This window comes from Cyrtonyx montezumae, unplaced genomic scaffold, assembly GCF_038088225.1.
Source record: "Cyrtonyx montezumae isolate F1298 unplaced genomic scaffold, pur_monq_1.0 scaffold_7, whole genome shotgun sequence".
NCBI lineage: Eukaryota > Metazoa > Chordata > Aves > Galliformes > Odontophoridae > Cyrtonyx > Cyrtonyx montezumae.
In genome coordinates, this window is record NW_027072078.1 from 11,890,036 (window position 1) to 11,958,255 (window position 68,220).

The 68,220-nt window shown below is 37.4% G+C and overlaps 2 protein-coding genes across 4 annotated transcripts; one reads left to right on the forward strand and one right to left on the reverse strand.

Moving 5' to 3' along the window:
* Nucleotides 1-1,635: 1,635 nt before the first annotated feature.
* Nucleotides 1,636-13,847, forward strand: PDK1 (pyruvate dehydrogenase kinase 1). Of its 2 annotated transcripts, XM_065751171.1 has the most exons (12): nucleotides 1,636-1,812; nucleotides 3,985-4,126; nucleotides 5,539-5,610; nucleotides 6,227-6,411; nucleotides 6,645-6,734; nucleotides 6,984-7,061; nucleotides 7,723-7,799; nucleotides 8,486-8,584; nucleotides 9,297-9,407; nucleotides 10,451-10,564; nucleotides 10,677-10,843; nucleotides 13,694-13,847. In XM_065751171.1, the coding sequence occupies exons 1-11, from the start codon at nucleotides 1,695-1,697 to the stop codon at nucleotides 10,815-10,817; spliced, it is 1,227 nt and encodes a 408-aa protein (XP_065607243.1). In that variant the 5' UTR covers nucleotides 1,636-1,694; the 3' UTR covers nucleotides 10,818-10,843; nucleotides 13,694-13,847. The 2 variants fall into 2 exon arrangements, with proteins under 2 accessions (XP_065607243.1, XP_065607242.1); XM_065751170.1 differs by lacking the exon at nucleotides 13,694-13,847 and having other exon boundaries at nucleotides 10,677-13,317.
* LOC136058007 (neurabin-1-like) lies at nucleotides 13,826-53,856 on the reverse strand. Of its 2 annotated transcripts, XM_065751159.1 has the most exons (18): nucleotides 52,025-53,856; nucleotides 40,017-40,149; nucleotides 39,374-39,494; nucleotides 38,755-38,859; nucleotides 38,523-38,643; nucleotides 37,408-37,551; nucleotides 35,786-35,839; nucleotides 34,101-34,330; nucleotides 33,306-33,402; nucleotides 33,051-33,225; nucleotides 32,174-32,325; nucleotides 30,286-30,619; nucleotides 26,773-26,857; nucleotides 26,071-26,142; nucleotides 25,312-25,507; nucleotides 20,213-20,329; nucleotides 16,750-16,938; nucleotides 13,826-15,369 (listed from the first exon to the last, which is right to left on the reverse strand). In XM_065751159.1, the coding sequence occupies exons 1-18, from the start codon at nucleotides 53,609-53,611 to the stop codon at nucleotides 15,202-15,204; spliced, it is 4,080 nt and encodes a 1,359-aa protein (XP_065607231.1). In that variant the 5' UTR covers nucleotides 53,612-53,856; the 3' UTR covers nucleotides 13,826-15,201. The 2 variants fall into 2 exon arrangements, with proteins under 2 accessions (XP_065607231.1, XP_065607232.1); XM_065751160.1 differs by lacking the exon at nucleotides 20,213-20,329.
* Nucleotides 53,857-68,220: the final 14,364 nt, after the last annotated feature.

Genomic DNA, 68,220 nt, shown 5'->3' on the forward strand with positions numbered 1-68,220 from the left:
ATCGCTCAGCAAGGCCTCTCTGCCTTTGAGGGAGGTGACAAGTGCATGTCGTAATAAGGAACGCATGCAGAGAGTTTTGAGATAGGACAGTTATTTAAGGACATGGACTCTAAAGCTCATACTTATTTTTTTCCTCCCTTAACACAATCTTTTCATTCAACTTGACTACAAACAGCAGATGTGTTTCAGCTATAAAGCAAGAATCTCAATGATGGATTTCAAACATAGTCCAGAGACCACAGCACACGAACACAAAGCAGTATGTTCTCCCAGGAGCTCTCTTTTCTCAGGCTTACAGTCTTAAAATATGGGACTGTTCAGTCCAGCGGGGTAGGGTTGTGGCAGCGGGCATGGGAAGAGATTGCGAAGACAAGATGGATAACGCCTGCAATTGTACACAAGCTCAAAATTGACAGATATTCTGAGTGGAAGGGATCCTTAAGGATCACTGAGCCCAAATCTAAATCTCAAATCCTAGTTCTGACAAGCAGTGTTCAAACACTCCTTGAAGTCCAGCACGTCGGGGCTGGGCCTTCAGCCCTGGGCAGCCCATTCCATACTCACAGCCACCTGGCACCAAACCTTTTCCTAATACCTGCCTGCCCTTCCCCTGACACAGCTCCATGCTGATCCCTCGGGCCCTGTCACTGTCACCAGAGAGCAGAGATCAGTGCAGCCCCTCTGCTCCCCTGTGAGGAGCTGCAGCCTCCCCTCAGCTCGGGGATGAACAAACCTCGGGAATTCTCTGATATTTAACAGAACATATTTCGGATTGGTTCACAATCAGTGCTTCAATGCTGACACCTGGGCACCAGGGCAACAGCACACAGGTGGAAAAGATGAAGCCAGCCCACAACCACTTTCAGCAGCTGCAACAAATTACAAACACACAACTTAGTGCTGCGGGTACTGCTTTGAATGCTGCTGGCTCACGGCTGAGACCATTACAAACCAGTTTTAAGATCAGTACCCTGGAAGCCAAGAAAAACCCCAAACCGCTCCAGGTCTGAGAAGGATATGAGCTTCTGTAAGCAGCCCACAAGCAGCACAGTGTCGTTAATGTGTGTTTGCATGAGCACCCACATTTCAGCACGTGAGACACAGGTCTGCCTACAAACAAACCAGCCTGATCCCGAGCCACAGCTCAGACCCTCCTGATAACGTTACTGCTCAGAAAATTGCCTTTAGAGGTGGAGCGAATCAACACACGTTCTGTACTTCACTTCAACATCCAAAACGAAAACAACACCCCGTCATTAATGATGCCTTTCCTCACCCCTGTTGTAGGAGGCTCCCAGCAAACCAACGACACGCTGAGCGTGGCAGAAACAGCAGAGCAACGCCTGGGCTGGTTCCCAGCACGAACAAGGGGGTGCTCGGCCCCCATCCCCCTCAGCCCGGCCGCCATTTCCCGCTCCTCCAGCTCTACCCCGCGGGCCGCCACCGTACCTCGTCGAGAGCGTGCATCCTTCGGAGAGAGCGTGTCCTCCAGCCGGGACGAAGGGCAGCAACCGCTTCACTAGCGCCAGGCGGGGCCTCCTCTCCTCCGCCCCGCCGCCGCTGCGTGGGGCCGGGCCGGGAGAGCTCGGCACCGCCTCCGGCACCTCCCCCGGCCGCGCGGTGCGGGCAGGGGCCGGGGGAGCGGGAGCGGCGGGAAATGGCGGCCGGGCCGGGCTGAGCGAAGCGGGGCCGCCATGAGGCTGCTGCGCGCCGTGCTGCGCTGCGCCTCCCCGGGCAGCATCCCGCAGCAAGTGGACTTCTACTCGCGCTTCTCCCCCTCGCCGCTCTCCATGAAGCAGTTCCTGGACTTCGGTGAGTGCCGCCGAGGGGCTGAGGCTCCTTGCTAAAACCGCACGTGTCGCTCCCGGGGATCGAGGAGTACTTGGGATGGAAAGGGAGCGATCGTAGGCACCGCGCTGCTTCCGAGGCCGTGCGGAGGAAGGTCTGTAAGCTGTACTGGGAGGCCTTCATCAGCCCCGAGCGATGAGCCATACTGCAATAGGTTGTTTCTGTAAGCAGAGCAGCGCCATAAGCTGTATGTTAACGTGTAACTAGCAAACAGTGGTACCGAGCTTTATCTTTCTGTAAGCAAAACATAAGTAACTCTGGAACCCCAGACTGACCATATTTTTTCATTTATAAAGATTTAAACAGATTCTTCTAAGTATCCTGTCACTTCATCTGTCCATTCAGTGCTTCGTACATTTCAATAAAACATATCCCAGAATTATGTTTACAATTCCAGAACGTTATAGGAACCTTGCTGTAGTCTTTGCTACTATTCCATTAAGCAAAGAACCTTGCAATTTAAAATGAGTTTTGACCTCTGTTGTACTATTAGAATACCAATGTGATCATTTTTGCCTTAAAATCAATATTTATTTTCAAGGAGTGGTATTTACTATGTCAGAAGGGTTTCTTGCTATTACTATCGTGATATAAGGTAATCTTGAAAACTTTTGGTTTTATCTTTGACTTAAGGATGTGGCTTAAGCATGGAACAGGTTGCCCAGAGGTTGTGGAGTCTCCTCTGGAGACATTCAGGACCAGCCTGGACGCCTACCTGTGCAACTGGTCTAGGGAGCTGCTTTGGCAGGGGAGCTGGACTTGATGATCTCTAGAGGTCCCTTCCAACCCCTACAATTCTGTGATTCTATGAAAAAAAACTAAGTAAACTAATAGCAAAGGCAAAAAAGAATACAGTGGAACACCAAAACAATACTCTGTGAGACCTTCTGTAGCTATTACAATACAGTGATGTTTTCAAGGGGAAATTTTTTGGTTCCTTTTGTAGAAGCAAGTGCAATCAAAGAGAAAGTCATAAAACTTACGAAGAAGAAATCTGCTTTTCTCTTTGTAGTTCCTCCAGTTCTCAGTTTAGTAAATAAAGTATCCTGTAAGAAAATTTATGTCTTAATCGTAGACATCGGTTGTATCTCATTTTCTGCAGGAGCCTCATCAGTTCTTTGCATAGCTAGATCATAACTGCGTGAGGAAACAAAGCCATTTCCCCATTCACTGGAATGTTGTTTACCCTCCCTAAGCTGCCTTCTAATTTTGACCCAGGCGTGTGATGTTGCTTCCAGAGACAAAGCTACTCTGTGGAATGTCATTTGCCATGTGTATGGGTGCAACTTAAGATCATCGTTACATTCTTATACCTTCAGTTTGACCAGTTCATGGAATTTTAACCTGAGAACAGGGAAGGGCCAGTGACAGTCATGCCAGAAATGAAATCTGAATAGGGAGAAGAACAAGAGTTTTCTGGGCAGAGGTCATAAGTAGACAGAGTATAGTGCCATCTTCTTCCCCAACTCTTTCCCTTATCAAATTGAAGGACTGAAGTGAGCAAAAACACCAAAGAGCTAATTCTTAGGATTTACCTGTTGTGAAACACCAAAACTGAGGTGCGTACTTCACAGCAGTACATACCTACTTAAGTTCACGTGCCATTGATGTAGCACTGCCGAAGTCTCAGCATTTCTTACCCACTTTGTCTCCCCCCTCCTCCCTTCTGGCCCAGTAAAGCAATTGTTGTGGGGGTGAATTTATGCCTTGATTAATAACTGCATATAATTGATGTGTACGCAGACTCCAACAAATAGCTTTCCATGCCTGTTTCGTTTGCTTTTCTTGAATGATGTATTGTTTCATCAGTCAGTGTTTGCTACATATGAAACAAGCCATTTAATTAGAACTTGTATTTAAAGTTGAATGACGTGAGCCACAAGTTCTTGCAGTAGTTACTCTTAAATATTTGAGATTGTCCTTATCTCTACAGAGCTGGTAGGTTTCGTTATGAGTTAACAGTTTAAAATGGAAGTGTACTGCAGCCTTGAAAGAAATACTGGCATGCCAGACTGTCTGAATCAACCTTAAAACTTAACCAGAGGCCTTTTAGGCAAGAGCATAAGGGTTTGTGTAGTACTCTGCCATAAATGCTGACTTTATTCTAATGTTGTTAAATATTTTTTTTTGTCCTAGGATCTGAAAATGCTTGTGAAAAGACTTCATTTATGTTTCTGCGACAAGAGCTGCCTGTAAGATTAGCAAACATAATGAAGGAAATAAGCCTGCTTCCAGACAATCTTCTCAGAACACCTTCAGTTCAACTGGTGCAGAGCTGGTAAGAAGTTATTTATTTCCTTTAAGGGTGACTTTCTTCATATACACAGCTGGAGGAACAACTCACTAAATTCTACAGAAAGAAGTACTTAATGTGCTGATAACATGAACATTATTTAGAATGAGTATATCTCAGTGGGACAGAAACTAAATTTGAAGACTTGGGAAAACAAACAAAAAATGCTTGCAGGAGCAATTAGAAAACTGACAAGGGAACTAAAAATTATTAACTATTCCAGTCAGTCATGTAGGAGAATTCAGTAGTAACGAAAATCCACTAGAGCTGTGTTTATTAGTGTTTAACAACTTAAATGAGGAAGCTAGCTGAAGAAACCAACAGAAGTGTCTAAATGCACAAAATGCTTGCAAACTAGAATAGACACTGTCTAAATGACAGGTTATTACAGACTGAGAGTAAGAGTTAAGAAAGTAGTAGAAAGCTCCCAAAGCCAGAGATCAGCAGGATCAGTACAAGGCTATTAAAATTAAAAAGCCGTCCCTTGAAAAGTAAAATCTGCTTTTAAGTGAGGAATCTAAGCATCATTTTTTGCAAGACGGAAGCAAAACAAAGGGATTGCTTGGCAACTGCCAAAGGCACATGGCGTTCTGAAAAGGCTTTTGATGTTAGGAGAACGGTCTGCCATTGAACGAGGAGGATGACTGGATATAAAAAGAGATATCCGTGTAGATGAAGGCTCTCAATGAAACATGAAAGCTTAAATTCTTGTGATACTAAATTATATTGACAAAATGGGAAGTTAATTCTACTTGGACAAAGGAAAAGTAAAGCAGAGAGCAGCCTCCTCTGCTTCAGGGCTTACTCACAATAAAAAAAATTGGTGCAACTGTGGATATTTTTCTGAATGTCAGCAAGAAGACAAATAGTGTCAGGAGCTAAGTAAGCGATGGGGCAGAGGAGAATATAATCGCACCACTGTGTTAGTCCTCTGAATCACATGCAGTTTTAGTCACTCCATCCTGAACAGAAAAGACCAGGAGGGATAATCAAAGGGTTGGAACAGTTTCTACTGAGGGGAAATCAAATAGAATTTTTTGACTTGGAGAAGAGGAAAGAGATGGAAGAAATTTTTGTGTCAAGTTGGGTAAATTTTCTAATAATAGGAACTAACTAGGGCCACAAATAAGTGATCAGCCATTGGGTTTAAAATGGAAGGAAGATTGTTTATGCGTTTTAATTAAATTGTGGAATTCATTGATCTGGAAATTTTGGAATTTTTGGAAGAAAACATCATGAATACATTCAGAAACATCTAACAGAATTCACAGGTGATAGATCTGTGGGATACATCAATTAAAATTATTTAGATGTAACCAGTCTTGGAATATTGCTAACCAGAGGAAACTGGGGAAGTATATTACCACTGGTCTGTGTCATGTTTCTTTCATTTAAAGGTATGTCCAAAGTCTTCAGGAGATCCTTGACTTTAAAGACAAAAGTTCTGAAGATTCAGGGGCTATTCACAGGTAAGGATCTGTCACGTACATCAATACTAACCTTATGTATAAAGACTGGCAGGAAAAGAAATGCCTTAAAAAAAATTCAGCTATTTTCAGCAATGTTATTCCTTACCCTTGGAAGAAAGGAACACTGAAATATGAAACAAAGCACTTCTATGCCATATCATTCTGCTGTTGTGGCTTTTTTTTTTTTATTATACTGAGGAAGCTATGAATATATTAAACGTAACCAAATTTTTACCAGTTCTTTGCAACATTGTCAGCATTGTGTGGAACTGTTCACCTGTGGATTAGGTTTGGTCATTATTGGTTACCATTTGACAGGCATGGGATGATTTGCACGAACGTGGTTGGCACAGTTTTCTTTTCTTTTGGCATTAATGAAGAAGATAATGGTAAGTAAACAATAAGCGTGCAAATCATCATCACTGGTGGCACCACTATTGGCTGTTGGAGTGCAAGTTGCATGAAATGATTTATATGCTATAAAGGGTTGGCCTGTCTTCTCAGTGCAGGAGGCCGACCCGTGGGACTGTGTACACAGCCCTTCATGGGCAGACACTCCGTTTGCCAGAGGATTAAATTCACTTGAAAGTGAACACCTAACAATGTATAACTTTAGTTTTACAGATACTGTGATAAAAATACGCAATCGGCACAATGATGTAATCCCTACTATGGCTCAAGGAGTAATAGAATACAAGGAAAGCTTTGGCATCAATCCGGTGACCTCACAGAACGTGCAGTATTTTCTAGACCGTTTCTACATGAGTCGCATTTCAATTAGAATGCTCCTTAATCAGCACTGTAAGTTCTGTCGTTGGAGGGAGGGGGACAGAGTACCTCTATGTGTCAGTATTTTTCCCTTCGTTTTTAAGTGCTTAATGCTTCTTAAAAGCATTTATTAATAGAAGTCTTTTAAATATAGTAAAGATGGGAATTAGAGATCGTCTTAAATTTACGTTTAGCAAAAATGAAGATATAAACTAGAATTACAGAAATAATATTGGATATTAAAAATACTGTCTTTTTTTTGTCAGCTTTACTGTTTGGTGGGAAAAGTAATCCAGCTCATCCGAAACACATTGGAAGCATTGATCCTAGCTGCAATGTTGTTGGAGTTATTAGAGGTAAATCTAGAGAAGAGTAAGAATTATGAAAACTTGCACGAACGCAGGGTCTGAGAGACAACACACATCTTGGAACAAATTTTAAATTAAAGCATAACACAGGTTGCTTTCTTTCAAACATTTTGTGAAGATACAAAATCTCACTGGAAGTGCACAGTGTTCCCAATTTTGGTTTTCTCTTTGGCAAATTGTAAAGGGGAAAAGAAAAATCCAGAGGGGGAAATGTAACTTCCTGTGTGTTTCTTTCAGATGGGTATGAAAGCGCCAAGAGCCTTTGTGATTTATATTACATGAGCTCTCCAGAACTCGTCCTTGAAGAGTTGAATAGTAAGTGAATATGGGTGAGGCACTTTCCTGAATGCAGTGATAGCTTCTTCTGAAGTAGCTGGTGAAATGTTCTCCTTTCACTTTATTTATATAGTTAATATATAAAGAGCTAATATAGATTTAGATATTCTATCTGCTATGGCATATATATTTTTTTAATCCTGGCAGAAGGGTTCCCTTGTTCCTATCACACACTTGTACTTGCAGTCAGATATAACAGTCAAGTCATTTTAAAAAAAATTATTTGACCCCGTTATCCGTGACTTGAAAACATTTGCAACTGTTCCCATTTGACCTCAGAGGTCAGCTACTGTTCCCATAGTCCTGCTGAATGCTAAAGAGCCTTTCTAACACTGCTTACTGGAGTGCTTCTCAAGTTAGCACAAAAGTTCAGGCAGACCTACAAAAAGAAGCAGTCAAAACTGCTTTTGCAATGTCTGCAAAAGCCAAAATACTGTGGGCAGCCTGATCTAGTCGAAGGTGTCCCTGCACGTGGCAGTGGGGCTGGAACTAGATGGCCTTCAAGGTCTCTTCCAACCCAAGCCATTCTCTTTCTCTTACAAATTTTCTTAATGATACAAATATACATGCTGAATTACTACAGGAATGAATACAAGTTACCTAGTTTGCCATTTAATTATTTAGACTTTCTTGTCTGCAGTTAAATCACCAGGACAGCCCATGCAAGTGGTGTATGTACCATCCCACCTCTATCACATGGTTTTCGAACTTTTCAAGGTCTGTTGAATTACCGTTACACAATTCTTTTACAGAATTTGTTTGTTTAATAAGATTGTATTTGTTTGACCTTCTGAACCAATTCTAGATAGCAGAGTGTTTTTGCAAATGCAAGCTTTGAGCCTTTTAATGGTGGGAAAATACCTAAAAGTTGTACCATTTAGACAAATAATAACTGCACAGAAAGTGAACATCTTTCTTCTTTGCCTAACCACTGAAAACCTCTGACTTCTCAGCAAACAGGAAAAAAAAGCCTTAAAGTGTATAAGGTTAAGAAAGCAAGTGAGAATAATAGTCCTAATTTTGGAGATACTTTTCACCTATATAACAGGCCTTATATAACTTTCTTCTAGGACTTACTTCTATCCTAGACTCTCCTTGTATCTTTATGTCCTATTGCATATAGAATGCATTATAAAGAAAGATTTCTACAAATTGAGGATTAAAATATTTGAATGTTAATTCTAAACAGTTTAAATGATTCCAACCCATGTAATTCTAATAAATTATACAAATCTTGATACTGAATAAACCAGAAGTATTCAAAAAAACAATTTTAAAACTGTATATTTTGTCCCAATTCTGAAATGCGTGATAAAATTAACTTACTTTCCTAAACTGGTGCTTTAGAATAATAAACAAAGAGGTGAGAATAGGCTTTAAGTTCTCATCCTTGAAAATTGCAGAATGCAATGAGAGCCACCATGGAACATAATGCTGATCGCTGTATCTATCCTCCAATTCACGTGCATGTCACCTTGGGAAATGAGGATTTAACTGTTAAGGTACTTCTTGTTTATATTATTTTGAATGTTATTCTGATTACTGTTCTGCTCATGCTTAGCTTATATGACCATGACTGGCAACAAAGCAGCATCTTTCTGCAGTTGTAAGCCAAAATGTGCTCTGCTGGAGGTATGCAACAAGTCAGAAAAGGAAATGAGCGCTATATATTCCATGCAGATCAAATCTGCCTGAAGTACAGTTTGTAGACTAGTATATTTTAAAGATCAGCAGCAAGTACTGGCTTTTTCATAGGTCTAACTAACATCTAGTAAAACAACACTTCGGACTTGCTCCTTCAGTAATGAGCTTTAATATATTGTCTTTCACTGGAAGTAGTTCTAAATAATAAAGATGAAAATACACAGAACCTGTCACTTGTTGAAATCAGTAGATATAAATACTGACTTTAGACAAAATTGAGTTATGAGCAAGATAAAAGCAATGCATAATTTAAGTAGAAGTTTCCTTCAAGAGATTCCGAATACTTTTGATGGTGATGTTTTGTTTAGTTGGTTTTTAAAAGGGACGATAGGGAAGAATTCATCTGTTTGATGCTATAGCTGAGATGAGAATTTAAGAAGCCCATCGTTTTCTAGGGTCAACTTTGTATTATATTTTACCTGAATTTCTCTGAATCATTGTTTGAGAGATGCTGTCTCTTATAAAGCTGTATTGCAGAACATAACACTATGTTTTTTCTTCTCGTTCCAGATGAGTGATCGTGGTGGAGGTGTTCCTATGAGGAAAATTGACAGACTATTCAACTATATGTATTCAACAGCACCACGTCCACGTGTTGAGACATCCCGAGCTACACCTTTGGTATGTAAATCTTTTACACCATGTCATCCTGAGTGTGAATAGTAATCACAAAGGAAACTATTCAGCTAAGGCAGTGATGCACTGTTTTTATACAGTGAGTATGACACAGCTGAATTCAAAGATTTTCTTGAAAATTCTGGAAATTGAATGAAATCCTAAATTACTGATAACAATTTAAATGTAAAGATTCTGTTTTTCTCTATCAGGTATAGGGATGAACTACTTCAAGCAGAACAATTAGCTATACTGCATACTAGCACAGGACTCTGAATTCTAGTGACCACTGAAAGAAAGAGGAAAAAAATACTATAGCATCAGTTTTGGATTGAACCCACGGTTTCAGCTGTGCTGTGTCGTCAGTCAGCCCACTCCCCATAAGAGCAATGGTACACAGATATGACAGGGTACATGAGCTATCTACTTCAGTCTCATGTGAACGTAACGGATGCCTGAGAAGTACAGTAAGCAGCTCTGAACAGCTCTCCTGAATTTGTTCTCTCAAGTAGTGGCATTGAAAATATAACTTTTTTTTTGTTTTTAAAATATAGCGGGGTTTTTTTGTTGTTTTACATAAAAGCAGGGAGAGAATTCTTTGAGAAATTCTTTCTCAAATACAGGAGATCAAATACATACATGCTTAAAAATTCAGGCTCTATCCTAGTGCTGCAGACAGGGCTTGATAGAATTGCAGCATAAGCTATAAATTCCCATTAGTTTCTTCTTGAACCTTTTTGTGTGTTCTGACGATGAAACACATGACTTAAGAATATTAATCACTTAAGATCAGCTGTACTGATCTTAAATACAGTTTATTCTTGAAAAAAGCTACCAAAATACAAGAACTGTTACCTAGCAGCCCAGTCTGACAAAGGAATAAAAGTTTTCTTCTCATACTCACGGATTATCACTGTTTTTTGACTCTTTGTGGGTTGGGTTGTCAAACATTACGCTTAGATCCTCTGCTTACCTTTTAAATTAAAATCCACCAAAACCAACCACTGACAGATGCTGTTAATAAAAACATACTTTTTCTCCTGAACCAGGCTGGATTTGGTTATGGCTTGCCCATATCACGTCTGTATGCACAGTACTTCCAAGGAGACCTGAAACTGTATTCCTTAGAAGGTTATGGCACAGATGCAGTTATTTACATAAAGGTATATCATTTCACTTTACCATTTTAACTTTATAATCAACTCTATTAGTGAATCTCTTTGTTCTGTTATTTTTTTATTACAAAAAGTCAGTAATGGTCCTATCTATTTACAGGCCTTATCAACAGAATCAATTGAAAGACTCCCTGTATATAATAAAGCAGCCTGGAAACATTATAAAGCAAACCATGAAGCAGATGACTGGTGTGTGCCAAGCAGTGAGCCAAAGGACATGACTACTTTTCGCAGTACATAACTTTGTTGCTCAACAGTTCCTAAGATGTATGTATGTATGTCATGTAAAGGGAATTCAAAAGACCCGGGCTTATATCAAGATGCTGAGCCAATTTTCATCTTTGAAAATTATTTTAAGGGGAATAACAAAGTTTAAATCTATTACTTTATTTCCTGGAATTTAAGAAAAAAGTAATAAGCTGTTTGTACTTTTTAAGAAGGTCATATTTAATTTGTTGCACCTTCTATTAATTACTACTTTCTGTAGTTAAATCAAGGGAGCAGTACTTTTTATAGAGACCAATATTACCTATTTCGTATCTACTGAGAAATGTATTAGGTCATATAATTACTTTTTTTTTTTAATGGAACTATTGAAAAAGCTTGCCAGATTATTTTTGCACTATACAGTGTTAGAAGGTTAATGAAACACTCAATATTAAGAAGCTTATTGCTGTACCTTTGCACCTGTTTGGTGCTTTCTGTTTCGTGATCTTAAGCATGCTGAAGCCTAATCTTGCAAAGTTGGAAGTTTGGCTATACACTAGACATATTTTTTCCACAGCTTTAGAAAGCACATGTAGGTCTTTAGGAATAATAATTAAAAAAAAAGAAAAAAAAAATCAGTTCTAGCTGCTACCACTGGTGTAATGTATCTCAGGTAGGTGGTACCAGTCATATGTCTTTGGTGGTAATGTGAATATTTAATGTGTGATAAACTTACCTTTCCATGATCATCGTGAATTAGTAAGTAGTGTTGGCTTGTATACAGTAAAGGTATGCTGTCTTACATTGCTTCTACTTCTGTAGGTAATATCAAACCATAGCATCAGTGTTCTAGCTCTAGTGAGATCTCAGACTCTGGGGTATGTCAGGTTACAGCTGTAAATTAAAAATATTTTGTAATAAAAAGATTTTTAAAATTTACTGTTAGTAGGGAATCTCTATTACTTGGACAATAGTAACTACTTTCTCAGGAGTATTTTAAAAAATGTGGAATTAGCAGGTCTTGAAAATGCCTTTGTTGTTGTGGTGGGCTTCTGACTTCGTTTATCTAGTAACTTGAGGTAATATAATGTGAATAAGCTAAGCAGAATATGTTCATCAAGCAAACTGTCAGAATACACTGGAGATGACAGGGAAACAAGCATTACATATCAGGTACATAGTCCTTCAGTAAAAGATTCAGTTTCTCTTGATGTCTCCTGTTGCAGCTTTGAAAGACTCATCTGCATTGTACTTTTATATAAATTCCCAAGCATTTTAGGAGTTAAACAGTTAAAAACTTTTGAATTAAGCCTTTTCCCTCAGGTAACTCATTGCTTTTACTACTCCTGAAATTTAGTCATGCAGCAGACATGCATAATTGCTCTCAGAAAGAGTGAGGCTAATTTTGCTAGGTTACTCATACTGTGCAGAGCACAAGGTGAGATACCACAAGTGAAGGGCATAGCTTGTACATGAGAACTTGCAGTCACACTGTTCTTCTCGTAGCTAAGCCAGACTAAAGATGATACCTGCTGCTCCCTAGTCTCAATCTGCAAAGCAATGAAATGGTTTTATACTCTTTTCAGACTAACGTGAGTCACTTTAATTGGAGGAGGTTACAGAATGCCTACATATGTAGTTGAACTGACATTCTGAGGGAGGATTAAGTAATCATAGCTAGAACAGCACTGTTAACTGCTCCACTCAAGCTTGGGGGCACTTAATTCCCTGTTTTATTTTCTTACACAAGGATGTGAATTCATGAACATTTGAAATATTTTTCAGTCTGCATGGCTGAAGTGAGGGGGAGCTACAGCTTCTGTCTTCAGCCCTGTAAGAGGTTGAATGAGAGAAATTCTACGTATTGCAAAACAGGCTTTGTACAAAAGTTAGAGGGAATGTTTACAGCTATTACATTTGCTGAACTAATGCTTAAAGTTACAGTAACAGCTTTTAAAATCTCAGCTCTAAAGCTGAACATTCTAGCTCTCATCCTGTTTTAAATATTTAAATATCTAAATTGAGCAATTTTAGTAAGATCTGAGAACCAGAAGAAATCTTTCTGAAGAAAAACAAAATCGCTTTTTTCTTACAAAGTTGTTTAAACATTTCGTATGGTATGGAAATAAAAGCCCTTTCATGCTCTCAGCTAGCTACCAATTGTATTAGCAAATCTTGCCCTGTAATTGTACTCGTCTGTCCTTACCCACCACCCCAAGTGATTGTGGTAAAAACACAAATGTAGCAATGTATTGTTTTACAGTGTTTAACCCTACTAATAAGTTTGTTCTATTAGTTTTGATTTAAATAGAAGTTAAGAAGATGATTTTTTGTTTAACATTTTCACTTCTGTACTGCAGTTGTCATTAGCACAGATTATAGTGAAGTAGTATACTAGCTCAGCTATACAAGTGCTGAGATTAATAGCTTTGTATGAAAATGAGCTCAGTCTTGCACTGTAAAATTAATCTTGGTTTGTGTTAAATTTTGAAAGAATCACTACATTTATTCATTAAAAATTTTTAAAAATCACACTTTCAGTTGGGTGATTTTCTTGCTTGATAATTAAACAAGTCTGTGGAAACAGACTTCCTATTCAGCATCTGGCAGATGTTAAAGTCTGTGGTAATCAGTGTTCTAATTCTCAGAGCATCTCTGCTATAGCCCCCAGTTATAACCCAAGCTGTTATTTCCATTAGCCTCCTTCCTGAGAAACAAGCTCTTTACTGGATGCAACACTGAGCTCAGAAAACTTAAAGAATTAAGAGGTAACACACAGCTGTATTCCCTGCTCTGGCTGAAAGCACTTAACTGATAAACAAACATCCTTGACTGGATTGCAGAAAGTGCAGTTTTAGTTGTGTAATTCTAAGAATTTGATCGTTCCGTACTTCTAGTTCCCTTTATCAGTAGGGCAGCAGTCCTCCCTGGCTCAAGGTCTGTGAATTCGGAGTACAAACTCAAAGCTACAAGAGACAGAGTAAATAAATTAAATGTTGAGAACACAATTATTTCTTAATGCACACAACTGAAAATAGAGCCTTTTCTTAGAAGTTGTTATTACCAAGATTCTTAAACTTTATTTTGGAAACGTGTGCAGCAGTATTTCCACACCATCCTTTTGCTGAAGTTCCCAAGACAATTATACAAAAACAAAAACCTTGTGAAACACCAACAGTGTAGTTCATTCATTCATTTAATTAATATGAAAAACAGTCCATAGATTTAAAGGAGAACTTGGTCCACATACACAAATCGTGTAAGTTTTGTTCTAGTCCATTCTATGGTGGAATTGATACTTTGTTTCTGGAATAATCTAATTAAAGAAGTGCTGTTACAGTATCTATAAAACAGTATGTAAATATACGAAACACCAATTCATGTTCTAAACTATATGGCATATCAAATCCTCCTTTAAAGAGAAATAATCTGTAGTCTACAAATGAAAATATTTAAATACAATGCAGAAACCCAGTGCTTCAGTGATAGCTTTTCTACAGTTCTTCCCTTGATGCTTTTAAGTTTGAAAAACAGCAAAGTTTAAAATTAGCAAATATATAAATTTGGTCCACAAAAATCTTGTAGCAAGTAGAAAAGAGAAATACATGTATTGCAAATTGATCTTATTTGTAGCATAGAACTATAAAACTATGTATTATTTAGGAAAAAATAGGTTAAAAAAGATCTTATTTATAGGTTTAAACCTTGTCCCAGCATCATAAAGGTAGTGTACAGAGAAATTAATATTATGAATAGTGTATGTAGTTTGTGAAAACTACTTAATATTTCTTGTTATTTTCTTAGTAAATTGCAACACATGGAATTCAAAAACAATGTGCTACTTCGGTGAGCTTAGTGTGAAAATGAATAATCCCAGAAATACATCAATTTAAAGAAAATAAATTTGAAATACATGCTTTCTTAAATTAATTTGACATTACTGTTTTTTTAAACACTTTTCTCTATACATCTTTAGTGGCAACAGATAAACAGACTGTCACAAACTGAATTTGTTGGCAGGATTTTTCTATTGTCCCTCTATCAGATTCAGCTATTAAATGCTAGTTGACTAATATTGGAATGATTTTAAATATAGTATTCTACTTTCCACAAGCATGTAGAAATTTCAATTAAGTGGGCATATGAGGTCTTAGAAGCACAGATATTACTTAAGGCAGGAAGTTAAATTACTGTTAGTACAGCCAGAGTCAACTAGGAATGAAAATACTGAAAGTATTTCATTTTATTGGGTTGTAATGGGGAGGGACTATAATTAAAAAACAAAAACAAAAAAAACAAACCTACCATATTAAACTGTTGCACTTTCCCTTCTCCCCTCAATTGTACAATTATATACAAATCTGCTGAACTTCCTTAGGATGAAGCATGTATGTACTACGATTAAAGGCGGGGTCACTTTAGCAGCTAGATTCAAGAGTGGTTACCACTCTGGCAGCCTTGCGAACTTCTCTCTCTTTCTTCTGAACTTTTTCCTTCTGTTTTTCCAGTTTTTCTTGTGTTTTCCTAATATCCTTAATTTTTTTCTTTATCGTTGATCGGTCATTTTGACTGGAAACTCCCAAAGCCTTTGGGGATTAAAAAAACCACAAAAACAAAACCACTCCGTTATTAGTTTTTCAACAGCACTAACAACTGTACTTCAGCAAGAGCAGTTTAAGGAGGCTTTTGGTTTGTTTGTTCGTTTTTTTAAATACTGGAAGAAATTATATTCAGTAACTACTCTTAAACTCTCATTAAACATTTTAAAACTAGGAATGCTGATGAACTCAGCGGTGTTTTTTTAACTGCTTGAGAAAAATCTAATCAATGGGAGCTGATTCCAGGAAGCTCATGTTTATTTTAAAATTGCATTGTGTAGGTTAATTGAAATAAGTATATAAAGAGCTGAGTAACTAAAGGCATCTCCACTAATGATGTTGAAGACTTTAACAGTCTGTCTACATTTTAGGGCAGCCAAACTTGTTCACTTAACAGTATTAAGGATTTTAAGGTGTATTATAAAAAGCATAGTCAAGTACACAGTCAGTAATAGTGCACTTTGATTTTTGTTCAGCAGATGGCAGCATCTGATTCCAAGTCACAGGTAGCAGTATCATACCTTTTAGGAACAGTGAACTAAGTTACAAACATTACCGTCCCAAATTCCTCAGACAGACATTCATTCAGACCAGTAGTAGTATTTCTTCTCTGACCAAGGAAATATTCGATTACAAGACATAGGACATTTAGTGTTGTAAGTCTATTGCAAAAATACAGGTGCATCTCAGAGACCAAAGTTAGATCCAATTTTTCCTCCCTAAAACACTCAAAGCCTACTACTTCTACTGATCATTTACCTTATGCCAGGATAGGCAAATGAACCTCATTTTAGTTGCATGTGTTTTCTGTCCAGGAGACGTCAAGAAATAAAAGCTTAAAGTATTCTCTAGCATGGCAAGGAACTCATACCATGCAGCTTCCAGAGGCAAAATTACTAGAAAAGGTTTGAAGGAACAATTTAATTTTCAATTTTTACTTTTTTTTCTCCTAGCAGAAGTAAAAAAGCATTTGAAAGGTCATCAGATGTAGTTTTTGTCCCCCTATTTGAAGAAGAGATATGGAAGAAATTTAGATTTCTAAATTGGCACCCTTCAATTCTGTGCATTTTACTTGTCTGGATCTTGTTTTGATATGACTTTATACTGAGATTGATTGTATATGTATCAAGCTCTCCCTTGGGGAAATTTGCTGATTTTTATTTCCTTAAGATTAAACAAGAAAAGTATTATCAATTATTAAATTCTCATCTAACTATAGTCTCAAAGTACTAAAAAAGCCCAAACTCTGTCCCTTAGGGAAAAAAAAAAAAATCAGGAAATAGTAAAACAGACTTTATAGTTTAAAAAACAGCTGAATAAGCAATGGAAGTTATACAATTACAAATCTATCCTGAGATATTCACATACCTTTAACTTGTCACTGTCAAGTTGCATTAACTGCTGCCCATCTATGTTCATAGCTGTAAACTCTGTAATGTACTGCTCCATGTTCATTCCCATTAGCCAGTGGCAAACTTGCTGCGTGGTCCATTCAGAGATAGGTCTACTGTGCCATTGATTCTGCTTTCCTGTTGTTGTGAATTCATCATCTAATGCCTAGACAATTGAGAAAAGCCACTGTTAGCAATATTTTACTTACGCTGGATTCTGGTTGTCAACTGAATCTGGGTGAGCAAATATATTTTTAGACATACTGTAGCTTCAAAAGGACAAACTCTTGAGATCACAGCTTACCACAGCTTACTTAGCCAGTTTGCCTAGGAGTTTGAAATAAACAAAAGGACAATTAAAAAACACTTAACACAAACTAAGTCAGAAATAGAGAACACTAATAGTTTTCCTCTAATAAATCACATTTTCATGAAAACCATTCTCAACAAACAGCAAAGCATTTGCTTTAACTCAGTGTATCCAAACAACCAGCATGCTATCTCAGTCATACAAAGTAGAAAAGTCCCAATACTAGATACTGCCCTATACAGCACCAAGAAGAATCAATCAAGTAGCATTTCAGCTGTACTATTGCTTTTAAAGAAATCCAGAATATAAGCAATTCTAACAGTCAAGAAACCTGACAGCAAATCTAAGTACAGATTTACTAAATTTGAAGCGCTTCCAAGGAGCAAGAACACTTTATTTTTTCATCTGATCCCATCATGTCACCAATGTAAGGGGTCTGCCTAGTAGAAGGCCATCTGAGAAGAGCCTACAGCACTCCAGCTCACAGAACTCACAGAACAGCTCAGCCTCAATTTCAGTTGTCTTCTGAGGGGGAAAAAGGTACTGCTGTTAGTCTTGAAGCACTCTTTTACTTCACCACAAAAGATACATAAAACAGAGCTTAACATCACCACAGAAGGAACTCTAGCATGACACTTGAATGGGAGCAACATCAGAGTTATCTAATGCAGATGCATAGGAGCAGACTTGTAGAGCAGAACAGTTTAGGCAGATGTCCAAATTTAATACTACAAGCATTTCAAAGGAATTGCTCTAGTCTGGTCACACAGACTCAATAGCCACTAGCACTTGGAGTGCACTGGAAACACTCAAAGCACCTCTGTGCTGATTTCCAAGATGAATCAAAGTAAGGCAAAGTGGGACAACCTGGAGATTTGCTTCAAAATGGAACTGCTAATAAAAATGCTAATGCAGACATAACAAATATGGATAGTTTGGCCATCCTGATGGGCAGAACAGTTATTTTCACAAAACATCAAGAGAACTGGAGCACAGCAAGTTTTCTGACTGGGCTACCAAGACTGTGGTGCTTAGCACAGAGAATGAAGGTAGAAATTACAACAGGCATTTGAAAATGCCTTTTTATTTTAAATCATTTTAGATAACAGTACTCCTCAACCTGCTGCTGAAATACAAAATACATACTGATAATTCCTTGTGTCTCATACTAGCAACTATTTGTGAATAAGATACAAAAAATACAACATTTTTTACACTTCATGTTTGACCTTCATTCCAGAGCATGGTGTGATCTATCAGCAGCAAGAGAAAACTAAAAAATGTATTACCAAAGCCTTTTATACAAAGGCTAAAAATAATATATATTTTATATTTACTATTTTACTCCAGTTGGAACTCATAAATTCTACTTGATCTGTGCTAGCCATTCAGCTTCACTTTTGTACTTTCAGAGTACTGTAAGAAAGTCTGCTGCTGCCAGAGAGGCCCAGATTCATTCTTTTCTCCAGGTGAATGCAGTCCCCTACAGAATGCCAGGCAGCAACCAGCCCCAGCTCCTCTATGCAGCATGGATTGGATCAGGTAGCAGTGTGCACCATAGGAATCCTCCAGATGGTGCTTCTAATTTCACCCATGCTTTCAGCATATCTGATATTATCAAACCCCTTATATTCATATTAGTAAGGACAGCAGCTAACATCATCAAAAAACTGTACCAAAGAGTCAATCTGCATTAAAACACATAAACATCACCACCTCAGAAAAGTGAGGGGGAAAAGGAAAACATGGCATGTGAATTAAACGTTCTCTTAGTGCACAAAACCACAGTTGTAACTTTTTAAGGCATATGAACAGGAATAAAAGAAGTGTGGCAGAATGAGATTAAGAATATCGATTTTTGAGTAATGCTTATTGGTCGTTAACTAACACTCTCCCTCCTATAACTGTTTATCTTCCAGAGGCAGTACTGTCCCAAGCTATTGATACATCAGTAATAGTTCCCAAAACAGTCACTGCTGCAGCTGCCACCACACACAAACAATTTCAAAGTCAGAAAGCAGAACTAGAACTACTTATGAAGAATGGAAGCATGAGAGAACAACGTGCTCTCCTGCATAAAAATATTAGTGATTCAGAAGGCAAGTATGGATGGACACACCGAAGGCGGTACAAAAAAAAAAAACAAGACAAAAAAAAACCCAAAAAACCACAGCCCAAGAAAAATGCAAATGCCATCACACAATTTAAGAAGTTAAAAATCTTTGAAAGGGTAAGAGAGGTTACAACTAGCTCGCTGAACAACCAACTTGAGGCACCATTTCTCTACCAAGCTGGCTGTTAACCAGCTGTCACCACTAGATCACTTCCCCAAACTGTATGAAAGCATCTACCCAGAAGAGGCTGATTCTTCCGTGCTGCTCTCTTCTCTGTTTCAGAGGGGTTTCCATCTCTAGTCCTTTAACAATTCTAGGATTTGTAGGGCAGCATGCAGTGCTGCATATTGATAGCACTGTTTTAAGACTGTTTTGACTTCTATACATTGCCAGATTATTTTCAACAAAGCCTACTTTAATATTGCGAGCAACGAGCTCATTTATTAATCGCCATTTAATTTTTCCCTTCAAACATTGTCACTATCAGTTTGCCTAGCCCTCTAACTCATTTCTGGAAGATTACTATATTCAGATTTAATGACTCCTAGTCCATAAAGCATTTAATTGATAAATAAACCTATCAGTCAAACACCAAATGCTGCAACAGATTAAAATGTTACCAGAGTGTAGATTTCAGATTTCATCTGTACAAAAGAGGTCTCCACAAACCTGCACTCAGGTGAGGGTTCAGTAAACAACATTACAGTTTTCATTCATCCAGAAAGTGACTTTAAATTAGTGGAATAGAAATATGTTATATTTAAAATTAAAAACTGCAATTTGATCATATGGAGTTAATTCCAGTTTCTGTGATACAACGAAGATCAAAACACAAAGGCCAATATGGGGTCTTCCAGTACACATTCAATAGTGGCTTAGGATTTTTTACAGTATTCTTCAACATTAAAATATGGAAAGAGCCATCCAGTTTCACATAAAAAAAATTGGTTCTATTAAACATGCTGTAGTGTGAACAACAACATCAACAAGACACATATACACACTTTGAAACTCACCTCATTTGAAGAGAAGGTTAAAGTGTGTGAACGACCTGACAGATTTGGTTCTGTCACTAACCCTGAAAGTTCACAACTTGGCTTGCTATGGTATGTATCATCTATGACAATTCTACTCTGCAAACAAGTGGAAATAATGTTTTATTAACTCACTCCTTGAAACAGTGGATCATAAGATGATATTCTAGTAATCTAGATTTTTAGAAAAAAAGTACTGTGACTATTATCTTCAGATCACAAGTGAAATGTATTCACTGCAACACGTTTCAGATTGTTTTCTGTTTAACTTCTGAATTCAAAACCACCACAACAAATTTAAAACAATATCCCCTATAAGAGCACCTTGCATGGAGAATCAGTCATAACCTGAAGTTATGTAAAGGTACGTAAGGAAATACACAGTTACTCTGTCAGCAGGCACACCACTCTTGGGGAGAGCAATTTAAGATTCAGGGAGTGGAACTGCTCGTGGTGGGTTTGTATTCAAGTGAAATTTACCAAGCACTACAAATTCTCTTCAGAAGGTGCTGCTCTCTCAGTGAGATAAAAATTGAAGTTCTAATCATTTATTGTCATTAAGACTTACATTTTCTATTTGCCCACATCAAACTGCTGTCATAGGCAGTAGAACAAATGGGCTGCCTTTTCCCAATGTACAATGCATTTCGGGCAGTTTACAGATCAAGGTTTAAATTAGTTCATGGTTACAGAATGCAAAGCTTGCCTAAGAACAGAATCTATAGGCCTCTCCTGTTCAGTATTGCTGTTTATTATAACAGCTTCAGTTTTGGTGTGGCTGCATTTGAGACACAGAATCATGTAATCTGAAAATCACCTTGATATGCAAACCTACTATATAGAAATGAAATATCTTAAGAAGCATTTTTTAAAGGAATAGTCTGTATCAAGCTATGTTAAATCTTCTTAGTTAAAATACTAAAACTGGTAAAAACATTGTTAAGCTCCAATCACTAAGATATCTTTACAAAAAAAAAAAAAAAAAAGGTTCAAAGCTGTAACCATAATTGTGCAGTTTGGCAATCTGAATAAATTACTTTCAAAAGAGCAAGTTGTTCTGAAATAAAAGATTCTGACAAATATCACCATTTTGTAAGGGAATAAAATTCCAGTTTAAAAAATTCCACACTGTATGTAATAAAGTTTGAAACATGACTAATTTAAGAAGCATTACATTGAAAGACTGTAAAATCTTCATAGTATTTACTGTTTACATTCAGTGATTACTCTTGGTCTTTGTGTCATGGCAATAGCAGAGGGATATGGGTTCAAACTTAGTCATCAGCCACTGGCTGTTAAATGGCCCCAGGTCACCTGGCCAGCCTGGGACACCAGCTGAAGGCTATGAAAAAAGCCAGATGCTTCACCTGAAGAATGCATATCACCTTGATAACAAAATTCTTCTAAAGAAAACTAACACATATTTTGCAGGATATTTTCTCTTTTGACCACCTCAATTTCTAACATAGATCCCAGCTTCTTATTTTTCCTTTAATGAGTGAAAAATAAATCTGTTGGAAGCATGCCTCATATGTTTATCTTTTTAAAATCTTCACTCGTCTTTGCTGCCTACAAACAGTAAGCAATTATTTACACTTATTTCTGAAGTCTCAAGTCAACTAACGAGCTAAACTCTGTAAAGATGCCATACCATATATGTGTAAATAATCTGAGATCCCAGATGAAGTTAATTTTAAATATATTCAAATGAAATCTATGCTTGTAGAAAGTAACAAATTTTTTGAATTTTTTTCATTGAGTACCTTCATATTTGCATTCTCATTTCAGTTTAACCTGATCTCTGAATTTTCTAGATTATTTTATCTTATTTCTTGAGGAGGTAGCTTGATATTTTCACTATTTTACCCTAAATTGCTGATATACACTTTCACTCTTCAAACAAATAACCACAACAACAAAAAGCAACAACAAAAACACAAACAAGAAAACCCCCACAATTTGACTCTTCCTGCTATTCTGTCATGGAGTGTGACATTCTACATGATTAATAACATTTTAAATCTGACAGGTAGATAATTTCATTAATTATGTTAGCTAGTTAAGGCGATTTAAACCTAATAACATAAATAAAATCTAATTGCACCTGATGTTAGGAGCTTCTTCAGTCTTTTAAGTGTAAAAAGTGTTATCAGAAACATGAGAATCTTTTGTCCATCAAGCTAATCTCAGCTATTTTCAACACAGACAAATGTGTGGAGGAGCTCTTCTTTTAGCCTCCCTTTTTCTCTCCTTACAGAAGAATTGTGAATAATTCAGAAAAAGCTGTACTATGGAAAAAAGCATAAAAAATGAAGAAGACAGAATAACATTCAAACCTAAATATTTAATGAGATGAGAAAAATAAAAAGAAAACAACAGTCAAAATAGAAGCATTTCAGTATCTCAGCACCAGTTGTAATATACTCTCTCTTCCTCCTGCCTCAGTTTGGGCTTAGATTTCCTCTTAAAGATTTAGGACCAGTTGCAGGTTTTCCTTCCTAAGAGAATGAAGGGAAGAGAACCTAAATAGAAGAGGTTTTGTAGGTACACTTCTCAACATTTAAGGTAGAGATATAAATAATTTACTACACAGCATTCTTAATTGCAACAGCAGTATAACATTGCATACATGTTCACAGAAGATAATTTAGAAGAGTGAAGAAAGCAAACACTACATGCATGTTTGTACTGTATTAGAGAAAAGGATGAAATCAATGGGCAGATTATGGTAATGGATTTATTCAAGAGCTGTAATTTAGAAATTTTTTGAAGCAAACAGATCACAGGATTTTAGTTTCCTGTGTTCCTACTTTTCATAATTAACAAGAATTTGACTCATTACTTGGTGAAGTTTCAAAGGTTAAGCTCAGTGTTATTCTGAGAAAACGAGATCTTCCAAAATGCAGTAATTATAAGAAGTAGATTTCACAAAAGCAGGAAACAGATGAAGTATAACAGCCCTTACACCACCAATATTAGAACTCAAATACACAAATGATACACAATGCCAAGGACTCAATGGGTGTAGAATCATATAGGACAAGAGTTTCTACTTTTACCTCCTCTTTAAGAAGTGCTTTCACCTGCTTATATGATACTACAGGCATAAAAGCAGAAAATATTAACACCACAAAAAGGAATATTCTTTCCTTAAATTCTACTAAGATAATTTTGTCCCTACCGGTACATTGTTTTAGTAACAAAAATCAATACAGATTGGTCAGGAACGTTTTATTCTCCATTTTCAAGTCTTTTTGCCAGGGAGCTTACCAGCTAAAGCCTTGTTATTTGTAGCACAAACTTAACAGGCAGGTTAGGAACTACAAAGATAAATCTTTCCAAGCAATGTTTACTGTTAAATTACAAGTTTCAGAAAAAAAAGAAACAAAACACCCCAATGTTGCAAAGTGAAAACAGCCTGGCTTTGGAGAGGCTGTATCTGACTTGAGGATCAATTACTGCATGATAATCTGTTCCTTGATAGGGTCACTTTCTGTTTTACGAAGCAGACACGGCTAAAACTGACTGCAGCTGCTGGTTTGCAACTGGGACTAAGGAAACAAGCAGAGCAGCTATTACATACTGGAGCATGAGAAGAAGGCTAAAATAAAACAAGGCAAGAAGCAAGCTGGAAGTTTAAGGTGATAAAAGCCTGGATAAAGCAAACAGATGAAGAAGAAAAGGGTATTAATTCAGAGGAATGTGAAAAGAAAGAGGGAGGATCTAATTTCCTAACTTCTATGCATTTTTGATTGTTAGCTGAAGTACATATAGAAACACATAAAGGGGTGCTTAAGCACATTATGAATGGTTATAGCAGAAGTGCACCAGTGGGATATTTACTATGCTCTGTATAGTTATTTACATCAAGCAGAAAGGATAAATCAAGAGGTGAAGAATGGGTTCTTCTGAGCCAGTGACTCCTTGAAAGCTAAGCCACTGAATGTTTATCTACACAGAAAGTATCTAGATAGCTTTGTTACAGCCTATTAAGAAATTCTCTTCAATAGCTCTTGCAATCCCAGTATCTTTGGCTTATTTATGAAAATGTCTTAGCTTCAATAGAAGCAGATAATGCAGAAAAGTATAAAAACACAAGTCACATGCACACACACACACAGAGCAGTATTCTGTAAAAGATAGCTCTACTTAAGGGATTGAAGGGTTTCTACTCTTCTTAAGTTTTTATAGTATTTCTTGGTCCTAAAAACACTTTTTTGTATTTTTTGCAAACTTGTGACTAAGCTGTGTGCATACACAGTACAAGACAGCCACTGTAAATTCACACTAAGAAGTCAGACATTAGTTTAAAAGTAGTACTAAGATAGGATTTTAGTGCACTCAGCATCTGCAGACATGGAAAGCCAACTTATTATCTGACAGCTATGCAAAACATCAACAAACTCCACGTACTACAACCCAATATGTTTATCTCTCTAATTACATTTAGAGAGAGAAGAAAGTGAAATTTTTTAGACAATCAGAGTGAAGCAGTGAAGCTTAAGAACAAACTTAGTTTGAGAGGTTACTTAAATCACCACAATTTTGAATCTGACAAAATCCGAAAGAAACAAGAATAAAGGTAACTTGTTAAGACTATCAGTAATAGTCTTACACTGAAATTTGTTTTTAGACAGCACACACATTGTTTGTGGGCATTTCCTTCATGCAATTTTAATCTGACTTCTGCCAATGGGTAAAAAACCCCTGCAAAATAGGGACATTATTAAAGGTTTTCCTAATTTTTTTTTTTACTTTTCACATCCATTTTTTCCAAATAATATAACACTTAAGTTAGGATTTTTATGGTTATAGGCTGAACCGTGTAGTCTCCCTGTTAAAAGTCTGGTTAAAGTGCTTTAACTTATTAGAATATTACCAGTTTCTCAGAAACAATATTCTGGAAGAGAGAGTTGCATTGAAGTTTCTTTCAGTTTTAAACACTTCTATGAAATGGGAATACTCGCACAGGAGATGCCATCTAGGTCTGTCATCAAGATTCCACATACTAAGCACTACACGTTTTTACTTTGTCAAGATGCAACACTTCAATATTCAAAACACAAATTAGTCATCTTTACCTTGCTTCTGTTCTTGTCTTGACCATGTTCACAGCTGTCCTGTCCACTCTGAGTAAAGTGCAGACTACTACTAGAAACCTGAGGCTCTTTGTGACTGTCTCCAAACCATGAGAAAGGCATGCAAGTAGGAACAGGGGAATCCGAATCCGATGCAGACAGATTGTTGCCAGAGTCATCCAACAGCTCTCGAGAACCTCTAAAATAAGTGAAATTGTTTTTAAACAAAACAAAAATGAAAACCTACAACAGAAAAGCGAACAAAAATGCACACCACTCCTCTGCACCCATTTCACAGCACAGTTGATATTAAGAATGAAAACAGACTTACCTTTGAATAGCCATGCAAAATCATTTGGATTATTGGTTTAATTAAGACCTTTTGCGTGTTTCACAAAATAACTAAACAGTTCCAAGTACTTGATAATTCACTCAACATTCTTTTCCTTCCTAATTATAGTTTTAATACTTAAACAGTTATAACATACTAGTCTTATGAGCCACTTCACAACATAACCTTGCTTTACTGTTTCTTCTATGCTATGTTTTTTACTTTAAGTACTTTAGAACTTTTAGTTATATATTTTTTTTCCTTATGTCATGAGATTAGAAGCTCATTTCCATATTCTTACAATAATCTTCACAGAATTTTGCCACTTGAATGTACTTTAAGGTCAAACTTTAACGATGATTTCAAAGAAATTCTTTAGTTATAAGTGCTAAGAATGCAGTATGTATTTATGAAACAAAAAGAACAAATACCTGCTATCCAGCGAACCTCTTACACTTTCTTTCTCTTGTTTCTTGCCCTTGCCTCCAGATTTCCGTAATCCACTGAAGTGAGAAACACAATTTTCTCAGTAGTGTTTATATTTACACTGGACAAAACATTTTTGTCAGTTTCAACAGTTACAAAAAGCTACACTTTTATTGTTATGCAGGGCATGATTTTGTCATTATGCATGCAATGAAGTACTGTCATTCATGTTTAAGAACCATGACCAATTCTGAAAATTCCTTTCAAAAATCACATATAACCATGATAAAAACAGGAAACTTAACATTCTGTGAATCAAACAAGAAAAATAACGTAATTTTTTTTCCTATAGAAATGTGCATATGCAGAATGACTCGAGCTAACTTACTACACTGAGTCTGTATGGATGTAAAGTATATTTTTATGCTATTTATTATGATTTATTACTTAGAGAAATCCTGCAGTTAGATAAGAATTGAAGAACCCCAGTAAACTGTTGAGGGGAAAATGTATAGATAATTACAATCAAAATGTGTAAGAAACATGAATGCAACATCACTGTTTCATGATGAAAAATTTTTAATCAGTGATGTTGTCATCAAGCAGCATTACAAGATTTTCTCAACAGTTTGCATGTGGAGGATGTGATACTATCCAAAAGCAACACTGAAGCCACTTATTCCCGAACTAACACAAATAAATCTCACCCAAAATCTGGAAATCGCCTTTTGGACTTCCCTGATGACGTTCCTTCATTTGTTTCTATTGTTTTGTCTTCATTTTTCTTCTCTTCTGTTTTTCAAAAAGAGGTGAAAAATAAAAATATTGTCCTAAAAATACTTGAAAGCTTCAAGTATTCATGATGAAAATGCTTCTAAATAAATAAGATCTTAAAATCTGAGTTACACAGTGTTCACAGCATTTAGTTGTCCTTTTGCATTTCTCTCCCTTATCCTGGCTAGCTATTTGGAACTTGGGCATACGTATGCCTGCTACTAGCTACAGGAAATATGTCTGACTAGCACACTAGCCAAATCCTGGACAGTAGACTAAAATCTAAAAGATTTAGATCCAAACAAGCTGAGTTTCTTAGAAATATTATACAAGCTGTGAGTATTGTGAAGAAATAATCATAACTTTGAAGCTCCCCCAATATTGTTGTATTTACAGAACTGGAATATAAACGACTAGGATCCAATTTTTCACCAGAGGGAGCACGTTCAATTCTAACTCCTCAATTATTAAGCAAAATGAAGTGACAATTTAAGCATAAAATCCATGTTCACAGGTAGCATTAACAGATTAGGTTAGTAGACAGATGAAAGTTCTTTTAAACTCTCAGATTACTAGATTTTTACTTGTTTCATTAAGTTTGATACTTATGATGCCTATGAAAGTGATAGTGTAGTTTTATTATTTTTTTTAATTTTAAATTCTGTCTTCAGTTAAGAAAAAAAGGTGACCTCTCACATGAACAAATAGTGTAAATATATGCTTTCAAAGACTATAAAAAAAATCAGGTCTACTACACAGTCAGTAGCAACTCCCCTCCCACCAGCTAATAACTCTTTCTGAAACATATAAAGGTTATCTTAAAGTTTGCATGATGGATAGTCAAAATTTTTTTCCTCACCTTTCCTCTCTCTTTTATGGGGGGCTTATTTTCTAATCAACAACAGAACTTGCTCTGCTTAGTTAACCACTCCCTCTAAGCACACAGCATCTAGTTAATTAGAAATGCTGGAAAAATCAGTTATTCTTTACTGTCACCTTCACCACAAAACCAAGAATGAATTTATAAGAAAAACATCCAACAACCACCCTCTACTTTCTCCAGAAATAGTATTTTAAGAAAAGAGAAAATTACTAATGAAATGCTACAGGTTAAAATGCAGACTGATACATGAATTAATGGGAAGATACTGCAAAGTATTATTTCAGTGAAATATTAGGTAGACATTTAAATACAGTTGGAAAGCAACAGTCTGTCAGGAAGTAGCATTTTGTGTAATCTTGTTTACAAAGAAAGAGCTTTCAGTACTAACCTTCATCTCTGATGTATTGCATTAAGTACTTTTTCCACGAACTATACCCATTTTGAGAATATGTTTATGATGCTTTGACCAAACAATTAAATCTTTACCTTGTGATTACACATAATTACAGTTAAATAGCAAACCCATGTATATATTAGATACTTGTTTTGAAAAGACTTTTTTTTTTTTAATTATTAAGATTTTAAGCATAAGGTAGGACAGGGACCATTTCTAATTAAGAATTTATCCTAGAAATCTAGAATAAGGAGAGTAGGACCATTATCTTGTTGTTCAGGGTATTGAAAGGCTTTCTCTGAGCTGTATAGGAAAAACTGCAATTATAATTCAGCATTAACTGATTAGAAGATACATTAAGAAGTTCAATTTTTTCTTGTTATTTATGAAAAAAACAGCCAAATATTTATATCAAACAATGATTAGTAGTGAGTACAGTGATCATAATCCCTTTAATCTCTTCCTAGTGAGAAACAAGAAGACAAAATGAAATGAACAGTGCAGCAATTCCTGTAATGTTCAAAATCTGTATGTTGTTTAAACATCTGGATCACATCTGGTAAAAAGGCTGATGTTAACTTTTGCTGAGAACTGGAAATCAGTCAAATGTACATTGCTGTTTATTGTGCTAGTGTTTTGCAGAAATATTTTAGGACTTTTGGTGATTATACAATCTGTGACTTAGCTCATCTATCTTATGTCAAGGTGACTACTTAGAATTCAGATCTGTAGTTTGAGCTATTATCAACTGTTTAATTGAAAAAGCACTTATTCTGTAAGTACTTTTTGGATGAGACTTTAAAAATCTGAAGTTCTCCGTCTTCTTGAAATATTAAATATGCTTACAAAGAACTTTTACTTACAATCTTTGTTAAATACCCTGCTTTCCTTTGATCATTTAATACCAAATGCATGTGCTATGCAATCACAACTGCTCACCCTAGATGAAAATTACACCTTTACCGTGTAACAGTATATACAAAATAACATATATTTGCAGATTGTTTAAATTTGGAATTTAGTTTGAGTAATTCCAATATTTGAAAATTCAGTGTAGTGATAAACTAAAAACCATACAAATATTAGTCAAGAGTCTTGCATCTTTTAAGAATGGAAGCTTAAAGAAAGTTTAAGACCCAGATAAATAATATTAGTAGCAAAATCAATGAAGGGCTTCCACAAAAAAGAGTAATTTATTTAAACTGGAAGAGTTCATTAATATGTGTTTAATATTTTCAGGAATTTTAAATATTCAAAAACTTCTTACATTCTGATTATACAAAAAATGCTGCATTGATTTTACTGTTTGAGACTACACTGCTTGATAAATATGTATATGGAAATAGACTTAAATAAATTCTAATCCTTAGCAGAATGGTGGGAAAGTTCTGGTTGTCATCCATTCAAATCTCAAAACATCTTACCAAGTGTGATTGAAATGAGATTTAAACCCAGTTTTCAGACATTTGTGGGACCCAAATCCCAGCATACTTAACAGATATATAATTGATTACGCAGGCTAATTGACTACTCTCAAAAGCATCTCTTTTAACACATTACATTACTTCAGTAGTGCCTTGGAAAGGGCTAAGAATGTAGCTCCACTTCCAAAGCTGCTGTTTGTCAGCAACTGTTACTCTTCTCTGGCTAGACATTAAATGCAAGCCACAGTAAACAAATCCATATCTCAGGCAGAGCTGACAAGAGAACGTTACCAACTTGATGTCCACACTGGAGGGTTTAAAACATGACCTTACATGGAAGTATGTCCAGTTTTAACCTACTTCAAAAGTGTTCAAAAACTTGCAAATTGTGTCTCAAGGCCATGCTGCGTCGTTTGTTTTGGACTTACTGATAATCAGGTTTTGAGTACTAAAAATGACAGACTCCCCAGTATAACGACTGTCATTAGCACCATTTCCTCTTTCAATCCATTTAAAGAACTCTCGTTTCATTACATCTAATGGATACTCAAATAAAACAACATAAAATGATCTTGCATAAATTCTTGCTAACTTGTGACTTTCCTGAAGAGTTAATAAATGGGTTTAGAGCAAGTAATTAGTAGTCAGCTCCTTTTCTTACTAAGTAGTTTATTACTTAATAAGCATTTATATCTAAAACTGTAATGACTCCAAAGGATTAAAATAACAAAATCTTAGGTCTTACCCTTGGCCTCTTTTCCCTTTCCTTTTCCTTCTTTTTGCTTAACATTCTTGGTATAGCCTTGAGGAGAATTTGGAGCCATCTCTTCAGGAGGAGGTGAATGAGTGTTGGTTGTGCTGTTTTCGCTGCTTGGTTTGTGCACTGGAGAAGAGTGTGTGGAAGCAGAAGGACTTGACTCTAAAGGACTTTCTGTGCTCTGTGTTTGTTCAGGCTTTTCATTCTTTTGCTCTATGTCATCCAAATGAGGCAGAGTTAATTTTTCACTTATTTCTAAGGTCTTAGTTATACATGCAGTGGTAACTTCTCTGTTGAGAACAGTGTCTTCTGAATCCCCATCCTTCAAGAAATTTAAAAATCATTTTATAAGTACGACAAATAGAAAAATAAAATGATTATAATTTAATCTTGTCCAATGATGTAAGGATATTCTATGTTATGCAGAAACTCGCTCAGTTCAGAAAACTCTAAATAGTTACAATTTTAGCTTGATGGCTTGTAGTTATCATCTAAATTACATGAAGCTGATTTTATAGATTCTTATAAGCTTTTGCATATTCCAAATCACCTTCATCCAGACAATTTAGAAAGATCATAGTACAACTTGCCTATTCCAATTCAGTGGAATCACTTTTAAAACCCTTTCAAACCAAGTTGTTCTCCCTGTGTGACAGGTTCTCTCACATACCGGTTACCCACTTTTGTTCCTTCAACTGTTTTCCCCCTTTCACATTCTGCACCAAAATTCCCATTTCTTATTCTTACATAAAATCTCTGGAAGACTCTATAAGCTTATGAAACAGGTTGGGTTTTTTGTATGTTTGTTTTTTGTTTTTCTTTACCCCCTGTTTTCTTTTACTTGCTCCATTAGTTGATGCCCAGAATCTAATTCAATTAGAATTTTATTGGCTATGACATCTGATATGTGGATAAGTACTTAATCATTATACTAGGCAAGATGATAGGCTTGTCATGGGAAAAGGGCCATCTTCAGGGAGGACAGAGATACAGATCATACAATTATCTTACAACAGAGAAAATTAGAATAGAATCATACCATCAGCCAGCTTTATTGGTTTTCTCTATGGCTACCAGATGAATGAGTAGAAATTAACACACAGCTAGAGACCTTAAGAGCTGTCAGGATTACGCTGCTATAACACTGACTTACATCCCTGAACGAAGTTTATAATTTCTAACTAAGATTTCTGAAATAGAATGAGAATGCTGCTATATATTTTTATGAAAATGCAATGAAATCAAATACAAAGAGTTAATGAAATTCTAAAGAAGAGAAGTTCTAAATTCATACAGTTATTATGAATGAAAAACCATGCTAAGAATAGCTAGTCATTGTACAAGTACAAATGGAAACAGAAAAGAGTTAGGCATTGTTAGATGCACCACTGGCAATCTAAGTCCAGGCAGAAGGACAAAAGCTAGATAGGGCCACAAATTGTGCAAGAACATTTTACTGCTATCTTTTGTTTTAGACTTAAGTTTGATTGCATATTGAATAATAAAACATTTCAGAAAAAAAGTTTAGCTTTTGAAGAATATTTATAACTATTGATAACTTGTTTCAGATGAAGGAATTACAACATAGATAAGCATGTTCCACAACATACCACTGGTACTATATCAAAATCTTTCAGTAAACAGCATACAGCAAACTTGTATACTTCCTTGCTAACTTCAAATTAACTATGCTAACAAAGAACTTGTCAGAGATCACAGATGTGAAACCAAATAGGGCTTTTTCCACTTGATACATAGCATAAAAATATGCTTTGGAACAGTCTGATTGAAGCTTGGACATTGCTTCAAATTGAGAATACAAGTAAAACTGAATACACATTCAGGCTTTTGAATGCCTATCTACTTGTATTGGTACCTGTAGGTTTGCAGTCTGTTGTCCAGCCCCAAGAGATTCCTTCAGCTTTGACCGAGAAGGTGGCTGGCGTTTAACTTTCAAAGCAAGCTGAGCTTTTGCTTTGTGGGCACTGGTGTCTAATCTGGGAGTATCCCCAACAAAAGCATCAAAATCTGTAACAAATATATACTCCTTTAAAAGAGTATTAGCACACAAGTTCTCCAACCCACAGTTCAGAAAAATATTCAATAGCTAATTATCAGATGGAATAATTGATTCAAAGATGACAGTTCTGTTTATATAATGCTACAATATTTTATCATTGTGATTAAAAATCGCTGACTCGATTGAATTGTATTTCAACATGATTTATTCAGTGTTTTCCTTCAAATAAAATTAATCAGGATATAATTTTATTATGCCTTGAATAATAAATTTTACTCTCAAACTGATGAGAGTTTATGCTCAAAATATACCTTTTTCTGATATAAAGACCCTTTAGAAAGTACATTAATATCAACCAAATCTTGTGAAAATATATGTCTCATTTGAACCATTGCCTGATATTTGAAAACATTCTGGGAATAAAATTACTACAAAACTTGGATCATAAACTACGATTTATACCACAGCTTGCTAAGACTAGTGAAAGTGGTCTTAAACTGATGTATCTTAACACTTTAGACTTTCTAGCATTATTGGTTTCACTACTAAAGAATCTGAGGAAAAGACAGTCATCTTCCCATCTTTCTTGCCATCTTCCACATAGAAATTTCCAAAAATGTTGGAAGACCATACACCCTGCAAGGTTGTATTTATTTTTTAAGAAAACATCACACACATATTAACGCCCCCTGACTTTCATTAAGCACAAATCAAAGATCTAACAGCTACTTACCAGAAATCAACATATCTGAAGAATTTCGTCTTTGTTCTAGTGATTCTGTTTCTTTTTCATTTTCTCTCACCTTTGAGTGCTCAAGATTTTGACAACCATCTTCCAATATACTGCCACTTCCTAACATATATGGCATGTTCTCATACACTAGTAGTTTATTTTCAAGCTCTGAAATCTGTAAGAATTAAAATGTAAAAGTGAGGCACAAATTCTCAAGAATAGAGATGTTTGTTCTTAAATGTAACACTGTGTTACCTTTTCCTGATACATTTTCAGCTGTTCTGCATACTTCTGGTCTCTGTCTTCAAGTATCCTCGCATGATCCTCCTCTTTTTTCATAAATTCTATTTCTCTGGTGAAAGAAATCCATACATGTATATGAAATAAGTATGTAGAAGTGTAGAAAAACACAGAAAATAAATACACATGGTTGCATTTACTAAAAATCTTCCTGTTAGTAAGTACATTGAAAACAACTAATCTGCAGTGTCACTGATTCATTAATCTTGTAGAGTCACAAAATACATGTATTTTTATATATTTACTTTCTTCACAGAATAAATCACTTATGACACTAATTCACTCTGGGCTGAAAAAGGGCCGCTTTACCTTAAAATCTGGGAAGTAACTTGCACATCAAATATATGCACAACTCAGATCATTAGATCTTACTTCCACATACCAGGTACTACTATATTTTCTTTCCAAAATCTATGATAGAATTTTCTGCAGAGAAGTAAATAACATTTCAATTTCCAAGTGGTTCCACCTAAATAAATTGCAATGATAAGTTATACAAAAAATAATAATGATTATCAGAAGAAAAAAGAAATAAAAGCTACTTTTTCCTGCAAGGTAGACTCAAAAGCAGCAGCAAAACTTTTAAATAACCTTTTCAGAAGTTAGCTGAAGTTGTGAAAAAACTGAGCATGTACAGCCCACTGCCAAATGACAAGAAGTGCTTTAATCAAATCATCCCTCCATGTACGTTCATTAGTTTTCTCTCATAACGTACAAAATATGGAAGAAAGGTAGGAAAGACCCACTTACTTTTGTTGGTAATCTTTGAGCAATTTCTTGGCCTTGTTGTATTTCTTTTCAAGGGCATCACACTGTTCTTGAGTTTCTTTAAGATGTTCATTTACTGTTTTGCATAAGCTCTGTGCTTCTAACCAGTAGGTCTCCAACTTCTTAATTTTCTCTTTGCTTTCCTCTAAGTTTTGCTGAAGTTGGGCTCGATTTAATTTCCATTCATTTTTTTCTGCTTCAACAACTTCCAACTGAAAAGATTAAAAATGAATAATCTAAACTAAAAGGTAGAGAACAGCTAATAACAACTTACCAATAATATTTAACACTGGACTTTCAATGAAATCATATAAACTTCTCCAAATCTTGCTAATGCAAGTTATTTTTAGAACTCAAAACTCAGGAGTCTTTTACTACTTCCTCAATACAGCTACCTTGTAAAAGAGTTTAAATAAGTAGCAAAAAAGATTTTACTAATGTTGACTTGCTAATTAACCCACCTTTTCTTACTATCTATGGACAACCTATTTTATCACAGTTGCAATCCAGCATTTCCTTACTGCTAAATTTTCAATTTGCCTTAGACTACTTACCTACAAACATTATTGAAGGAGGTGTCTTATTTAACTAACTCCTTAAATAATTAGCTATCTAATTTTTTTTATGGCATTTAGTACAACACAACACAGATTTCTTAGGGGATACTATTTACACTAAGGAAACTGCTGCTTGTGAAATCAGTTAAGATCACTTCCTGATGGAACAGAGATGTTGAAAGGGCAAAACATTTATTGAATTACAAAAATGAAGCAAAAAGTTGTACTAATGCCAACATTTTGAACATCTTTTTAGCAATCCAGTGCGCTAAATGTCAAGAATACTGCAAGAAGGAATACCATCAGAAGTAAAATCAGAACTATCACAAGAAGTTTCAGCTCTTGTGCCTCTCTAAACCTAGAGGTCTAAACTTTGGCAGAGTGCAGGCAAGACTCCAATAACAATACTGTTATTCAAATTATTGTAATCTGAAGCTTTATCATTGCCCAGTCTCCTGCCACCCCTCTCCCAACACCATAGTGTGACTTATCCTAGGGTAGACATTTCTTGGCAAGAAAACATTGAAGGGTACTGGAATAAAAGCAAATATTTCTAGAAAAAGACAATATACAGATCTCTTATCAGTGGAAAAGGAGGCAAAAAGAGCAATAAACCCTTTCTCAGGTAACTCAGAAGAGTTGAGCCAATCCTCATTGGAAAGAAAAAAAAACAACTGGGAAAACTCTCCTCAAAGGTGGTTAGAAATGCAGGAGAGGTTAAGATGGGAAAGAAGGTAACAATTTTCTGGTAACGGAAAGTCAGGCACTAATCATTGTCTACAAATCCCAAATCCATACAAAAAACAGGTTCTCTGTGCTGAAAATATTCTCTCATTTAGTTGGGAACTTGTTTCATAGAGTACCCACCTACATTCAGTTTGATGGTAAGCAGTAATACTGAAGCATTCATTTTGTAATGACACTTCCCCCAGCCCCTATTTGAGGACAGCTTTTCAGCTTAGAAATGCCTGTCTTACTTAACACAGTACATAGAGCCTGAGACCTAAAACAGATTGCTGACCGCTGCATTCAGTTTATTCTTCGTAAAATTCACTGGTAGAAACAGTAATTAAACGAAAACAAAAATATACAAATTCTTTGAAAACTTACCTTTTCCTTCAGTTGATTCACTTCAGCTACTGTTACTGCATGTTTTAATTGTAGCTGAAACAAAAAGAAATTTGAAGAATCACATGGGAAATTTTATTTGAAATGCACGTTTCAAATATTTGTCTGATCTCCCTCACAGGAAGTCAACTAAATTCTTTGTCAATTACAGGAGAAGTAATCCTGAACTTAAAAGAAGAAGTCAAAGTATATGATCACTTACAGTATAGGAAAAACAGAGCTTTTAACATTTAGAAGAGTGAGGAGGTTAGGATAACATTTCAGCATGCTAGGAAAATGAGAGGGCAACAACGCAGTTACGAAAGCATACATAGAATCAAGTGGAAAAGTATCAAATTATTATCATTATTATTTTTAATTTATCAGCACTTACAAATAAGCGTACAAGGTTTGATTTGAAAGTAACCTTTGTCCTTCACAACAGAAATCTTCATAGGATAGTTAGAGAGAGATAAAAGCTACATCTAAACCAAATGTAAAGACTGTTAACAAGACAAGGAAACAGCATGCATATGGGTGTAAAGTTGTTTTTGTTTTTTATTTGACTACTGTCAGTTATTTCTTGTATTTAACTTTCCATCTATAACCCTGGGGGACCTTTTTACTTTCGAATAGGATATAATATACTGAATATTAAAATAAATGAATCTGTAACTTAAAATCCATAATTGAAATGATGTTAATAGCAGTGTGGTAATGACTCTAGCTGGGAATTCAATTGCACCAAGTAAATATGATGCCTTTAAAGATGCCACACATAGCATCTATGCCTCTAGCAGAGAAAAATGTAAACACAAAATTAGAATTTTTGTACTATCACTTTCTCAACATAAATATTATCCAGAGAGCAAACTTGAGGAGATCTGCAAATGTTGATTTTTTAATATAAAAATATGTACAAATACCCACTGAAAGTGCCGAGCTGAGACCAAACAGCTTCTTTGCAGTGTATTTTTCTTGCCCAGAGTGAAAATCAGCAGGGGGGTTGGACTAGATGATCCCTAGAGGTCTCTTCCAGCCCCTAAAATTCTGTGAAAACCAGGCCTATTCTCAGAATGGTCTACTTCTATGTACAAAGACCCCATCAACTACAGCAATCCTCAGAATGTGTGAGGTCACTGGGCTGAAAGGACCGAGATGTTCTTCAAGAAAACAAAACACATGCATCTGAACTACAGCACTATAAAGACCATTCAGAATGTGCACACTCCTCCATTCAAATTTGCAAGAAAATGCAAAGACCAGTGGGCCAAAGGAAAACTAAGAGGAACTATGTAATGCAGTGTTGCTGTGTTCAGATACCACAAGGAGTGAAGTGGTCTTGGGCTCTGTTTTTTGTTTTATTGTTTTTTTGTTTGTTTGTTTGTTTTTGGAGGTGGGGGGGGGGAAAGGGAAGGGAGGTGTCAATTTCAAGTCAAAGGATCATTTACTGTAAATATGTACAGGGAAGTTGGAATAAAAAAAGTCACAGAAGACCTCTCTTGCAAGGGACAGCAACAGTGGGAAAACAAACACACTGCTATGATGGGAACATGAAGGAGATCATACTATATTCAGATTTTCCCTATAACATGATGAAGAGTATTCAATATTCAATACTATACCTCTTTAAATTTAAGAAGAGACTGTGCTGAATCCATATCCAGTGGTAAACTGATATCCTCATTTTCAGGAAGATCAAAAACTTCCACAGATTTTTCATGTAAATGTGATTCATATGTATCATCATCATCATCATACTCATCATCCTGGAAAAACAAATAGAAAAACGTGACATCCAATAACATACACATTTTGCATTATAAAGACAGGGATTTCCTAGGAAGAGACAGAGGAACGTGACAAAAATGATTAAGGGTCTGGGAGCATCTCCTATGAAGAAAGGCTGAGAGACCTGTCAATAATGTTAAGTCTGTAGAAGACTGAGGGGATCTCATAACCATTTATAAATACCTAAGGTGAGGGAGTCAAGTTGCTGGGGGCAAACGGTGATGAGCAGCTCTTCCAGTCCACCAAGCACATGGCACCCAGGCTTCCCACCAAACAAGGGGAGATGGGCAAAAAACAGAACACAGGAAGTTTCACAATAATGCAAGGAAGAACTTTACTGTCAGAGATAGAGCACTGGAACAGGATGTCCAGAGAAGTTGTAGAGTCTCCTCCTCAGGACATTTTCAAACCACCCTGCTTTAGCGAGGGGGTTGGACTTCATGATCTGCAGAGGACCCTTTCAACACCTACAGTTCTGTGATTAATGCAAACAGCTAGAAACCTTCTCAACTAGTTACTATGCCTTTTAAGTTTCCTCTATCTGTGATAACTTTTAAAGGAAATTTGCAAACATTTTCATCAAAATTTCTCAAAGAAGCCATGGAAAACAAAATCCACAGCTCATGTTTAAAAATATCTTTTGGATTATTGGTGAATTGGAGACAAAGCAAGTAGTGATAACTGCATACTTTGATAAAGGTAATGTATTAAGTTTGTATTTTCCCTTTTCATCAGCTTGCCTGTTTTATCTTTTTAATTTTTCCCTCTTCAATTTGGGTCAAAAACATTCATCCCATAATCCATAATCATAACACAATAACACATTCATCCATATTCATAACACAATATCATATAATATCAATATAATCATAATATAACATAATCAGTAATCATATCTCATATATATATATAATTTCTTTTTCTTAAAGTAAACATGTGTAAGTTTTACCTGCTCTGTGTCATCATGAACATAGTGCTGCTCATACAGACATCTCTCCTGCTCTAAAGTCTCACTAATGAGGCGGGCTACTTCACTCTGAGTCCCTGGCTTCTCTCTGCCAATCAGAAACCTACGAAAGAAAAACAAATTACCTTGCAGCAAAAACTTAAGTTTGGTATTCTCCATTATTGAAAAATTACAATTAAATAGAAGGTATTACCTGATAGAAAATAATACATACCTCACTGTTCCTTTGGTGTTTTTTAGTACAGTGGCTGCAAAGAACTGAGTAACTCCAACTAGACTTATGCCATCAACTTCTACAATCTGATCATTTACTTGAATTCTGCAAAAATAAATAAATGCTTAGCGATCAGCTCAACAAAAAGATTTAACCAGACAAATTATTGATACGATGTCGCCTAAAACTCCCTCATTTCTACAATAAGAAATTTGAGTCCCAAGAATTCTATTGCTTGAAACTAAACTCCTGATCCTCAATTAGTATGAAGAACACCAATTAAAAACTAAATACAGTGTTTGCCTTGATATTTTTATACTAATCACAGACTGGTTATTGTTCTGGATTGCCAGTTTGATTTTGTAGCACTTGTACAAATGGACGTTTCCTCAGATTTTCTCAGACATCCTAAAAGAAGACCTAAGGTCATTTTGAAAAACGGCCTATGTTAAGTCAAATAACTGCATTGTAAAATCTTAGCACAAACCACAAGTGTAATATTTATTCACTTGAAGTCAGCTTTCGTAGCTTTATTCACAGTATTTGGCATATCAGATGAAAATGACTGGGATCAGTCAGAAATGTGCAAAAAGTGTAATTAATTCAGCTGAAAACTCACCGTCCATCTATCTGAGCAGCTCCACCATCTGTTATTGTTTTTACAAAAATGCCCAGTTTTTCCAGCCCCTGATCAGCACCAACTCCCATTCCAATAATACTGATGCCCAGACCGCTGTCACCTAAGGGATTCAAAAATTTAACATTAGTCACATCACAGGTGATGTAACACAAAGCAGTAGTGAGGGATTTTGAAGTGTTTCAAATCATTCCATACAAAAGAGAAAACAAATATATATTTTATAAATATGTATTTAATATATAAATATAGAATGCATTTTAAAATATATTATTTTAAGCCTAGATAATACTGAAAGCTTTTCTGTTCTGTAGTTATGACTTCCTATTAGATTCAAAGTTTCATGGAACCTGAAACAGAATTTGAGTTCAAAGATTTATGGACAGTATATATTCTAGTGCAGATCAGCTGCTCATTAATAAATGCTAACTTCAATTAGGTATGATAGTTCATACTTAATGCAGGACTGCTCAATAAAAAGTCATTAAATTCAACAGAGTAGCTATGCATGAATGCCACAGGCTACATTCAAAAATTTAAGATCTAATTTCAGCAAAAACACAGTTTACAATTGCTTTATCTTTTCTTTCCATAGTATCTCTAATATTCAAGGTCTGATTCACACCTTTTTCAATTTCCACAGGAAATACTTCCATTTTTTCCACCCTTTTCTCTAGTTCATATTCAGCTGAGGCTGCCACAGGATCAACTTCTTCGTTACGTCTATCATAATCTTCATTTGAGTAAGTACTGAAAACCTAAGAAAGGTGACAAAGAAAAAAACCAAAAAACTAGCTTAGTGCTTTCTTAGCCCCTTCCAAGCATGGTGTAATTGAAAGGAAAATCAGTAAGGAAATTAAAGTGGTAGTTTTAGAGATTCCATTTTCTAAACAATCATCACTTTAATGAACACTGCTGCAATATAGTTTCCAGTTGCATAAAAATTACATTTTGGAAGTTTCAAAATAATCACTTAAACACTTTCTGCTTTGTAAATACGCCAACTATTTAAAAGAAGAGAAATCATTGTCTCTTTTTTGATGCGGTGTTAATTTTTTTAGGACTACACTCCCTCAAATCCTTTCTTTTTCCCTTCCCCCAAACCATCTGCCAATTACAGAGCCTCCACCAGATGTAGATTTCTGATTTTGCAGGGAATCACATGGCTTCCCAGGAAAAGGAAATGCCTTGTTACATACATTACTATTTTTAGTAATTGCTCCAGCTGAATTTCTGAATTGTTAGAAGATAAATAAACAACACATATAATGAGTATGAAGACAACTCAAGGAAAGAAGAATGAGCTACATGTAATATGCTTAATTTCATTTATCAACACGTTCATTTATCACATTGAAAACCACTAGTTACAGGCAAGTCATATTCCCCCTCTTCAGTTATCTGAAAAACAAGGTTTCTCTGCTCACGTTTTCACAGGCACCAAGTGTTTTCGTCAATATCCCTGCAAGTCAAAACCAGTTACAGACTGCAGCAGCAATCTCCCTAGTCACAAATGTGTAGTGCTGACACAAAGTTAACTTACACTAGCCTACTAAGGTTTTGCAGCTTTTGCATTTTCACACTAAGTAGGTACCTAAAATCATGTGAGTATGACATAATTAACTGCGATTAGCAATACTAACATTTTGCCAGTGAATTTATATCCACTGTTTGCTCTGCATGGCAGGTGTTTGCTCGGCATGGCAGTATATTCAGACACTGAATAACAGATTACCTAAAAGTGTTTGACATAACTCAAAAATTCATACAGGCATCCTTCCTGGTTCTACCTCCAGACTGCAGCTGAAGAACTGTTCACAAACTGCTGTGTGCTACAAAACACAACCATAGCTTTAAAGGAGCAGTTCAGCAAGTGAGAGTACGACCCATTTGGTAGACAGAAGAAGAAATTCATTCTTAGAAATCTTGTTTCCTGGAAGGGTCTCTTACTGAGGGAAGCAAGCTCTTCCTAGATCTTGTATAAAGGTAAATAAACTAAGATAAACTCCTCCAGACCATCATCCAGACACTAGAGGGCAACAGAACAACAATGGTCACACTGAGGGTATTTCTATTCTATAAACTTTACAGACAAACTGCAATATAGACAAAGAAAGCCATCCAAGAATCCTTATTTTACCACTACCAGAAAGTGGTTGATAGTGTTCTTTGAATTAATTCACCCTCAGCTCCCCAGGACACAGAGTAGAAGCATTTCAGTTCCATGGAGCATGGTTTTCCCTTTGGAGCAAGTCCTGTCTACTTTTGTTCTTTACATCCCAAACAAACAAAGAAAAAAAAAAACTAACAATAAAAACCCCAGCATCTCCAAAGATTATAGTAGTAAGAGACATTGTAGACTAGTCATAAAAAAATGAATAGTAAAAACAAAGGAAATAAGATAGCAGTAATCTATTTGGGAGACACTGACTACCATTTTTTTAATTGTTGTTATTGTTCTTATGAGTGCTCTAGCACACTGAGCAACAGATGATGCATGCAGTCAGCCAGCAAAGGGAAGACCACTACCTACAGCACCAGCCACCAGGTGCTGGAGATTTGGGGGTGGGAATAAAGTTATACCACCTAAAAAGCCTGGATGACAGATGATACAAGCTTTAGGCTGCCTGTAAGGAAGTTTTAAAAATTATGAAATATTTTTCCAGCTCAAGAGTAATAGCTTTGTACTTGAGAGTCTCATGGAATTTGCCCAAGTTGGTGCAAAGGTAATGCATTGTGAGAATTCATCACCTGATGGGAATGGATCACAGGATTTAAAAATAGATTAAAGTGGTATTTACCACTGTTATACATAGCACAAAAATGGCACTAACATGCAAATGCAGATGAAGACTTCTAACATTTCCACACAACAGCTTCCTGAGGAAAAAACTATCTGAAACCAATTATGACTAGCCTATTTAGAGAGAAAAATCACACTTTTCTCTTAAAATGATGGATGAGAACTGCATATGATCATTTAAATAACATTTTAAAAATCGTAATCCCACAATTAAGAGAAGATAGAGATGCTTCAAATAAGTAATTAGAAGTACCCTCAGATACGTTATTTTTGAGGGAAAATACAAATTTACAAATAGAAAAGCAATACCAATGACATACAACTGGAAGACAAAAGCTGCAGTAACAAAAATTAAAACAAGAGCACTAAAAACTGCAGTCAAGGGGAAAAGGCAGATGCTTTTATTGTGTACATGAGGAACCATAACATGGTATTTATCTTTTACCAGACAAAATGGTTAAGTTGTTGACATTAACATAAAAAGCACAGAACTGTTTGGTGAATGTTCTCTGCCAAGCAGCAGAAGTAATATTAAACACAGTTAAAATGTGGATAATAAATAACATAAATTAAAAGTTACAGAGTTTAGAAGATTGATGAGAAAGCTAAACACAGTTCATCCCTGCACTGTGTCTGGCAGGACTTAGTCACTGAATCAAACACATTAGGAACAAAAGAGATTCTAATCTTACTATTTAAAAGGCACTGTGAGCCAGAGACAGTCAAATTATGTGTGAAGGGAGAAAAATAAAAATAAAACACAACAGTATTTCTTCTAAATATTTTTTCTTTTAAAAGGCAGGATGATGATAATTTTGTCATGTGTACTCTGGGCTATTAATAAGCTAACCATTATAAAAAAAACAAACCCTCAAAACTCTACTGAAAACAAGTATTTAACATAAAGTATAGATAGTTTCTGTTTACTTTCCTTAGTGCTGTTGGACTGTATAAATATTTAGCTTCCAATGTATCTTCAAATAGCATGGCAATTCCCAAGAACAAGTTCATTTTCAAAAAGAACAAGCAGCACTGAGGACTCTGACATTAAGCCATCCGACCAAGCTGATATTAAACAAAATCACAAAAGAGCAAAATACAGGAATGATGTAAAACTCAATGTAGATATTTTTAACAGAAGTTTATCAAACAATTCTGATCTACTATTTACAACGTTACAAGTTATAACGATAATCATAGGTTGGTAAGCTAGTTGTTGCTAACACATACTGCCCCAGGCTACTGTGATGATGTTACCTGGTTCCAGCTGGCAGCATCACCAGCACCTGCTTACTGACAGCTACCTGCAGACAGCATAAACTTCCATTTCTTGCAGGTGACAGAATACATCAGACGGGAGCTCTGGAGCTTATACTGGCCAATCTCCCAGCTCTAGCATGGCCAACTGATTTTGTGCTCAACTTATTTCTAACAGAGGTGCTGGAGCAAACACGAGTTATTGTCTCAACACTGTAGAAAACTAAGTGAATTTAAAAGTCTTTTATCATAGCTTGTTACATATCCAGAAGGTTAACTGGTTAACTTACCATTAATGCCTTCTGGATCCAGAAAAGCTAATAAATGGTGAAAAAAAAATCCAAAACAAATAATTTCTTTTACAATCAAGTCTTCTTTTCTTCAGAATGAATAAAAATAATTTGAATCCAAATAAGTTCTCACAAAGTGCTGAGTTTAAAAACTCAGGACTACTTTAATTAAACTGCAAAGATACATATCTGGAAATTTTCAAGCATACACTTAGTCCTTGAAGAACAAGTACATATTTTTTTTGAGACAGAACAGATTGCTTTAATTACACCAGAAAAATGAATCACTTTTTGAATGCAAAACTCAGTTAATCTCTGGCTAAAAGGTACTACCATTCAGTTACTGCTATCACACAGAACTAAAAATCTCCATCATATTGCTTCAGTGTTGTCAAAGAAAACAGCATTATCACAGGCCAAAAGAAAAAAACAAACCAAACAATCATCTCACTATTCAAAGTCTTAGCAGTACTTCAAAAAGTCCTCCTTATAAACTATGCAAATTTTAGCAGAATGTTTTTGTTTGTTTTTTTAAGAAGAAAAACTCTTGAAGTTTTGCTAGCACAAATCTCTGTTGCCTAGTCATAAAACACAGCCCAAAAACCTACACACCTATATTTATTTCTAGTAGAAAGATTTGTTTCTGCGCAATCAAAAGCATAATATTACAAACATACATTAAAATCAACAGATGCCTCAAAGGGTTCCCAACTCATGAGAATGGAAGCAATTTCAACATCACTTTTAAATTCTAATGCAATTATATTTGTGCAGAAGCATAACCTATGAAAGCAGTTAAAGTAACATTCAATGAGAGAGGCATTGCAGTGTTACTGACACCTGCACCTCGAAACCTTGCCAAGCAAAGACTCCACCACTTGGCTCATATGTCCAGTGAAATACAATTCTTATGTTGAACACTGAATTTTATTGACACTCAAAGCCACACATTCAAAATTCAAGTCAGGGTTATGGGAAAATTGCCTAATAATGAACAGTTTCAGCTTTTTGAATTGATGGTCTTTGGGATGCCTAGCAAGATGTTAAGTACTCAGGCAAACATGAATAATCATTTGAAACAGTAGCACTGAAGCAGTCTGAAGTATAAGGTACACTTAGCAGTTTACTCTTACAATCTCCCTCTTCATTTGGAGTAGATATCACACTACCGCTATATTATTCCCTTTGTTTCTAAAAGCTACAGGATTAGCTTTTTTTGGCCATTACTTAAGTGACTACCTGATTTAAATCACTTCATGGTATCAGATGCTTTAAATCAGCAAACAGAGATACCTCGCTCATTTTCTGGTTTAACTGAAAAATATAAATCACAAACAAAGCTCAGTTTGATTCACAGCAGTCAGTAACTGTTACACAGGCTGACACTACGAATCATACCATTCAACGTAGCATTTTCTGTTACCAAACAAGCAGACTGGAGGGCTGTGCACACATACAAGCTTTGTTCTGTAGTTCTGCTAACTTAATTTAACAAAGCAAACAAACCAAACCAACGCCACCACCCAGTTAGTTTACATAAAGGTGTAAGGGCAGCCTTGCTCCAAATCCACAATAAAATTTCCCAGCCAGCATCATCCAACCTGGTTAGCACTTACATCCCCTCAGCCTCACCAAACGCACAGGCTGGCATGTCTGCCCCACAGCACTTCCACCTCAGCTCTCCTGAGGTCACACATGTCGCGGTTGCATGTTAGAAAAATGTCACTACTCATTTCAACCACTTCCTAAATAAACGGCGTGGAAAAGAAACACGCATGGAACACGCTTCCCAGTTATCAGATTAAGTCCATTAGCCATTCAACCAATGTTTTTCTAAGCCAAGAATGCTTTCCCAACCACATTTTGGAGAAATAAATCCAGAAATTCTCTGCCTAAAGAAGAAACAAGCATGGCAATTACAGATTGAATTTCTCTGCCCAGTAACTCCCATTCTTCTGAGAGAGAAGGGCAGTCAAGCCACCAAATCCAAAGTAAGCTCTTTCACCAGCAGCTGGCTAGAGAGCAGACATCTCATCCTATATCAAACACAAAAAATATTCACAAATAAAATATTTCGTTGTTCCAACTTGAAACTCAATTCTGCAAGCGTCTCAAATTCACAAATAAACCTAATAAACACACAGGACAAGGATTCTTGTTTATGAATCCTTACACAACAGAGCAAAAACCTGAATCAGTGCATCCGAGACAAACAAAACTACAAGAATGTAATTTTCCAACTCTTAACAAAATGAATTCTAACGATATTGAAAGCAGGTCTATTAAGCAAAAAGTTAACCACAGCTACTTTGCTCTCTGCTATCAAATCTAAATATAAAAACAAACCTACTAATTATTTTTCTGTCACTGGTCACATAGTATTCAGTTCCTATTTGGATGATTAAAGCCCACAGCTACTGAAAATTTCTGAACAGCACTAGCACGTCAAGAACTGTGACAAGCTTAATGAGTTCTCCACTGACATACATCTATCAAACTGTTTTGTCTCACTCTCTTCTTCCTTCCATTCTTGCATTTCTGCTGTCCCATCCCACCCCTGTCTCACTGGTCTCTCTTCCAAAGACACTTGAATTGACAAATTAATTTGTGTCGTATTTAGAATGATACAAAAGGGATAATTTATTTTTTCAGTTTCTTAAGAACTATGAACAAGTTTCAGCTACTGTCTCTTTGTGCTTTCACATCGGTCTAGGTTGAGTATTCTAAGATGCTAATAGCAGCAATCATCAAAAAGATGCTGAATCTTTCAGCAGCTTAACTGTTGAGCTAATGAACTTCTCTCCTACAAGTCTACTTATTTCTGCCTGCACTCTGCATAATCATTTCACTTCCCCTGCAACTCCTCCATATTCCTGCACCACCCACTACCTCGTGTATATCCAGACTACATCTCCAGTGAAACCCACAAGTGCCTCCACCTCAGACATTCCTCCCTTCTCTTCTTCATTGCCATCCTCCAAGCAAGACACAGCATGCAGTGCACTGCTAGCTACCAAAGCCAAAAGAATGAAAAATAAAGCTGCAGCCCAGCCACCAATGAGGACATGAATCCACAACACTCTTTAGAGGTGCCAACTTTCTCAATATCAGGCAATACTTTAAAAATACTTTAAAAATCTCTCTCTTTCATCAAATCCAAATGAAGCTGCAAGGAAGTTAGAAGGTGGAGGGACTGAAGAAAAGGGTGAGGATAGACCGATGATGACACCCATAATCTCACATCCACATATTTGTCTGCTTCTGTAGCATCAACAAGTACATCCAATGGGACAGCCAGCATGCCATTTAACTGCATTCAGTGAATAATTTGGTCAAAAATACACTGAGATATAAATAGAAAGAGTCAAGTTGCTCCAGCAGTGAGGCAGGATAGAAAAAGAATTTATTTCCTTTTTCTACTCAGTTTTAGATTTTTTCTGTGCAGTCCATTCCCTGGTACCAGCCTCTCTTCCAAAGTCTCTTGAAATGCCAAATCTACCATTGTAAAACACACATATATCAAACATTTCCTAAAAATATAAATAGAAGAAAACTTCTGATGGAAGAAAATAAAGCACCAAAGAATTGCATACTTCTTTATGGAAAGCTGATCAAATGTCATAAAAACAAAAGGTTTCAATAAGGGCAGCAAATGCATAACAAATACTGGATACAGAACTTTTTAAAGCAGATAAATCTATACACAGAATGGAATGCATTTAGGCTTCAGAAACCCTTACTGACTTCCAAGAAAGTTGAAATCTCAAGAAGTTTTAAAGTTACCTTTCAAAAAAAAAATAAACAAACCCACTCCCCCCCAAAAAACAGCAAAGACAAAACAAATAATAAAAAAACCCCACAATATTTTCACAGGCAACTTCTTCCCCCAGTTAACACCCATGACTCTTAAAAAAAAAAAAAAAAATCTTACTCTGCTAGGTCTGTCAGAGGAAATGAAGTAATCTCAGATGCAAGCAAAAAACAATCAAACTATGCTCAAAACCAGGAGTATTTTTTGAGGACTTTGATTGAACAGCACTGTGGAGAGTACATTAACTGAGATAAAAATAAGAAGTAAAGTTGCAGGACTAGACTGTTCACATAAAAGTGCTGGAACACTGATGCATGCAATAAACAGTTTCAAAACACATCTATAAGTTGTTTTGTCATTAAAAAGATTTTTAACAAAGTCCCATGGAAATACACTGCCTCTGCCAAGAAAAAACAGATGACTTCCCAAGTGCAAGACAGTTCTGTTTGTCTACTCTCAAGTTCAATTTCTGTTTCCCTAAATCAACCTACTTCCATGTGATGTAATGGTCTCTTAATGCCACACAGGCATTTCACTGAAGTGCTTCAATGGCTGACAAACAGTTGACCATTCATGCAGTCATCAATTATTCTCTAATTACAATGACAACTGAAGACGATCCAGGAGCTGGGCATTTCCCACCAGTTAATGGATTTTGTGTTATTTTTCTGTGTATAAAATCTAGAAGTATAGAAGCTATAGTTCAAAAACCAGGGGATGTATGATGTTGAAGCACTACTCTGCAACATCTGTTTAAAGCAATGATCAGGAGAACACACGTTACTTTAGAAAAATCGTGCATCTCCTAAAAACGGTAGCTTTTATAGGTAGGCTGTTACACATGAAATCCACAGTAAGGAGATCTGTTGTAAAAAGATCGAACAGTGTGCCAGGCTGAACAAGACTACTGTTTGTATCCCAGCTACACATGAAACAGCTCTATTTTGATGCATGAGACAAATGGCAATATTAGGAAGGATTTGCACATTCCCTGAAGAACAGCTGCTCCTTGGCTGGCTTGAACCACATAGAAAGTATGAGACTGCTTGTAATTTCTTCACATAAGAAAAAAAGATGTTTTGCTTAACTGCAGCAAATATAAAAGCCTTTATGAAACTTGTTTTTGGTTTTAATTTACTTTAAGCCACGTTCTTCACTTAATCTTGAAATAAAGTATTATTCACAGAGCTGGGGTCAAACACTCCCATGCAACATAAACTAGTTAACACTGCAAATCAAACAGACCTACGGAAATGAATAGTAGCTGCATTATCTTTTTGGGTTACCAGAGCTCCAGAATTTCTAAGGATCATACAGAATTTCTAAGGATCATAAACCATTACAGAACTTAGTCATAGTGCTATTCAAGGTCTTGAGGACAAAGTTTGAGACAGTCAGAAGACATCTGAAGAAGCCAATTTGGAAATGAGCATTTGTTTTACCAACGGAAAATTTCAGGATTACAAATGTCAAACTGTACCCTGTCATTACATCTGTGTTAATTAAAGTCTTTCAAGGTGACCACATAATTGAGAGCAAGTGTAATCTCTACATTACAAAAGCATACTGAAGCATGAAGGGATAACAGCAGATACCTTACATTATTTTCACTGTAATGCTGATCACTTATGTGGTTGAGTCAGAAAACTTTAGGACAAATACAGTACCCTAGTGGATACCTTGGACATCTGAATGTACTTTACATTCCTTGTTGGCTTCAGATGTAGCAACAAGGGACTAAAAATAGCCCACCTACCACAGCACAAACCCAATCTGGCAGTGTAGTTCTGCTAGTAACTGCACAGCATCACTCTCTTCACTGCTGCAGGAAAAACAAATCGCTGAGCCACAGTGTTCCCTAAGGGCTGCAGAGATCACACAGTGGCACTCAGGTCACCTATGGAAAGTAAGAAAACTTCCCCAACATTTATCATCAGCTTCTACAGAACTGAAACTTTTAAAATAGAAGTCTCATCTCCACCCATTTCCACAGATACATACTGACTCCAAGATAGTATTTAGCATTTCATCTTTCCTGAAATTATCAGTTTAAAATTATGTGTGCTTAAGCCCCACTACAGCTGTCAACAACTGCAGAGCTGCAGCGTGGGTCAGACACAGGGCTAACTGTATTAGCTCCATTCCACATCCCATGGGAGTTCCAGTCTCTTTCAGTTACTCAAAAACCTTGCCAATTTCACATGTGAAAAACTTCTCAGTGCAGATCTAACTCAAGTTCTCTGTGCTGTTCTGGCACGTACACAGATACCTTAAGAGCTGTGTTCAAGTTACATCCATTACCTATACCATATCCCACTTTTTATTTGAGACTACCACACGCAGTGGTCAAAGCTCCATCACTGCAGAGACTCAGTGATTTGACAACATGCTTTTTCTTACCCAAACATCTCCTGAATATTTTGAATTCTCCACCTCAAACACCTGCTGAACAGCAACTACAAAACACAGAGCTGGCTGCTTCATAGCTGCTACACAGCTACACTGGGAAAAGCAGCAGGGATGGGCCAGACCGCAGCACAGAAGGAAAATAGTCATAAAGCCAACTCCAGCCTGGCCCCATGCAGGAGGGTCTGGGAAGGGGAGAAACACAGCCTTCTCCTCCAGGGCTGTGAAAGGCTGGAATGACACTAATTTCAATCGTACTTGTCTAAATAAAGCTGAAGGAAGTTAGCTGGATGTAGTTCTTACTATGGCACTGCTCTGAGCTGTGGCCAGGGGCAAGAAATCATTTTACTCGGGATTTTTCTCTTTCAGTACAAGATGCATTAAAATCTATTCATAAATCTATCACACAGAAAGAGATCTGAAAAGAAACTTTACTACTCATGCTGCTATTTAAGTACCATTTATTCTGCCAATCCTGAAGCCAGGCATTATGGCAATAACCACATTATCTTCTGTGATCGTCTTTTGGCTGTGCAATCGATAACCTGGTAGAAGCTGGCTCTGGGGGCTTGCAGAGAAGCAGCTTCAGTCAAAGGGCACTATTTACAAAACCTGAGATTTGTCTACAGGAGAGCTCCCATCACAGCTGTCAGATTCCTTGCAATGCTTTGAACTAAGACTGACACTGAACAGAGAATGCAGGAAAGATCTGTTGCAACCACTGCTTCTGCAGGACTTTAGCAATGACAGACCAAGCCCACAGCAGGACAGCAGGCACCAGCAAACCAACATGCAGTTCTTACAGATGATGTGCCACACTCCCCTCAGACACTGATGCAGGGAATGGATTGGTGCCCTCTGGCCCTCCAGCAGCCTTCATCCAGCCCCTTATGTGGCTCCCCATAGCAGCAGTGCTCATCCTTCAGAGCTCCAGGTCACCATAGAGACAGCATCAGCCACAAGAAAGCCACATAAAGCCATCTTGCCTATGGAAGGACTATAAAAACCACAAGTATCAAAACCCAAATTTTGCCATACACAAAACATCTTCTGGGGTACAGCACTGGTCTATCTTTATCAGACTGGGAACTTCACAACAAAGGAAGTACAGGAGTCTGAGTTTTTACATCATTCTCATCAGCACAGAGAAAGTGTAAAAACTGTTTTATTGAAGATGGTGTTTTCTCTTCTACTATTACATGAATGAAAAAGAAGTATGGTTGAGAAAGCCTGGACAGCTTCCCATTCCATCTTGCTCCTCATCTCCGAGTAATCTCAAATTTCAGGTGGGACGAGAATAACTACAGTCAGCAACAGGACTACAGGTGTACAGGGTTTACACTACGGAATGACTTCATTCATTCTGGGGGTGATTTTGGTAACTGAAGAACAGAGCCCTACATCTTAATTTGTTAGCATTGTAACTTGCAGCGCTTCTCATCTGTCACTCTGACTTCCGCAACTCCAAAATACTCATCACACTAATACTCCTAAAGAACCACCAATATATACATTAGAGATATTATTTGTATTGTAATAAATTAATATATATAGGCACTATTACAGAAAAGTCTGTAATCTTAAATAGCAGGAACAAGTAATTTGATATTTTCCCACGCCAGAGTTGTAAAACATTTGAAATTGCATCTGAAGATTTTTAATATATTTTTGTACAAGAAGTAAAAGTGAAACAGTCCTTTCCAGTGCAACACCACAAATCTAACCAAATAAAATCAAGTATTAAGGGCCATGTGTCTGAATTTGTTTCTAAAAGTTAGCGTTCCTAAAAATACTCAGTAAACGAGTGAAATCTCGTGTGTTTCATTATGCTATCTTATGAAGCTGCTGTGATTTAGAAATTAGTAGTGACAACTTTCACTTCTTTTCAGAAAACCAAGCAGTTTAGATCAAAAGTCATAAAGTTACACTATCTAAAAGGTTTTTACATGTTTAAAAAATAAACAAAACTTGAAACACTTCCAAAATATATTTCCTGGCTACTTTGGACTGCAAACTAATGAAAACAGAACAAAGCAAACCTATGACGAAAATTAGAATGCACATACCTTGATAGGAGCTGTTGAGAACTTGACTTTTCGGTCTGGCTCAGGATCTTCCTCTTCAGAAAGTCCAGGAAACTCCTCGTACTCACTGTCATACATATATTCTTCTTCTTCCTCCAAAATTTCATTGTCTTCAGGCTCTTGGTTCTCTGGTTCTGTATCCCTATAATCATCAAAAGCTGCATTTTCTATTCCAAAAGCACAGAAGCTGTCCCTCTGCTTTTCTACTGCTTGCTCTTTTTCTTCAGTATCCCCCTCCTGCTGTAGAACATCCTGAACTGGTCCATCTTTCACAGACATCCCATCTCTCACTTCTTCCTGACTGATTCCATTTCTTTCTGCAAGCTCTTCTACTACCTCCAAGGAAGAGCTTTTCCCTTCTTGTATTTGATACTTGAGTGGTTGATCCTCACGAACAACATGACCTCTCTTCAAATCCTCTTTTCCATACCCTGAGGTTTCATCTTGCACAGTCAGCTCCACACAAGTCTCCTCAACAGGGGAAATCTGAGAAAGAACAGTCTCTGTTCTCCACTTCTCCTCACTGGATATACTGCTCATATCCTGTAGGCTTCTCCCCAGTACTACTTGCTTTCTCTTGTCTTTTTCAAATACTTCACTCTGTCCATCTCTGTCAAACATAGGCACTTTAGTGGATGCATTCTTCTCTTGACTTCTTTCAACAGCAGTAGATGAATCCAAACTGCAATGGCTTCCCAAAGGGCCCCGATTTGGGCTATCACTTTTGGAAATTTCTTTGGATTCTTCAGTATCACTGTCACCCAGAAAGCTTTCCAGCCTCCTAGAAATGGGGCCAGCATTCAAGAAGGAGGTTTTAGAGCCATTATTGGGATGCTGCTGCTTCAGCTCATTAACTTGGCTTTCAACTTTATCCAGTACAACTGAAGGACTCGCTTCTGTATTAAAACTGAAGTGGTCTGCCACACTGCTGCAATCAGAAGCTGAGCCATGTCTCCTCTTATCTTCACTTTTTTCGCATTTGCTGGGAGAGTATCTGTTCACGGAGCTCCGTTGCTTTATATTTCTCTCAAACAGCTTCCTGGTCTCCGAAAATTTTTCTGCCAGCGCAACTTTGTCCAAGTCTGCCTCATCATTGCTACGTATGACCTTATCAGCAGTAGAAGGCACAGATGAAGAATCCACAGGACTGCTGTTGGGGCTGGTACTTGTATTAAGAAGATTGTTTTTTTGGATAATGAGGAAAGATGTGCCACCAGGAGAAGGTCCGTGTTCTGCTGATGTGGCCCGACTGATTAATTTGGTCTCAGCAGGTGGACTACTTTCACAAGAGGGCGTGGAAGTGGAGCCTCCCATTTGCAGAAACATACTTTTGATCTTGTGAACTCTATTGCCATAAGTGGCAGCTCTACCTCGACTGTGTGGATCATTTCCTCCTCCATTGGAATTGGTGCTCTGCTTCTGCTGCACGCCTGTCTTGTTCGAAGTGTTTTCAGGGCTGTTCGCTCCATCAAAAGAGCATTTGATAGCGTGGAAGTCAGACTTGTAGGCATTTCGGTGTGGAGAAGCACTTCTTAAAGTCCTTTCCCCTTTCCCCTCGGTTTTCATCATTGTCAGAGAGCAGGCTTCCTCAACTCCCGAGGAGCGGGAAGGAAAACTCACAGGCACGAAGCTGCCACCCTCCGATCCCGAGTAGAGCGGATCCTGCAGAAGAAAAGCTTCCTTTTCCCCCTCAGCCGGCCTCCACACTCAAACAGGCTGCGCGGGTGCATACGCGGCGAGAAAGAAATCACAGCGCGTAACCGGCCACATCGGATATTTATCACCGCTGCGAATCACAGTATCCAGAAAACCATCTGCAGGGAGACACGGAGTTTTAATTAACTCGGGACCTCGCCAGCGGGTGACACGAATCCCGAACTCGCGTTCCCGGCGGGAGAGGCGGCGCGAGCCCGGATAAAGCCCATTGTGTCCCGCCGGGACGCGCGGCCCCGGCTGCCGGCGGCCGTCCCCCGCCCGGCATCCCTCCGCCCGGCGCCGGCTGAGCGGGCCGCGGGCGTGGAGCTGGGAGGGAGTGAGGCCGCCGGCCCGAAGAGGCCGCGGCGAGGCGGAGGGGCCCGTGTGCCCGCGGGCTGCCCGGAAGCGAGCGAGCCGCGAGTTTCGGCCGCGAGTCGGTGCTCCCCGCGCCGCTCCAGCGCCTCCGCACCGCAGGGGCCGCCCCGGCACCTCGCCCCGAACTTTCCGAGCCGGCCTACCTGGGGGCGGGGGTCCCGCCGGCTCCTTCCCCTTAGCGCTCCTGGCCGCCCAGCGGCAGCGCGTACCGCGCCATCATTACCCGCCGCCTCCGCCGCCCCGCGCTCCCCCACGCCGCCTTCCGCCCGCCCCTGCGGCCCCGCTCCAAACCGCCCGCCCTCCTCCGCTCCGTGCCTCGGGCCCGCCCGCCGCCTCGCTCCGCTCGCACACAAAGAGCGAGGGAAGAGAGGGGCTGGTGGGGGGGGGTAGCGCCGGGATATACCACGCCGCGCGGGTTGCGGGTGATACCATGTCGGCGGGACCGGCGGCCGTTAGCGCGGGGCGGGGCGGCCCGGAGCCGTCGAGGAGAGGGGCGGCGGGGAGCTGCCCGGCCCCGTCCCGCCGCACCCTCACCGAAGAACGCGGCCGAGGCGCCGTCCGGGCCGCCCCCGGGGAAGGGCCGCGCGGGATTTTTAAAGCCCAGCGCGGCGGCCGCGGCGCGGTGAGGTCGCTCCCGGGTGAGAGCGTCCCGGCGCGGAAAGCCGGAAGTACAGGGAGCGCCGCATCGGGCCGACTTTTCTCCGCTCGTTTTCAAATCCACGCTGTCGTAGCAGCGAAACCCCTAAACGAGCACGTGGCGCCGGGCTCCCGCCCCCGCGGCTGCTCCGAGCTCCGCGGTGCCGAGCGAGGCGCGCCTCTGCCGGCGGGACTGCGCGTGCCCGACTGCGTTAGTCCAAATTATGGCACGGGCTTTGATCCAGCCCACGGGACGCGCGGTTCGGGTTACCGGCCAGAAGCTGCTTCCACGTAGCGTGTGTACAAATCACACGCGACGATCAGGGCGGCAGAGGAAACCGAGAGAATGCCCGCAATCAGGAAATGGCAACAAGTATTAAGAAGAATTCAGCCAGGTTCTGTATTCTTGCCCGGCGGGAATATCCAAAATTGGATGATTTTTCATTCCAAATTCAAGTAAGAGTGAGTTTCCAGTGGAACGGAAACTTGAGAAGAGCCGAAGTGACATTTCATCTGGCAGTTTCCAAACCAGTGGTGAAATTTAGACGTTCTTACAGACATCCACATTGGCTTTTTCTAAAACAAAGGGGGGTATGAAATTCATGAGTCTTTCTTCTACGTTTTCAAATGCAGTTGGGACAACTGCAGAGACCTGCCTCTAGGTGTTTAAGATACACCCGGAAGCGCTGCCTCAAGTAACCTTGTACAATAAACAGCTTCAATCCAAGAGCAACAAATGTTTCTTGTGTTGACAACATGTAGTTCTTACCTAGAACAAAGTAGCAACGACCTCCCTCCCACATCTCCTGAGATGCTTCTCCGTAATGTCTGCAGCCTGGGCTGAAACTGCAAGGCTTCCACACTATTTCCATTGCGCAGAGCTGTAAAAAAACACAAAGGAAACCTCCTTAAACAAAACAAAGTAAATAGAGGGTTGCTCTGCAGTTTGAACACTGGGCAAAGACCATTCTTCACATTGCTTCAGGAGCTTGCCAGCACGTAGGAGGCAGTTCAAAGGAAAACAAAGGCAGAGCTCAGGAACAACATAATAACAGAGCCCAGCTCCAACCTGTGCATAAGAAAGTGAGAGGCCTTTGCACAGGGTGCCTGAACGAGGCTGCAGCAAGAAGATACTCTCCTGTTTTGGATTCCCCTGTGCTCCAGAAAGGTGGGAATTCTAATTACAGAGCATAAACATAAATTTAAGAGCATCAAAGATGTCTTTTTAAGGAAAAAAAAATCTCATTCTACCTAGGATAACATATGTAGGGTATTTGGGCTAGCCATGTGGCTAGAAGGGACAATATTTATCAAGATCGACTGGTTTCTAGTGAGAAAAGACTGAACTGTACTCTAGGTGAACTGACATGAAGGAAATAATAGAACTGTTTACAGAAACAATGAATAACAAGATCGGAAGAATTCAAGATAAGGATGTCTGGAATTTGAGCAAGAAATCTGGGAAGATGAAGTAGATTTCATCATAGCTAAAATCATAGTAAAACCCAGGAAGAGCATTGTAGTGATTCAGTCTGTAGAGGTAAAACAATGATGAGTATGTAAATGGTTTGCACTGAGCATTTTGTCATTGGAGTGTACTCAGGAAGGATCTTGGCTGCTCAAAATCTTAGGGAAAAGGAATCAGTGTTGTGGTGTATGAACCCATGAACCTAATGAAAACAGATGAAAATGAAATTGTTTCCAAGGAAAAGATTTCGTAAACTTGATTACTCAAACTGCATTGAGGTGTGGTTTTAGTATTCACTCTGATTCCAAAGGCATGTAGATGAAAAAGGAATCCAGCGGGCATCAGAGAGTGATACTGACTTCTGAATGGACTACTCCAGCCCTGGAGCTAAAGAAGTCCATGAGACAAATGTCTTCAGCATTCATTGTAAAACTCAGTTTCTGAGCTTTTACTTTTTAAAAGCTACCTGCTTAATCCTCATTTTAGTTTTAACGTGAGATTTATACTGCAGACTCACCAAACATGTATTTAATCTATGTAATGTGAGTTTCATTGGCAGTTGTAAGTAGAACTGGTATTTAAATGTTTGAAAACCAAATGGGAATAGAAGGATTAATTAAGCACTTAGAGTCTCACCAGTGTTTCTTGTGGATTTTTAAAGTTTTTTTTTTTTTAAAGAAATATTTTTTTCTGTCATAATTAGCGTGATCTGGAAGCATTTCGGTCATACTCAGTATAAGCTAAACAGTAATTCTGACCTTGAATGAGAACACTTTCCTAAAAGCTTGAATGATGACTTCATGATGTCTGTCATTGGAAGTAAAGTAATGTGCAGTTTTAGGAGATTCATTATGTTAAATACAAATCCAAAATAATAAATTAGTTTTAAGCTCATTGCTTTGTATCTCTTCTTCACAAAAATAAAACACAACTGAAGTCCAAAATGACATTTAAGGGTCAATACCATCTGGTCAGTGATAGGAGAAGAAAAAATAAAAACCAGAGCAAATAAAGGAATGACTGCAAACAGCTACAGGATGAAATCTGCAAGAGAGAAACTCAGGGTCTAAATATGGATCTATGAAGGGCATTTCTGGGGTTAAGAGGATGGATCAGCCAGGCTGCCAAATGGTACCATGTGAAGTAAGGATGTAATGATATCCTGGAAGAAAGCAAAGAACAAAAAACAGACCACACTAATACAGGAGCTACTGTATGTGATGGTAGGCTAGATCAGATTTTGGAATGGGATTCCCCTAGCAGCTTGCATTTTCTCTAGAACATTACAGTTGCACAGCAGGACCCCAAAGATTACAAGTGTTGTGGATGAAGAAACACTTGAAAGACAGAAGCTAATTAAGTTTCACTCAATTCCATTCAAATTATGCTGGATAACGTGGTAATTACTCTGCTGCACGCCAACAGCACCACAGAGAAAGCCTGAAACATAACTGTGTTTGTCTTTGCTATTGTATATGATGATATATACGTTCAATATTTCTTTTCATTTCCAAAACTGCAGCCACAGTATCTGGGGTAAGTTACTGCCTGCTCTGTATTTTGCTTTTCCTTCCTCAACTTGAAAAGCAGTTGAAATGGTGAACTGTAACCTGGATGGTTTATTCCTGGTTTATTCTGCTATTGTCACCTCTGAGCCTTCCCCTTCTCCCACTCCTTTGTTTTCAGCTGTCACTTGAGCCAAACAATAAAGAAAAAGACTTTTGGCACAACCGTGCTTACTGAAGAATGGCATATTTTATAGGTCCAAAGGAAAAAAAAAAGAAAAATAGAAAAGGAAAAAAATGGGCCAGGCCTACTTAGTACAGGCCCTACTAAGATTTTATTTTATTTTTTCAATTTGCAAGTACATTAAAAAGATGTTGCAAGCAAATTTCAGTTAGAAAGCTATTACAGTGAGTACTTTTGCTGTGAGCTAAGTGTCAACACTCAACACTCCTAGTCCTCGGCTTTCATGGTGGTCATTTGTGCCTCATAGTAGGGATGACCTCTCTCATTCCCAAATGTGTCTGTGGTGCAGAGTTCCAGGGAGAAGAAATTTTATTCAATAATATACATCAGTGCCTGGTCTTACTGTATTAATTTTCATAAATCAGTACTTAATTTGTTGCTTGCTGACTAAGAGCTGGGCCCTTCAGGGGCAGGGTTATCTGCAGAATGGTAAATCCAGTTAATAACTAGTTCTGTCTTCCTCCTACAGCCCACCCAGTGTGTTGTTTCTCAGAAATCCTGTGAATGAATACCTGACTAATATTCTGGCCACAGAACCACAAACGGTAAATGAAGGTTGATGAAACAGTACTGAAACCTACATTGAGAACTACTGGCCTGCCAGCACATTACTAATGATTTCTGTGAGCTGCCGTTACTTTACATCAGAGCTCCAAAGCACATTGGAGAAAACATTGGAAGAATCTCTTGAGTTCTGAGTCTATAGAACCTCTACAGACCCTTATGGTAAAATAGCAGCAGTTAGATTCCTAAGCTGCTTAAAAGGAAACAAGCAAACAACAACAAAAAAATGACTAGAAAATGCTTGTGATTTTTCTCACTTACAAGCCCCATTTGTGAGGCATCCAAACCCTCAGAACCACTTGTCACACTGGCAAACTCGTGAAGAGGAAAACAAAACAAAATAAAACAAAAAAGTAGGGGTGGGAAGAAATGATGACACTGTAGAATTCTGTGAACTCTAGTTTGAGAACATAACAAGTTTCTCAAGCATAGTAAGCAGAAGTTAGCGTGACGAGGAGTCAGAGGGTCTTAATAAGAGCCATCCCACTGAATGCTTCTTGAGCAGAAAAATCCCTCAGTGCACTTTTCAGCTTGGTAAGCGGAGTGCTGGTGAATAGCTCAATTGAATTTACAGGAATTTAGCAAATAAAGTTTGTGATTATTGTCTATTTTATCAATTTCCAAAGCAATAAAGCACATGCTGTCACACTGCCTGCATGTTTCTGAGTGTCTCCTCTGCAAGGACTGGCCAGCTGATTCAACCAGATTTGACTCTGGCTGAGTCTTTACAACAATAATTATGTTACTACAGGTTTGTTAAGAACAGGCAGCCAGAGAGAGGAGGACAAGTAACCTGGTAAGATCAGTCAAGGAAAAGATTACTGTAAGAGATTGCTCCTTATAAGCCACTGGAGAATCCTGTACAAGCCACACAGGAGGAAAACCTGATGAAAGTATCAGCCATAAGAAAAGCCTCATTTTGAAGTTGCGTCTTTTTAAAAGCAGAAGTCAGCCAATCAAGAGACACACACTGTGAGGAAAACTGGCATATTTAATTCTGGACTTCACTGCACAATTTCTTATTCAGATGCATTCGTTTCTGTCTGACGAAGCAGTTTTTATACAAAACCCAAAGTGTTTCTGTAAAATCTCTTATCTTAATAATCAAGAAAGCTATGAGAATCATATGAAATAAGTCCTGCTCACAGTTATGTGCAATTGAAAAAGGAATAAAGAACATCTATGTTGTTTCATAGCATGACTAGAAACTTGCTCTGTCAAAATATCTACCCAGAAGGCACATATTCTTACGTGTACATAAAAGGCACTTAAAAGAGTATTTCTGAGTTATGAGATAACCTTATAACCTTTGACAGGCAGTCCTTACAAAGTACCTTAATTTTAATCTTCAGATTCCCCGTCATTCTAAAGAACAAAAGGTAAAAACAAGTGTATGCAGAGTTTATGTTTAGGTTATATTTTAAAGCCAAACCAAAGTACTTTGAAAGCAAACTAGAAACATTTTAACTGCTTAGTTTTTACACCGAACTAGCAGTTAGTTAGAAAATGAAAAAAGGAGAAGCACAATCTTACACATAAGTAAGTTGTTTCCTTGAGTTACTTATAATTTTAAACAAACTAGGCAGTATTTTGAAATTCTGTCAGTACAAGAACATTGCCTAGGCTTAGGATACATAAGAAAGAAACAAAAACATCAACCAGTAGTATCACAGAAGCAGGAGAAAAATATGAAGTGAATTGAGCTTCAAAAATTCAGTTAGCTCCTATAATAGGTAAGGCTGAGTTATGGGAGCAATAATTATGTAAAATAACATGAAAATGAAAGATGGAGATAAAACAGAAGGTACAATTTAGGTATATAGTATACATTACAAAACAAAAACAACATAATTTAAATCTGTTACCTACCCCGACAATTTTTTTTAGTATGATGCAAGGAACCATCATGAGAACATGCTATTAGCAAGCCTTCTCTAGAAAGAAGAATCAGTTGCCCACTGCATGATGTATCTGCAATTATGCTAGATGAGTAAGCAAATAGCATTATAAGAAAAAAAAAAGAGAAGCATTTTATACAAATACTAAATTCACATCAACATTTTCAGAGAAATTATAATTATCTGTGAAACTGTAAAATAGCTTTTAGAGTGTATATATGTATATGCGTGTGTGTGTATAAACCACAGTAGTTAAGAGTTAATCTTGGAAAGTTCAAATAAAAACATTCAATGTTTCCTTTGAAATAAAAAGTCCTAATTTTAAAAATTTTTAGAGGACAAAATAACTGTAACGGAATGCTTTACATTAGGACAGATTTTTTTCCTTTTCATAAAAATGTGGGAAAATCTGCTTCACTTAAGCTGTTTTTTTTCTCATTTCTAAATTAGCTTTTGAATCCAGTCATTCATTGTCCAGACATATCAAGAAATAACTATATTATGACTGAAGCCTTTCCTACCATAACCCCTAAAATAAGTGGAAAAAAGAAACCCACACCCTCCAGATCCAAGCAAACAAGTAACGGATATAATATGTAATGCAATCACCAAGCCTTGCACTACTACTATGGACTGAATAAAATACATTATAGGAGAGCAATTTCCTTTTCAGTGCCCGGTGAATAGCCAGCGCTACCTCTTTCTGAACTGCAGAGAGATGTGCCAGCCACCTGTTCGAAGGTATTATTTAATTTGAGAATTTCTGTCAGATGTTTGTATTCAAGTGTCACTCAGAATCGTTCAAAGAATTTCATTATCTGCTGGTGGCTTATCACAGTTTCAGTGCTACTACTTAGGAGCTCATCTTGACAGTTGATTGATCCAATTAGACACATTTAAGATGTATACCAGTACCCTGTGGTACAAACAAAGTGCCCATTCCTTTTATTGGTAGGTGGAAGTTCCTAGTTTAAGGGGAGCTGAAACCAGCCTGGCTGATCTCCTAGATTTCACAGCTGGAGCTGCTTCAGAATTACGTTCCTAGGCTTTCTGACTGCAAAGCTGCTGGCTTACTTTGTGCTTATTTTTGGAACAGAAAAATGAAAGGCTATTCATGGTGACTTTTTAATTTAGGAAATATCATTAACAAGTAGCTCCTAAACTAAGATACTCTGCAATAAATACGCTCTGGAAACAAACATAAGAGATTGCTCCTATAACATTATTTACATTATTTTCTAAATATACAGGCAATGTAGACGTACCCATCTAAGGGATGAAACATTTGTTCCCATATCTTTATTTAAAAAGCAACATAGTACTACTAGCGGCCATAAAGCATTTTATTCCTTCAAAAGATTCTGTTCTGTCCTTCAGTACCCCCCTTACATCACTATCCTTAATATTTTCCATTCTCACTTTAAATAAGGAAAGCATCTCAGGGTTTAGCCCTAAGTGCACACAAACCCTTGAAAAATCACTTCTCCCTTGAAATGTGTGCTTTTTGTGACATTTGGGTCTGTTTAACAACAATTGCATACTCACTTGACATATCTTTGCCTCCAAGCCAGCACTGGACAAGTGATTAACTATCACTGATGCAACTGGGAACAATGAGCTGGAGAGGTAGCAGCAATTTGCTGGCACTCAGAGGGCAAGTCCCAAATGTAACAGCACAAGAAGCAAAGCTGTGCGGCCGTCAAGCATGCTGAACCATGGAAAATTAAAGAGAGCTTCAATTTTGTTATAGACTTTCCCCACACTGTAGTTTAAGCCTCTAATCATGGAATTACAGCAAGGCTGAGCCTGGAAATTAATACTTCTATATGGTCATAATAGCTACGGTTAAGGTTACAGAAAAGCTGATTACAGCGACTTGTTTTAAACATGAAAATAAAACCACAGAGCTGCTCACATGAATGTCTTATGGGGTGAATATACGAGTACAGACAACATCACAAGGTATAACAGGAAGGACAGTAGAATCAACTAGAATTAATTATGCCTTGAGGCACCATCTAGCTCTGATGTTTTTCTTATACCTCTAGCTCTGGATATATATTCACACCCCAAACACCAGACAGCTGGTGATCACAACCCTGTAGTGAAGCATGCTAGCAAAGTAAATCATACTCTGTTTGTAGTCACATCTTTACAAGGACTGGTATGTAAAGAGACTTTGGAGGTATCTGTCTCAAAATATACCAGTAAAGAGCAAGACCTAATGTGCTGCTCATCTGTTCTATTTCCGGGTCAAAGAACAACCTGATGTGCCTTTGCAATGCCTGTTTTAACAATAGGGATGTGCACTGGAGGATTTTGGCAGTGAATCTTTCCAAAGAGTATTTCCCCAGTACTTGGACTGACATACCAAACTACTGAGCTTATTTAAGCAGCAGCCAATTTCTTAATATCAGAAATAGAAAAATATTCCTTGTTCTGAAGCCCGTAAGTTTTTTTTTCCAAAATTACCTCTGTCTGAGATGTAAACCAGGCAACGACATTCAGTAATAGTATCTTTGCAGTAATAACAGTTCAATAACTTGTCTACTCATGCTTTAAGTCCTTGAGAAATAAGAAACTTTTTTACTTACTGCTTTCCACATTTATTTTCTGGATTGAAAAGCTTCTGAATACAGCCTAAACTTAGAACTTTGAATGAATAAAAATTATGTTGGGAAAAGTATGGATCATTTCACATTCATTGGTTTGATTTTCTTCCTGTGTTATGGGCTTTGCACACAAGGATCTAAGTCCCAGGTTGTCTGGAAAGATACAAAAATTGGTTCCAGAAAACTAGCAAAACCCTTAAAAACTATTCCAAAAACATTATCTTTGAAGCCTATGGAAAAGAATTTGCACTGAAATAAATAGCAATATTCCATACTCTACTAACAAACGAAGCTGCTTTTACTTAACATTCAGTTCACATTAGAGTTTACAGATGTTCAAAATGTGATTATATTAACTCTGCTAGAATTAGACTCTCCACATTTGGCCTCACTGTGTAATTGGGCTCTGCTGTGAGCCACAAAGACTTAGCCCATTTTCTGCAAGCTGTTTATGTTCTGAAATAAAAAAAAAACAACACAGGAATTCTTTAAGTTACCATCTCTTCAGAGTAAGGTACGGTGACTCTAATCTACTTAAAATCAGTGCAGATATACTTAGTCACACGTTTGTGGTGATGACATTCATGAGGAGAAAATATAATCAACCACAACTGTAGCCTGTTCACTAACCTCACCTCGCTGTGAATTGCTTCTAATGCTTCCAACAGTGAACAAGGCATCAGGATAAAAAATAATCAGATCACTTTTTTCTTCTCACTTTAAAATGGATTGGAGACGCAAAATAAGGATAATTTCAATGATTCCAGATGATTTTTTTTTTTCCACGGTAACTGTTAAGGAAAACTTCAATCAACAAAAAATTTCCAGTTTCCCGTGGCAATTATTTCTGCCTCTGATACTTTTATACAGGGGAAAAGCAGTTTTGGAAAATATCCCTGCAAAGAAGCACTTTGATACCGATTCGGTTTAAAGTCAATACGTATATCTGTCTTGTCTTTGCTGGGTTTACAGAGTATCTGGTCTAAGGAGCAGATTTTCATACAGATACTAAGCCTGAAAACCTGCTCAAACACTATTTTACCCAGCAGGTGCAGCCATCTAAGTGGTCTCATCACATCTCAATTAAAACTGTCATTTCATGGAACACATTTCAATTTACTGTGTATATTTACTATGCATCCCATAGCTTCATTTTTTATTTTCATCAAAATCCATATTTTTCTATCTTTCTGTTATACAGTCATTTCATTAGCCTGTCTAGACCACAATGTGAAGTCATCATCATACCATCTGTTAAACTTGTTTGGCTTAGCGTGTTCACAACTCAGTTTAGCTCAGAAGTTACCAGAACATCCTTACAAATGAGGACAAACCAGACTAAATCATATTTCCCAAGCAAACTATGAGTAATAGATCTGCTGTTGCAGGTAGTAGTACTATTCAGTAGCATACTGTTTAATCATAGGTTTATTATGGAAGAATTAGAATCCATTTCAAGCTGATCTTATAATATCAATCATAGCTTGTACGTTTTTCTTCCCTGAATATCAAATCAACATATTATGGATGAAATGAAAAACAATCTTCCTGTCTCCGTACTAGTTCTTAATACCTTTAAAGTAAGATGGATTACTTTGCACAAACTATCAAACATGTAGTCACCTCTTGTTGATCTGATTAGTGCTGAAATATTCTCATCCCACATATATCAGAAGTAAGATTATCTAGATAGGAAACAAAACTAAAATTTGAAGTGCTCTACAGTAAGGAGAACAGTAGGCATTTCCTGTTTATGGCTTCATCCAGGTTCTCCCTTCTGCAGGTACGTTCTAAGTATCTTTTCACCCACCACTAGCAGATAATTCAGCAACAGAAGGGGAAGATTCTTCTGCACTTGTTACTGCTCTATTCTGAAATGACAATTTGTGAAGTGAGTTCATCTCTAATTTTCATTTGGTCTTTTTATTATTATGTCTCTTTAAAATGTGACCTAATATCACAGAGCATGAGAGAAGACGGGTTTTGAATAATGGAATGAAAAGTACTCATTAGCCTCTTAGAAGTACCATAGTAGTTGCACTGAGACCACTGAAGTATTTTTACGTCTAAAAATGAGCTAAATAATAACAGCTTCAGTTTTTCAGGGGAATTTCCTGGGCCTACAGATGAGAAGACTTTATTATTTATGAAGATTTACTTAGCACTACTCTGTAAAGAGAACAAAAAAGCAACTGCTGTTTTTTCTGTTCTCTGTAACATTTGTAATTACCACCAATGACACAAGAATCTGTCTTATAATCTGTGGAGTACTCATTTATCTTGCATTTGCATAGAATTATGCATAAATAGTCTTTCCAGTGACATACCTATTGCTACATGCCCACTTTCCTCTTACACTATTCCCTAGGCATCTGCTATTGGCTATTGTCAGAAACAGGATACTGGACATCTGCTACTGGCTATTGTTGGAGTCAGGATCCTGGGATGATCTCATGAAGTTATTCTGGTGTTCCTCCATTCCCTGTGTTTTTGAAAGATCGTTCTTCAAACATAAAACATATGCTGGGTTAGCAAAACAGGCTTGGATGAGAAGAAGTGAGTTGACATAGAACTCAGGGCTACCTTGATTTTGAGTGAACACTCAAGCAAAGTCTTTGAGACCTACAACAAGAAGTGCATAAGGGTGTAAGTACAGAGCCAGACCAATGCACAGAAGTCAAAGAAGTTATAGGTGAATAGTCTTAGCTAACCTAAGTGAATACTTGGACATACACTCCAACAGGAAATAAACTGTAGACTTCTCACTTAGAGATTAAGATGAGAAAAAGAAGTGAATTCACATAAAGGCAGCATGTTTGAGTGACATGGAATTATTTAATTTATACTCATATATATACTGATATATATGGCACAAATAGATGGTATTCATACATACTGGTACAAAGGAGGAGAAACGCTTCTAACCTGAGAACAGATTACAGAAGAAAAGGCTAGATTTTGATATCCTTCTTGACAATGAATTATAACTTCCATGTGCCAGGCCATAACCTCAAGTCAGACAATGTGAGAGGGAAGGCATCACTTAGCGCATGTTGTGAAGGCATCAGTTCTGAGGGCCACTATGAACTGATACCATTTTTGGGAGGCTGTGATTTTCATCTGGCAGGGCATGAATGAAATGAGTGGGAAAAAAAATTGATTTTATGCCAGTGTCTGGTTTATCAGTTCTGCCAATTGACTGTCATCTACTACTAGCAGATGTGCTATAAAAAGAGATGAAATTTATTGTTAGCATGTTGCTTGACAGCCAAAGTCAATTACAGAACAAAGAACTAAGCCTTTTTATTAAAAGAATTTGCATATGGAAATTACATCTATTTCCATATAGTGATAAGTATTTTCAAGCTGCTTAAAAGAAGGCTTGACTACACTCATTTTATTTTAGTATGCATTAGCATAACTCTCTACTTCATGCACAGTGTAGAATTTTTCTGTATAACGTTTTAGTCTGATAGTTAATTTCTCACTGGTCATATACATTACTCTTCACAAATGTTACCCAAGAAGGAATACAATTTTATACCTTGCATGAAAAAAATATAATTATTGTCAGGGAGAGATTTATTTCTTTATACTACAAAAAGCATTGGCATTTCTTGTTCAAAAAATATCTGACACCTTGTTTGAAAAAGTCACAGGCTTTGTAAACATGAATTAAAAAACAGACTGAAATGAGTCCTTAAGTCTGATGAAGAGAAGACTGAAGGAAGGCTTAGTAGCTATTTTCAGGGATCTGAGGAAAGCATTACACTACGTTTTTTCTTGTCCTTTTCTTAGTGGACATGATAACATGCTTAAAGCACCAAGGGAGACTAGGATTATATGCTATGGAAAGGTTTCCAACAGATAGAGATTGTGGAGCGCATAAATACATGGTCAAGGGAAACTCACTGCTGGAGTTTTTTTAAGAACTTGCAATACAAGCATCAATAAGAGTGTTTTAGGGAAAACCAGTCCTATTTGTAACGAGATCAAACACGTGACTTCTCTTGGTCTATCCAGTTATTTATTTCCTGGAACCCTTTGAGAAGTCCCAACAGCTTTCCATCAGAGTAACTATAAACTGCTAATTGTAAACAAAACACAAGAGTATACTCTTGGCTTTGTTGCATCTTCCCAGGCAAAACACTCATATCTGATCTAACCAGGCAGGTGAGACAAAGTCAGTGCAGCTGCAGTACATTCTTTTTTCTCAAACAAGTCTAAGATACTCTAAACTCATAGCAAAAAGCCACTAATCAAGTCTGATCAACTCACTTTCCAGTTACTGCCAAATCCAGTACAGCTTCACAAATGCAGGTTTGCCACACACAGAAAGCAGCTGTAAGGGCCATTTTCCCTTCCTGCTGCTTTGACTGTGGCCCTCAGCTACTGGTTCTCCGTGACTGTGGACCTTGTTTGCTTCAGCCAGCAAAGCAATCACAAACCTCAAGGCAGAGATTAGCTCTATTCTGTGTTCATCTGTCATGCCAGGGCTTTGAACTGCACGTAACAAGTGAGAATAATATTAGATAGTAGTGCCGTATTTTTTTGTTGCTGTTTTATTACTCACTTACTTTGGTGCAAAAGTGATGTTAACAAAAACGTAAATGTCTTGAAATGTTCTCAGTTAATAACTATTCAATAACTGCTCATTGTTTCCACTATTTGCTCAATAAATGAGAAATTCACTATGAACTGAGGAAAGAATAAAGAAAAATGAAAATGAAAATATTTGTTAGATAACCTCTGCCTTTAGGCAGGTTCTTGTGATGTATTTTCAACCAGAACTAATTTCTAACAATGGTTTCTATTTGTTAATAACTCCTAAGACTGGCTGGGGAGTGGTACAAGAGGAGTAGGCATGAACAAAAGAGGCTTTTATTTTCACAGAGAAAATTTTGGATGTTTTTCAGGCTTTTACTTAAAACCTTTTTTTTCTGTAAGGGATTTTTCTTCTTTTAATAACGAAAACTCAGCTTTCAAAACATAAGAGATACATTTCAGAAAAAAAAACTAATGAGTCTGTCACTGAAGAACCACTATAATGCAAATACTGGACCCCGCGTTTCAGGAGCATCTTCAAGGAAATATTTTTCCATTTTCAACACACATTGCTACTTCTTTTGACTTTACCTGCTAGCATGGACTAGAATCACAGCATTTGTGCCTTCTCCAGCT

What these genes read in the sequence shown, in the direction of transcription:
- PDK1 (XM_065751171.1), top strand. Translation starts at nt 1,695, where the DNA reads ATGAGGCTGCTGCGCGCCGTGCTGCGCTGCGCCTCCCCGGGCAGCATC. An exon ending in GTTCAACTGGTGCAGAGCTG is followed by an intron (nt 4,127 to 5,538) that starts GTAAGAAGTTAT and finishes TTTCATTTAAAG; the next exon opens with GTATGTCCAAAGTCTTCAGG. An exon ending in AATGCTCCTTAATCAGCACT is followed by an intron (nt 6,412 to 6,644) that starts GTAAGTTCTGTC and finishes TTTTTTTGTCAG; the next exon opens with CTTTACTGTTTGGTGGGAAA.
- LOC136058007 (XM_065751159.1), bottom strand. Translation starts at nt 53,611, where the DNA reads ATGATGAAAACCGAGGGGAAAGGGGAAAGGACTTTAAGAAGTGCTTCT. An exon ending in TTCAGATATGTTGATTTCTG is followed by an intron (nt 32,326 to 33,050) that starts GTAAGTAGCTGT and finishes TATTTGTTACAG; the next exon opens with ATTTTGATGCTTTTGTTGGG. An exon ending in AAAGGGAAAAGAGGCCAAGG is followed by an intron (nt 26,858 to 30,285) that starts GTAAGACCTAAG and finishes TTTGAAAAACAG; the next exon opens with AAGAGAAGAAAAATGAAGAC.